The sequence below is a fragment of the Trichechus manatus genome, unplaced genomic scaffold (genome assembly GCF_000243295.1).
Source record: "Trichechus manatus latirostris isolate Lorelei unplaced genomic scaffold, TriManLat1.0 scaffold00007, whole genome shotgun sequence".
Lineage (NCBI taxonomy): Eukaryota > Metazoa > Chordata > Mammalia > Sirenia > Trichechidae > Trichechus > Trichechus manatus.
Window position 1 is genome coordinate 33,788,728 of NW_004443943.1, and position 72,089 is coordinate 33,860,816.

General features: G+C 39.7%; 2 non-coding genes across 2 annotated transcripts; one reads left to right on the top strand and one right to left on the bottom strand.

Moving 5' to 3' along the window:
• Positions 1–5,954: 5,954 nt before the first annotated feature.
• LOC111822440 (U6 spliceosomal RNA) lies at positions 5,955–6,061 on the top strand. The gene has a single exon (XR_002825701.1). It is a non-coding gene; the product is annotated as a U6 spliceosomal RNA (small nuclear RNA).
• A 22,053-nt stretch (positions 6,062–28,114) lies between these two features.
• LOC111822454 (U6 spliceosomal RNA) lies at positions 28,115–28,221 on the bottom strand. Its single transcript, XR_002825712.1, has one exon. It is a non-coding gene; the product is annotated as a U6 spliceosomal RNA (small nuclear RNA).
• Positions 28,222–72,089: the final 43,868 nt, after the last annotated feature.

Sequence of the window (72,089 nt, forward strand, 5' to 3'; positions counted from 1 at the left end):
ATGGCTGACTTTTAGGTAATAGATCACCAGGTCTTTCTTCTGAGGCACGTCTGGGTAGACTCAATACCTTCAAACTTTTAGTTAGCAGCTGACAACAATATTGATGAGTTGTATCAATAAAATGTTGAACAAATAAAGCCATACTAAAAGGTACATACTGCATGATTCCACTCAAAAAAGTTCAAAAGTAGCCAAAACTAATCAACATTGTCAGAAGTAAGGGTACTATTTATCCAGTAGGGCACAGTAACAATAAAAGAACACAAGGGAGAGCATTTTGGTGCTAGTGATGATCTGTCTTTTGATCTGGGAGCTGACTGCATGGGTGTATCCAGTTTGTGAAAACTCTGTGAGTTTTGCATTTGTATGTATATACAGTTTTCTACACCTGTATTATATGCCTAATTTATATGTCATTCAGCATGCATACTTAAAAAGAGTGAACTAGCTAGCTAAGCCCTAAAAGGTAGAATTAACTTTTATAAGGTAAAGCCACTGCATGCTGGACTGTAACACCTGGCTTTTCCTGAAAGCAAAAGGGAAGTGTAATAAGGCAGTTGCAGTCAGCTGTTGTGATGCTGATGGAGCTAATGTGGTCCTTCCTTCCTCTTAATAGTCTTTGTGATAACACCAAGCTTGTCCAGAGACAAATGGTCCAGTGGCTGCAGAGTAACACTCTTAGATCTTCCTTTCCCCTATAGTAAAAAATCAGAGTAACAAAAGGCACCTCACTACTTCCTTCTGTCCTGTATTATAGGGAGAAGCTAAATCTGCCATCTGCTGTTCTTCCGTTCTGAGCTAGATCATTTTCATATGTCTTGTGTTTATTGCTCTTATTTATGCTTTGCAGCACAGATGACATTTATAGATGAGAAAGAAGGGCTATGATTCCCCTAGAAATGGGGTAAGTGATAGCTACATGGAATTATTTCTTAAAACAGGAATCCATGGCTAAGGAATCTTGTATGCCATAAGCAACTACACCTCACCTTTCACCCTAACCAGAAGGGAAGGCAACAGTTCTTACTTTCTGGCTTCACTGAACAAGGACCCTGTCTGTAGGGAATGACAAGTCATCCTATTTTAGAATCATTCCCTATCATGAAAAACCTAATGGAAGTTTAAATCAGAATAAAATGTAGTACGCTATGAGCCATCTCTAGTAATCTGGCATTGTTGTACAAGACTGGAAGGACTTTGCTGTTAAAATATGGAGACCCAGGGTTTCATCCCAGCACTGCCACAAACGAGCTGTTTGACCTTGCTTTTTACCTAAACTAGACCTCAGTTTTCTTATCTGAATAATAAGGAACACTTAGATTAAAAGTTCTCTAAGGTCAAAGGCTTCTTTGACAATTGATGAACATGTGAAGCATAATTCATTTCAACACCAACATGTGTATTTTTGAGAATTTGCATGTGAGAGGATAATTGTGTTAGTAATGTTAAGCAACTCTTCTCTGTTGCAGATATCTAATATGTATTTAATGCTACAGTAGTACTGTTGTTGCTATAATCTGTTTCAGGGCTTTCTGTCTGCTGCTTAATGATGATGGACATCTTTAAAAATATGAAAAAATATGTATTGCATATTACTCCCTATTTGATTTTATTGGATGGTACATTTTCCTCATTAGCATTGCATAGACTCTCCAAGAAATGCATGCATATTATTGAAACTTATTTGGGCAAATGCTATTCAATGAGCCTTGTCCAGGCTCCTCTCTTTCTCTGTTTCTGGTATCATGCACTGACCATCTGGGTTACTTCAACTAAATTCACTCCATTTCTCCATGCCCTAGTTTCACCTTTTATATATTAATAGGACTGGCTTAGACCAGTGTTTTCCAAGATTCATTTTGCAAGATAATACTGAGACCCCAGCCTCCAGGCACCGTTACCAACCCCCAACTTGTAAGTAGAGTAGCATGAGCCACCTCTGCTTCTAACTGGTTTCTCCAGATGTTTATTTTTGGGCAATTGGCCAACTTCCTGCCCAAGATAAGAAAAACAAGAGGCTAGGGTCTGCAGACCACAGAACCAGTTAAGACCAAATCTGGCTTGCCTGACATGTGCAGAACCATCAACCCTGTCCTCTGGGTGACCCCGGAACTTTTCTCCCACCAGACGGAATCAAAGTTCAGCGGCCCAAGGCTCGGGGAAGACTTTCAGACATGAAGGGTCCAAGCCTAAGGTCTGGTTTGAGAGACTGTACTTCCCCAACCCCAGCTTTTGGACTGAGCAAGCGCAGATGACGGAACTGCCTCAGGAACGTTTTTTTGAGGCCAGGCCAATCAACAACCTTGCTCCTTTCCACCAGGACCCTTCCCCTAATAAATACTGTTTCGGCTGTTCAGGGAGCCATCTTGGAACACAAGTCCCGTGTGCTCCTTTGCTTGGCCAACCAAATAAAGCTTCTTCTTTCACTTTCACCCCATTTCATGTCTCTTTGGCTGTGCCGAGCAGACCTGGAACAGTCTGCTTACAATACAATACCCAAAAGAGCTCAGTGATCAATTAAATCCTGGAAGAAGAAAAATTGATATCCCTGATATCTATACTTGGAGCCCTGGTGGCGCAATGGTTAAGAACTTGGCTGCTAACCAAAAGGTCAACAGTTCAAATCCACCAGCTCCTCCTTGGAAACCCTATGGGACAGTTATACTCTGTCCTACAGGGTCGCTCTGAGTCAGAATGGACTCAATGGCAATGGATTTGGTTTGGTTTGTTTATACCTATACTTAGAGAGTAACCATTAACATTCTAAAGGCTCTGAAAAGTTCTGCAAACAAAAACTTGCTTCACTTTATTTCACCAAGTTTATCCCAGACTCAGTGGTTCAGGGAATCCTTTTTCCTTGACTGACAACCATTAATAATTGCCCCACAAAACAACTCATCTTCTGGACTCTCTTTGGGATACCTCAAACTAGGTGATCTCCAAGGTTCAATGTAATACCAAAATATACTTCTTTAGGTATATTAAAAACCTGATAAAGTTGTAGTAAGGAGCCCTGGTAGTGCATTGGTTAAATGCTTGGCTGTTAATCGAAAGTTCAGTGGTTCAAACCCACCAGCCACTCTGCAGGAAAAAGATGTGGCAGTCTGCTTCCGTAAAGATTGCAAAAACCAAACCCACTGCAGTCAAGTCGATTTCAACTCATAGGGCCTTAGAAACCCTATGGGGCAGTTTTACTCTGTCCTATAGAGTCTCTGTGAGTCAGAATTGACTCGACAACAATGGGTATGAGTTTACGAAAGTTGTAGTATGGCACTTCCTAATGATTTTTGATTCTCTTTGCCCTCCCCCCACCTTCTATACAGCTCAGGTAGTATTTCATCCATTCTCCTCTCCTCCCCTCCCCCTCCATCCCTTTCCCCCCTTCTCATCCCCTCTCCTCTCTTCCCATCCCCTCCCCTCCCCTCTTCTCTCTTCCCCTCCCCTCCCCTCTACTCTCCTCTCTACTCCTGTCCTGTACAGATTAGGTCCAGGTAGTAGAGAATATGGGGCTTGAAGTCAAGCCTCCTGGTTCTGAATTAACTGGCCACTGTGTGACAGGAGGCAAATCTTAATCTCTTTGGGCCTCAGTTTCCTCATCTAAACATCTTCTCTATTTTAGGAGGAGGCTATAAAATAAAAATGTAAAATTATATGTTAATCAAACTCAAAATTAAATAGCTTCTCGTGATAAAACAATGAAAACAGAGTGAGGAGTTGGGTTTGAGATCGGCAGCCTGCCCACCATCTTGAATAGGCAAAGGGCTGTGCCTGCCATCTTCTGTGATATAGGAACTAACTCCCTGTCTTTAAGCTATCTCCTTATTTAGGTATGCTTCCTGTTTCTGGCCAAGTTGAGGAAAACAAGAGACTGGGGTTGCAGGACCAGCTGAAACTGGCAAGAACTAGATCTGGCCCCCCTGACATGTGTAGAACCGTCGACCTCTAGGTGACCCCAGAACTCTTTTCCCACCAGACAGACCCAAACTTTAGCAGCCCAAGATGGGGGGAAGGCTTTCAGAAGTGAGGGGTCTGAGCCTAAGATCCAGTTTGAGAGATCCCCCCTTTTTAGACTGAGGAAGTGTAGAAAGGCCAGACTGCCTCGGGAATGCCTTTTCGGGACAGATCAATCAGCAAGCTGGCCCCACTTCAAGGTGCTCCTGAAGACCCCAGGCCCGATTTACTTCACCCATATAAACTCCATAGGCTATTGTTCTGGGGGCCATCTTGGTGATGCAAGTCCAAGGGTGCTTCTTTGCTTGGGCAAACAAATAAAGCTTCTTCTTTTGCTTTCACCTGTTTTGTGTCTCTATGGCTGTGCCTGGCTGACCTGGAACAGTCCGGTTACATTTTTGGCGAGCCAGCCAGGAGAGCATCTTTCAGTGTCTGGAGGGGCCTGCTTGGGACCAGAGGAGAACACCCAGAGTGCACCAGAGATTTCTCTAGCAGGACTTCGCCCCCTGCCCCAACCCGTGAGGCACCCCTGTCTCAGAACCAACGGTGGCCCTCAGAAAGCCAGAGAACACCCTTGAGAATCTGGGTAAGTGATCTGTCTGGGACTTGGTTTGTAACTCAACCTAACAGCTGTGCTATTTGGACCTGTGTTGAGGGCTCCTTTGGGGTCCGGTATTTGAGCAGAAAAGGGAGACAATAAATGCTAGGTTGTTTAACTGGTCAGTCGCTAGCTAGTTTTGGAATCTTGGTATTTTGGTTTGACTAGTCATTTTGTTTTAGGTAGAAGAATTTATTTTAGATAGAAGAAAATGCGAAACATTGGGAACATCCCTGAATGTTCCGCCTTAGGGTATATTCTAAAACAGTGGGATAAATGACCTCATGATGAAGAAACTCAACAATCTTGTAAAATCCTTGTTCAAAAAGAAACTAAGGAAAAGCCTCAGCCCCTGTATTAACAGGAGAGGATTCATATGATCCATTGGGACTCCCACAGCCGTTGCCATGACTGAGACCCAGGTCCAGAACTAGGGAATGCAGCGGCTGTTGGAGGTCCCAGGGAAGGGGAGCATCTTCTCTCCCTACTCCACATGAGACAGGGGACGCCCTATCAAGTTCCCAATTCTACCCAAGAAGAGTCCTTGCCTGATCAGAGCCATGTTCACAGAACCTCAGGACAATACCCTCTAAGGCAGACCTCGGGGAGACAGTGCCATGGTGCGAGCACATGTGCCTTTTACTACCTCCAACTTATATAACTGGAAAATTTACGCTAGGGATATAGTGAAGATCCAGTTAAAATGTACAAACTGTTTACCATGATTTTTAATTCCTTTGACCCTACTTGGGAAGACTGTCAGTCTCTTTTAAATACTGACTCCTGAAGAAAGACAAATGCTGTTTGAAAAAGCCAGGGAAGAAGCCCAACGCTGACATGATGCCCCGCCATGTAAACCGATGCTGGATGAGGCTGTCCCTCTCTGGGACCCTCACTGGAAGCCAAACAACTCCATCGAGTACGCAGCCAGGACATGCCCACAACGCAGTACCGGTCAAGGTCCAGCTGTTACTCAACATCACACCACCACGGGTCAGGCAGTATCCACTAAACTGAGAAGTCCAGGTGGCCATTCATCAGCTCATCAGTAAGACCCTGGATTTTGGGATTTTGCAAACCTGCCATTCAGCTTTTAATGCTCCTATTTTGCAAGTCAAGAAGAAGGATGGGACATAGCGTTTTGTCCAGGATCTGTGAGCCATTTAACCAGGGAATGGTCACTGTACATCCAGTGGTGACTAACCCCTACACTTTGCTTTCAGCCCTGTCACCTGCTTGGACTTGGTTCTAAGTTTTAGATCTAAAGGATGCAGTTTTCTGCATTCCCCTGGACTCAGAAAGCCAAGAGACACCTGCATGTGAGTGGGAGAATCCAATTTCCAGACAAAAACAGCAATATTGCTGGACCGTTCTCCCACAAGGGTTTAAAAATTCCTTGACTCTGGTGCTTGCTTTGGCAGCACATATACTAAAATTGGAATGATACAGAGAAGATTAGCATCGTCCCTGGGCAAGGATGACATGCATATTCGTGAAGTGTTCCATATTTTTTGTAATTTCACTTAAACTACAACAATAAACAAATAAAGAATGAAAAAAAAATTTCCTGACTTTGGGATCACCTTGGCCAGAGAACTTCAGAGACTAGTTCTGGCTAATGGGGTTCTTCTACAGTATGTGGATGACCTCCTTATTCCAAGTAATAACAAATTTGATTGCAGTATTAACACAGTGACTGTTTTAAACTTTTTGGCCAAGGCTGGATACCAAGTATCCAAGGGAAAGGCTCAGAATTGTGCAACAAAAGTTACTTACTTAGGATTCATCATCAGTGGTGGGCAGCAAGAGCTGGAGCCTGAGAAAAAACAGGCTATTTGCCAACTTGCCCCACCTGGGAACCACAAACAGCTCTGCAGGTTCCTGAAAATGGCAAGGTTTTACAAGATTAGATCCCTGATTTTGGACTGTTTTGACGAAACTCCTTTCTGCTCTTCTGAAAGAAAAAAACAGATTCGTTTGTATAGCCTGGCCAAGAACAGGCAGCATTTGAACAAGTTAAAAAGGCCTTAATGTAGGCCTCATCATGGGTCTGCCTGAATTGCATAAGCCCTTTGATTTATTCATTCACTAAAAACAAGGTATAACGGCAGAGGTACTCGCCCAGCTTTTGGGGTCATGGAGGCGCCCAGTGACTTACTTTTCCAAAACCTTGGACTCAGTGACCCAAGGATGGCCAGCTTGCTCAAAGGCAGTTGTGGCAACAGTCACATGTTGAATGAAGAAGAAAGCTTACTCTGGGACAAGTGGTACGAGTACACACAGCACACTCAGTTTTAGCCATCCTAGAACAAAGGAGCAGTCATTGGCTATCCCAGAGTCAAATGGTCCAGTACCTGGCTGCCCTTCTAGACATTCCTAACAGCCAGATACAACTCACCACAACTTTGAACCCGGCTACCCTCCTCCCTACTCTGCCCCTTGGTGACCCCATACATTATGACTGTGTTCAAACCATTGATCTTGTATATGCTAGCCACCCTGATTTACAGGACCAGCCTTTGACTACTGCTGATCTTGAGCTCTTCACCAATGGGAGCAGCTTCATGGAAAGGGGACAACACAAGGTGAGGTATGCAATCGTCGGCCTTACCGTGGTTCTAGAGGCAAATGCTCTCCCCAGCATTACCTCAGCTCAGAAGGCTGAGCTGATCACCATGATACAGCCTCTGAGACTGACAAAGGCAAAATGGATGAACATGTACACTGACTCAAAGTTCAGCTTGCCTCAGTCATTGAAAGCAACAACAGGCCCCATTTCACTGCCCAGGTGACTCAGTTAGTCACTACACACCTTGGGATTGAGTAGCACTTCCATAGTGCCTGGAGGCCTCAATCCAGTAGAAAGGTTTAAAGAATAAACCAGAGCTAAAACACATCTAGCTAAGCTGTGTCAAGAGACCAAGTTGACCTAGAGTAAAGTCCTCCCTATGGCTCTGTTTAGGGTAAGGGTTGCTCCTAGAACTAAGTTAAAGGTAAGTCCATTTGAGCTTATTTGGGCGCTGCTTGCTCCGTAACTATAATGCCTCAGATTTAGACTACAATAATGTGACTAGAGACTTAGGGGCCAACAGTATTCATAAACAAGGTAAACTGTTTGTAAAATAGTACCTGCATCTCGCGGAAGAAACTCTTTTGTCTCCCCACAGGTATGCCAGTCCCACCTGACAGACTAGTCCACTACCAAGCCTGGAAGCTAGATATTTGTTAAAGCCTGGGACGCTAAGACCTTGGTTGAGAAATAGAATAGTCCCTATAAAGTGCTAATATCCACACGCACAGCTGTGAAGGTCAGCGAGAAGAGCACCTAGATTTACCACCCCAGAATCAAGCCGGCTCCTACACCTGACCTGGAACAACAGAGCTCACAAAACAACAGCAACTGGGGGGCTGAACCAATATGGGGTTGCAGTGGCTGTTCAAGAGAAGAAAGACATTCCAGATAAGTGACACATACCAATGGTTGATCTGTGGTGCATAAGTGTTAACCTGCTTGCTCTCTTTGTTCTAATCTTTTACCTTTTGTCCTGACTGTGCCTACTGCCATGGAGATTTAATTAATTTTCCTGCTATCGATAGATTCTTGAAACCTTAAGCTACTTCCCAATGGACTAGACTTCTGCTGCTAGAGCTCCTTGTTCTAAGTAAGAAAATGTGGGTCTTACTTATTAGTTTGTCCCTTGTTTTAACCCATGTGAAGGCACCTTGGCTACATCAGCTCAAGCAAACCCTCTTGTCTCCTCATTTCAACCCTGAAATGGCAAGTGTTTGGGTATCCGCTTTGCTCAGATGGGTTTGGAGAATAATAACCCCTGTGTTAGTTATTTTTGCCATCTGCCTTTTTTGGACCCTGTCTCTTATAAGTACTTATGAAATTTATAGAAAAAGGTTAAGGACCTCAGGCCTGTATATTCTCCAAGTTTACAAACCCATCCCTCCTGAACCCGTATAAGCCAGACTTCAGTTTTTGCCATCGCCCCTGTCCACCCTGAAGTAGTTACAGAAGAATGATCTTCGTCCGTACTCCCAATGAAAGTCAGGATTTGGTATAAACATCCAAATCCTGAAAAGAAAAGGAGGGAATGAGACTGGCAGCCTGCCCGCCATCTTGAACAGGTAAAGCGCTATGCCTGCCTTCTTCTGTGATATAGGAACTAACTCCCCGTCTTTAAGCTGTCTCCTTATTTAGGTATGCTTTCTGTTTCTGGCCAAGTTGAGGAAAACAAGAGACTGGGGTTGCAGGACCAGCTGAAACTGGCAAGAACTAGATCTGGTCTGCCTGACATGAACAGAACCATTGACCCCATTCTCTTGGTGACCCCAGAACTCTTTTCCCACCAGACAGACCCAAACTTTAGCAGCCCAAGATTGGGGGAAGGCTTTCAGAAGTGAGGGGTCCAAGCCTAAGATTGGGTTTGAGAGACCCCCTACCCTTTTTAGACTGAGCAAGTGGCAGAAAGGCCAAACTGCCCCAGGAATGCCTTTTTTGGGCCAGATCAACCAGCAAACTGGCCCCACTTCGAAGCATTCCTGAAGACCTCAGACCCGATTTACTACACCCATATAAACCCCTTGGGCTATTGTTCTAGGGGCCACCTTGGCAACGCAGGTACCAGTGTGCTCCTTTGCTTGGCCAACCAAATAAAGCTTCTTCTTTTGCTTTCACTCATTCTGTGTCTCTATGGCTGCGCCCAGCAGACCTGGAACAGTCCAGTTACAGGTTTGAAGCTATAAAAAGTATGGGGCATCTTAATGAGGGAACCTTAGATATGTTCACTGATTTCTCAAATATTACAATGTTGAAGTCTCATTTGAATCTTAAACAAGATATTTTCAGGGCAGATAAAAAAATAATCTTCTCCCATCTTTATATGATTCTTTATGTTGAGGTGTAATCCATATTAAAGGTCATGGTCGTTGATCTTCATCAGTAAGTACTTCAAGTTCTCTTCACTTTCAGCAAGCAAGGTTGTGTCATCTGCATAACACAGGTTGTTAATGAGTCTTCCTGCAATCCTGATGCCCCCTTCTTCTTCATATAGTCCAGCTTCTCAGATACAGCATACAGACTGAACAGGTAAGGTGAAAGGATACAACCCTGAAGTACACCTTTCCTGACTTTAAACCATGCAGTTTCCTCTTGTTCCTCACAACTGGACCAATAAGCAAAATCATGATAAATGGAGAAAAGACTAAAGTTGTCAAGGATTTCATTTTACTTGGATCCACAATCAACACCCATGGAAGCAGCAGTCAAGAAATTAAAAGATGCATTACATTGGGTAAATCCGCTGCAAAAGACCTCTTTAAAGTGTTGAAAAGCAAAGATGTCACCTTGAAGACTAAGGTGCACCTGATGCAAGCCATGGTATTTTCAATTGCCTCATATGCATGGGAAAGCTGGACAAGGAATAAGGAAGACCAAAGAAGAACTGACACCTTTGAATTACGGTGTTGGCGAAGAATATTAAATATACCATGGACTGCCAAAAGGATGAACAAGTATGTCTTGGAAGAACTACAGCCAGAATTCCCCTCAGAAGCAAGGATGGCAAGACTACATCTCACTTACTTTAGACATGTTATCAGGGGGGATCAGTCCCTGGAGAAGGACATCATGCGTGGTAAAGTAGAGGGTCAGTGAAAAAAAGGAAGACCCTCAATGAGATGGACTGACACAGTGGCTGCAACAATGGGCTGAAGCATAACAATGATTATGAAGATTGTGCAGGACCAGGAAGAGTTTCGTTCTGTTGTACATAGGGTCACTATGAGTCGAAACTGACTTGATGGCACCTAACAACAACAACAACACCTTTACATGACTGGGTGTCATTTTTGCAGGTTGTTATTTTCAAGATTATTCAATGCTGTTCGTATAGAAGCAGCATCAATAATAACAACAAGGGGTGGTAGGGCTTAAAGTTACTCAATGAGGACAATGGCACCGTCATTCTCAACTGCAGACAATGGTGCTTAAAACATAGCCCTCGATTCTGAGAACTAAAGTTACGTCGAGTAAATTCTGACTCATAGCGATCCTATAGGACAGAGTAGAACTGCCCCATAGAGTTTCCAAGAAGCGGCTGGTGGATTCAAACTGCTGACCTTTTGGTTAAAGCCAAGTTCTTAACCATTGTGCCACCAGAGCACCCCCTAATGTATTAGCCCTTCCTTTAAATGAAAAGTAAATGCCTTCTACATAATCCCTCAAAACTGTTTGCCAAGGACACAAAACCCTCCTACAATAAATCACTTAGTCCTTCTCTGAGTAGAAGGATCTGCTGTAGTCTGATTCCATATGTTCTCATAAAAAAAAAGTTCTCTAAGTAGAAAAATAGCTACAAATACAACCATAATGACTGATTAATACAGCTCTTAACACTGATACTAAGGAGCCCTGGTGGTGTAGTCGTGAAGTACTTGGCTACTAACCCAAAGGTTGGAGGTTGGAACTCACTAGCTCCTCTGCAGAAGATGTAGATGTCTGCTTCTGTTAAGATTACAGCCGAACACTATCGGGCAATTCTACTCTGTCCTATAGGGTCGCTATGAGTCACAATCGACTCGAAAGCAAAGGGCAGGGGCCTTTTGAATCTTGAAGAAACTAGTCTCCTAAAAAAACAAGAAGAAACGAAACTCATTGCAGGTAAGTGGATTTGGACTCATAGCCATAGTAAGCAGCTTAGTGGAGACCATTTTGCCTTAGGCATTGGGCTCTTTCGAAGCATTACCTATGCGCATTCAGTTTAGAGAAACAGTGACTACAGGGTAGGACTGGAAGCTGTGTTTTAGGGTCATTGTTATTATGTCAACACTATTCCCTGGCCTTTTTCCTCGGCATTGCTGATAAGATGGAGTATAAGAGTCTTTTGAGGATCTCATCTTTGGAACATTTTTGACTCCCTAGTTGAAATGTTACCCAGATTTACAAATTATATATTCAATAAACTTAAATCAATTTCTATTTTTGGCTCAGTATGACTTTGTTTTAATAGCATCTAGAAGAGGGCTTGGCTCAAAGCTGGAGCTCAGTCAAAAATTAATGGATGGATGAATAGATAAATGGTTATGTGGAAAAATCCTTATTTTATTTTTTTCAGATTAAAAATTTAAGATTTTCTTCTGAAATATATTAGACATATAAACATTTAGAAAGACTAGCATAATGAATTATTAAATATGCCACCTAGACACCTAGAAAATGAACATCTACGTATGCCTCCAGAAGTAACTATTATACTGAATTTGATGTCTTTAATTCACATGCATGTTTTTAAGCATACTATTTGTTTATGGATGCTTAATAACAACATGGCTAGGGCAAACAGTTAATATGCTTGGCTGCTATCAGAAAAGTTGGAATTTCTTGTCCATCTAGAGGTGCTTCAGAAGAAAGACCTGGTGATCTACTTCAGAAAAATCAGCCATTGAAAACCCTATGGAGCACAGTTCTACTCTGACATACATGGGGTCACCGTCAGTTGGAACACACTGAATGGCAACTGGTTTTTAACAAAATAGAGCAGTTTTGCATGTCTTTAAATGTTATGCAATTATTACATTGAATTTTTTTTTTTTGGCTTTTACAACATGCTTTTTTCAATCATCATTATGTTAGGAAATAAATTCTTGTTGATACATGACTATTCTAGATGCTCTGGTATGCTGCTCAGATTCTCTTTTCAGAACTCTCAGAACCGAGACACTCATTCCCTTAGCAGATGTGAGTGTTGACTGCTGTCTGCTCTTAGCTGAGACCCTCTCCAGCAATTACTACTCCAGGAATTGTCCTCAGTCATAGGACATACTTTGTCCCAGGTTACACCTTCTCCCTGATGCCTGGACTTCAGGTGACTCTGAAATGCCACCCTTGCTTGTGAGCTCCACATAGGACTAGTGGCATTAGCTGAGGCCTTTGCCATGATTGTCTCACTGTGGAACATCCCTTTACCCAGTCCTGCTTCACTCATGCCCCCACAGGTGCTGTTCTGAGGAGCACTCTCTATGTTCAGTCTGTGACTCAGATTCTATTTTCTGGGAACCCAACCTTGGACAATGCTGTTTTACTTCAGTTGTTTTCACTGCTAAGTAGTATTCCATTATGTGAGTATACTACAATTTATTTTTCCATTTTACTGTTGAAGAGCACTCTGATAGATATTTCTGTGTGTACATGTGAGCAGGTTGCTATAGGCATATTCTGAGTGATGCAATTGCCAGGTCACTGATCCTTCACTTTACAAGGGACTACCAGATAACTCTCCAAACTTGTTGTATAATTTACACTCCTCTGAATCTTCATTTTATAAACTTCAGTTTTCCAACAGTACCTCTTGGCCCTTTGGGCACTTACTTCTGTAAGAAGTTACTTTTTGCTTCCAAGCTCACCCAAGTGTTGTGTCTCAACGCCCTTAAGGAAACCTTGGTGCCTGTTCAAAGGCAGGCACGCTGGCTCACCTTCAAAAACACCAAACCTGTTGCCGTCAAGTCGTTCCAACTCATAGTGACCCTATAGGACAGAGTAGAACTGCCCCCACATGGTTGCCAAGGAGTACGTGGTGGATCCAAACTGCTGAGCTTTTGGTTAGCAGCCAAGTTCTTAAGCACTGCACCAGCACGGCTCCTGGCTCACCTTAGTCCTGAAGCATTCCTATTCCTCCACTACAGCTGCATGACCTGAAGCTGCTGTGGTTGCTCAGTATTTGAGGTGTATGGATTACTTTCCCATAACCCTCAGCTGTTTGTTGTTGTTGTGTGCTGCTGAGTTGATTCTGACTCCTAGAGACCCTACAAGGCAGAGTAGAACTGCCCCATAGAGTTTCCTAGGCTGTAATCTTTATGAGAGCAGATGGCCAGGTCTTTTCTCTTGTGAAACTGCTGGTAGGTTAGAACTGCCGACCCTTCAGTTAGCAACCAAGCACTTAACCACTGTGCCGCCAGTGCTCCTCCTCAACTGTTTTGAGCCTTTTTATTTTATACAGATATTCTAACATAATTGAATTTTGCCTTTAAGACCAGAGAAATGATTGCATTTATCTAAATGTGATCTGTATTAACAGGACTGTTTGGGATACAATTCATAGACTCCCAGTCTTCACGTGTCCTGACAACCCTAATATCCTGTTACATTGTGTTGTAGGATCACAGCACCCCAAGCAATAACATTGCTGTTGTGATTCTTTGGTCTGTGTAACTAACTGGGTTTCAACTTAGTGCCTCCCATCTTTGATTTATTAATATTCTAGTGTTCAGAATATAGTTTATGGAAACAATTTGAACTCTGCTGTAGTCGGGCTATATTTCAAAGAGAAGCCTATGTTAAGTGATCATTAAGAATTTAGTGCCCAGAACAGTCCATTCTTTTTAGGAGTTAAGGTTATTACTGATATTTCTTTCTTCACTTACACTTAATTTTGTCCTCACAGTTCCTTTATCAACTGGTAACTCTTACAAATGAGATGAGAATTCATACAGTGTTTGAATACATTTTGTTTTACATTTATATTCATATGCATTTATACTTGGCCTTTCTCAAATAAGGATTTAAGTTTGCTAGCAGTTTTGTCTGAATTTTAAGTACATACATATAAATGTCAATTAAACAAACTATTCCTTTTGGTTGAGACTCAACTGAGGCCCAGAGGGAAGATACCTTCCTCAGAAGGCCGTTTAGGGTAGTAGTGGAAGATTTAGGGTTAGATCCCAGGTCTCCCAATGCCCTGTCCATCCAATTTATCATGTCTTCTAGCCAGTCTCTAGACCGTCTCTTCCATGAAAATGTAACAGTAAATGCAGACTCAATTTCCCCTCTATATTGTGGAGGCAAAGACTATCCTGTTTGTAGGTTTCTGCTCACATTGTGTACCTTCCTTGAGCATCTTTCTTCTCCTTGAACTTTGTGCATCTTACATATTAGAATGCAGATATTTTTTAAGACTTTACAGATAAAAAGTAAAATGCAAAAAAGAAAAGCTGCTTATAATTTTTATTAACTCATATGATGGAAATAATAATATAACATTTTTCTTATATATGCCTTTTTCTGAAATTAATCAGACACATCAACTATGAAAACAAAACAAAACAAAACACCACCACAAAAACCTCAGCAACTCATGATCTGGATCAGGACACTTTAAATACAGCCAGTTTTCCTGACTCCAAGTAAAGTCTTCTCTGTGACACCAGCCTCTGAATATTTTGGTTAATTGAGATTTTAGTGTAGATTGGTGTAGTAGATAGAGTTAAAATTTCAGAGACAGTTAAACAGGGATCATAATTCCAAGTTCACTATGTATGAGCTGTGTGCTCTTTGACAAGTCAACTCAGCTCTCTAATTCTTGAATTCTTTTACTGAAAAAACAAGAAAACTTAACATTTACTTAAAAATACAGGGTTAGAATTGATGGTGATATATAAAAATAATGTAGTCCGGTGTTTGGATCATAATAAAGCATTAGTAAATGAGAAAACTATCTAAAACTAATCATGTGGATAGAATTATATCTATTGTTTCTCAGAATATCCTAATCCTTTCCTTGAAACTGAACTAGGAGTCAACATTCTCCATTCCAAACAGGGCTCCTAGTCTGAAGGTGGTTAGAAGGTATAAATGTCTAACATATATGCATTTGAACTGTGGTGTTGGCAAAGAATATTGAATGTACTGTGGACTACCAGAAGAACAAACAAATCAGTCTTAGAAGAAATACAACTAGAATTTTCCTTGGAAGCCAGGATAGTGCGAATTCTGCTTGCTTACTTTGGACATGTCATCAAGAAAGATCAATTCCTAGAGAAGGACATCATAGTTGGTAAAGCAGAGGGTCAGCAAAAATGAGGGAAACCCTCAGCAAGATAGCCTGACACAATACCTGAAACAATGAACTCAAGCATACCAACGATCATGAAGATGGTGCAGGACTGGGCAACATTTCATTTTGTTATACATAATGTTGCCATGAATTGGAGTTATGGCAGCTAACAACCAACAACCTATAGGATGAGCTTCATAAGAATTAACCAAAGTTAATATCATATCACTTTTCTGCTCAAAAGCCTATATAACAATAACAACCTGTTGCTGTTGAACTGATTCCAACTCATAGCAACTCTATGGGACTGAGTAGAATGGCCCTATAGGGTTTCCAAGACTGTAAATCTTCATGGAAGCAGACTGCCACATTTTTCTCCCATGGAACGGCTGGTGGGTTCGAACCACCGACCTTTTGGTTAGCAGCCAAGCATTTAACCACTGTGCCACCAGGGCTCACTTCAAAAGCCTATACCTGTTGCAGTTGAGTTGATTCCGACTCATAGCAATCCTACAGGACAGAGCAGAACTGCCCCATAGAGTTTCCAAGGAGTGCCTGGTAGATTCGAAGTGCCAACCTTTTGGTTAGCAGCCATAACACTTAACCACTATGCCACCAGGGTTTCCATACTGAGCCTATAGTGGCTCCTTATTACTTATCTGTAAGGACTCAAATTCGTTTGCTTTCTGCCTTCTTCCACAGGAATCTACAAGCTCAGCCTACTTATCTGATTTTAGATCTCACTTTTCCCCAATACATATACTAATTTACTCTAGTTGATACCATTCCCTGACTTGTGTGCACGCCAATGTCCCCTCCTGTACCTCATTACCTTTGCTGACCTTCTCCTGAAGGAACTGGCAATCCCATGAGTTATTGACTAAGATATTGACAAGAACAAGACTCCAGTCACTTCCACAAGTGGATGATGTCTTCCTTATTTAATTATTAACTTTGCATTTGTTCACCTATTTGCTCAATAAATTATTCTTGAAACTATGTGCCAGACACACTTCTGGAAATACAGGAGTAAGTAATCCAGGCAAGTCTCTGCTCTCATGTAGCATATAATCTAGTGAAGGAAATAGGAAAGTGGAATGAGGTAAAGAAAATTGCATTACCTTGGCAGCAAGCACCAGATATCCTCTTGGCAGAAGACTGATTTGTTGGATCATTTTTGTTAAGGTCTAGGCATACAGGGTAAGACTCATTGTCTGATGCCAAGTGAGAGTAATACTCTTGGAGAGAGGGTATGAGCATAAATGGAGTGCTACAGAGCATCTAGAGATGGTATAAGGCTCTGTTCTGTGCACATAACCTCGTTCCTTGATTCCCCCAAATATTCAGCAAAGCATATTTTACCCATAAATGTGTGTGGCTACTGTTGTTCCCGATTAATGCTGATGCTGTTAATCTGGGGACCATCCTTTGAGAACCACTGCCCTGAAGGATTATATATCTCTTTTAAAAGGGTGAGCCATGATAAGTTTTATGAAGACTATCAAGACAGGAGACAGAGCTGGCCCTGGCAAAGCTGTGAAATCTGCCAAGTTTGTTTTAGCTACCTGTTAGCCCAATCATTACTCATCAACAAATGCCTAGGACCCTACATTTGTCTACTGTAGTTCCCAGAAGTACTCTGGGCCCAAAGTTTATGATTTCAACATATCATCTATCAAAGCTTCTAAGAACCGTTTGATTTTTTTCTCCACCATTGGTAAATACAAAAGATCCATTGCCATCCATTATGTTCCCATCCAGCATTTAAGAGCTGATCAAAGTTTCCTCTGACATCTCTCTAAGACTATTTCTATTTAACAAAAAAGACATTTTAGGTACTGAAATTGAGGTTGGAAATGGAAATTCTGGGGTGCAGCGTCAGGGTGGGAAGAGATTCAAGCCATATATACAGCTACTTATTTCAGTGCCTAGCCACTGAGGTGTACATGTGTAATTACTTAACATAAGGCCTCATTATATATGTGCATGCATCCCCCACACACACCACACACACATAAATTAACACGTACACACATGTTCACACACATTCACACTCCACAGGAAACAAGGTAGATAATCTCGCCTCATTTCTTGGTGACAGATCAGTTCTGCCTGACGGGTTCCAGGGGAGATCAGGTCTAATAATAAACATCAGACTCAATTTTCTCCACCACATCTTAAATAATTTGAGAAGAAATTACTATACTTATTAAATAAAATATATTATTTGCCAGTCACATCTTCAATGTAAGCATTACTAAGCTTACAATATTTTAATTGTGGATTAGGAAAACACTGTCTCCAGTAAATAACTATTTTTCTTACAACATGTAAAAGATAGCATTTTAAAAAGTGAAATAAAAAGAGGTTATTAAGAATTTTACCAGATTAAATGAAAGTTTCAAGTTTTATTAGACAGGAATAAAGAGACATTAACTAAATTTTGTTTTATATGCCAAAAGTTCATTTTAAATGGCAGTAGATAATGAATTTGGGGAAAAGTCTGGTCTGACTGGATTCTTAATTAATCTCTCTTGTGCAGCAATTAAATAAACATGGCTTCTGTCCTTTCTCAGTGCTCTCTCCTCTCACATCACCTCAGCTTCAGCTTGGAATGGATATGCTTTTCTCTCCATTTCCATTGCCATCACCCTAGTCAATTTCACCATTCTCTCTTATCTGGACTACACAACAGCCTCTCAGCTGATCTTCCACATTCACTCCTGCAGCCTCCAATCCATTCTCCTCACTATGACCAGTTATTGTTTCCAAATACAAATATGATTATAATAAAGGAAAAGCTCTTCTCTTTAAAATCTCTCAGTGACGTCCCATAGTTCTTGGAATAAAAGTCCATATCCTTAATATGCTTACCAAAAGTCAGTATTGCTTCATTCCTACGTCCTTTTGATCCTAAAATTGCACAAAACCCTCTGCATCCCACAATACTAGTAGTTTCTCAGTGTTTCAGAGGTACCTGCTCCTGCCTCCTCACGACCTTTGCAAATGATTTTCTTCTGCTATGAATGCTTTTCATTTACCATTCCTATCTCCCCCTTTATGTACTTTCTCTTTATCCCTCAGATCTTTGTTCAGTCATTCATTCTCCAGAGAAGCTTTCTCTGACTCCCTTGCTCAAGTTACATCCCCACTTACAGACTCTCATAACACTTATAAGACTTATACACTTGCATTTATTCTTGTTATTTATTTGTTTTTAAATTAACATCTGTCCAAGGGAGACACGTGCCAATTTGCCATCACCATTGAATCCTATGTGCTTAAAACAGTGTTTACATTAATAATAATTGTAAAAACATATAGTTGAGTTTGTAACATATATATGTAATGTGTATAGTAATAATCATAGCACTAAAAGAAGAAAGATGAAATAGAGCTATATAGGACTAAGGCTTCTCTGTCTCTCTGGAGTTAAGTTAGTATAAACCTGAAGTAGACTCTGACAAGTTAAGATGCATACGGTAAGCCCTAAAGAAGTCACTAAGAATATAATTCAAAATACGCAGTAAAACAAAACAAAACAAACACAAAAATCAAAGGAACATGAAAGGAATGTCCACTTAATGAAAAATAAAGCAGTAAAGGGGGAATGTTGTTGTTGTTAGGTGCTGTCTAGTCATTTTCAACTAACAGCGATTCCATGTGACAGAGTAGAACTGCCCCATAGGGTTTTCTTGGCTGCAATCTTTATGGAAGCAGATCGCTAGGTCTTTCTCTCCTGGAACTGCTGGGTAGTTCAAACCACCAACCTTTTTTAGCAGCCAAGTGCTTAACCATTTGCAAAAACCAGGGATTCTTACAGGAGGAATAGAGGAACAAAAATCATTCAGGAAATATAAAAAACACAAAGGGAAATGGCAGGCATAAATTCAACTCTATTAGGCATAACATTAACTATAAATGAATTAACTTATCCCATCAAAAGACAGAGAATGTCAGACTAGATTAAAAACAACACAAGATAAAATAAGATTTATCTGTATCTTTACAGTAGACACATTTTAGATTTAGATGCAAGTGAATTGAAAGTAAAATGATGAAAAGATATATAAGCAGCAACAATAGAAAGTCAGTGACTATACTAATATCAAACAAAATAGACTTTAAAACAAAAACGTTATTAGAGATAATGATAAACATTTTCTAATGATAGAATTAGAAAGACAACAACTATAAAATGAAGCAAATATTGACAGAATAGAAGGAAGAAACATACAATTCAAAAATAACAATTGGAGTCTTAAAGACTTCACTTTCAATGATGGATAAAACAACTCGGCTGAAGATCAACACAGAAATAGAATATTTAAACAACACTTTAAACCAATTAGACCTAACAGATATCACTGCGGCACTCCACTCAACAACAGCAAACACACATTCTTCTCAAGCAAACATGGAACAGCCTACAGGATAGACCACATGCTATGTCATAAAATAAGCCTTAGTAAATGTAAAAGGATTAAAACCATACAAAGTCGGTCCTTGAATCATAGTGGAATTAAACCAGAGATTAATAAAATAAAGACATTTGGTAAATTCACAATATGTGCAAATTTAACAACACATTCCTATATAACAAATGTGTTATCAGAAGAAAAATCAGACAATACATTGAGATGAATGAAAATTAAGAAACAACATATCTTATGGGAAGCAGCTAAAGCAGTGTTTAGCGGTAAATTTATAGCTATAATCGCCTATATTAAAAGACAAAATCTCAGATTGGTAACCTAACCTTGTTCCTTAAGACACCTGAAAAAGAAGTGCAAAACAAACCCAAAGAAAGCAGAAGGAAGGAAATAACAATGATTAGAAGAGAAAATAATAAAACAGAAAATAATAATTAGAGAAGAATGAAACAAAAAAATTGGTTCTTTAAAAGCATCAACAAACTGACAAACATTTTGGTTAGACTGTCCAAGAAAAAATGAAAAGAGACTCTAATTTCTAAAATTAGGAATAAAAGAAGGGACATTATTAATGACGGTACAGAAATAAAAATTATTATATGGTAATACTATGAACTATTGTATGTCAAAATATTTGATAACTTAAATGAAATGGACAATTTCCTAGAAAGACACAAACGACCAAAACTGACTCATGAAAAAAATAGAAAATGTGACTATACCTAAAGCAATAAATAATTGAATTAGTAAACAAAATAAAATATAAGAAAAAGCAACAAAAACAAAAATCTTATTTAGAAAAACCCAGACACAGATTGTTTCACTGGTAAATTATACAAAATATTTAAATATTTAAGATCATTATTCAAATACTCTTCAAAAAAAAAGCAACAGCAGAGAGGCCACTCCGAATTTATTTTATGAGACCAGTATCATCCTCATAACAAAACTAGACAAAGACACCATAAGAAAGGAAAACAAAAGAAGCCAGCCACAAACAAATAGCAAAAAATCATATACGGTACGGTTTCATTTACATGCAACGTCCAGAATAGGAAAATCTATATAGAGACAGAGAATAGATTAGTGGTTCCCTAGGCTGTAGTGGGGAGTTGTGAGGAAATGAGAAGTGACTGCTAATGAGGTGACGAAAATGTTTTAAAATTGATTCTGGTGATGGTTGCACAATTCTGTGAATACGCATTTTAAATAGATGGTTTGTATGGTAAATAAATTCAAGCCTCGAGTTGTAACTGTGAAGGATTTTATGGGCAAAATACTGAACGACGCAGGAAGCATCAAAAGAAGATGCAAGGACTACAGAGTCACTGTACCAAAAACAATTGGTAGACATTCAACCGTTTCAGGAGGTAGCATATGATCAAGAATAGATGGTACTGAAGGAAGAAGTCCAAGCTGCATTGAAGACATTTGGCGAAAACAAAGCTCCAGGAATTGACAGAATACCAATTGAGATGTTTCAGCAAACAGATGCAGTGCTGGAAGTGCTTACTTGTCTATGCCAAGATATTTGGAAGACAGCTACCTGGCCAGCCGAGTGGAAGAGATTCATATTTATGCCTATTCCAATGAAAGGTGATCCAACCAAATGTGGAAATTATTGAACAATATCATTAATATCACACGCAAGTAAAAATTTGTTGAAGATCATTCAAAAGGGGTTGCTGCAGTACATTGACAGAGCACTGCCAGAAATTCAAACTGAATTCAGAAGAGGACATGGAATGAGGGATATCATTGCCAATGTCAGATGGATACTGGCTGAAAGCAAAGACTACCAGAAAGACGCTTACCTATGTTTTATTGACTATGCAAAGGCATTTGACTATGTGGATCATAACAAATTATGGATAACATTTAGAAGAATGGGAATTCCAGAACACTTAATTGTGCTCATGAGGAACCTGTACATAGATCAAGAGGAAGTCATTCAAACAGAACAAGGGGATATACTGTGGTTTAAAATCAGGAAAGGTGTGCTTCAGGGTTGTATCCTTTCACTGTACTTATTCAATCTGTATGCTGAGCAAATAATCTGAGAAGCTCATCTATATGAAGAAGAACAGGGCATCAGGATTGGAGGAAGACTCATTAACAACTTGCGTTATGCAGATGACACAACCTTACTTGCTGAAAGTGAAGAGAACTTGAAGCATTTACAAAGATCAAAGACTACAGCCTTAAGTATGGATTACACCTCAACATAAAGAAAACAAAAAAATCCTCACAACTGGACCAATAAGCAACATCATGATAAACGGAGAAAAGACTGAAGTTGTCAAGAATTTCATTTTACATGGATCTACAGTCAGCACCCATGGAAGCAGCAGTCAAGAAATCAAACGATGTATTGCATTGGGCAAATCTGCTGCAAAATATCTCTTTTAAAGTGTTAAAAAGCGAAGATGTCACTTTAAGGACTAAGGTGTCCCTGACCCAAGCCATGGTGTTTTCAATTGCCTCATATGCATGTGAAAGCTGGACAACGAAAAAGGAAGACTGAGGAAAAATTGATGCCTTTGAATTATGGTGTTGGAGAAGAATACTGAATATACCATGGACTGCCAAAAGAACGAACAAATGTCTTGGAAGAAGTACAGCCAGAATGCTCCTTTAGAAGCAAGGATGGCGAGACTACATCACACATACTTTGGACGTGTTATCAGGAGGGATCAGTCCCTAGAGAAGGACATCATGCTTGGTAAAGTAGAGGGTCATCGAAAAAGAGGAAGACCTTCGACGAGATGGACTGACACAGTGGCTGCAACAATAGGCTCAAGCATAACAATGATTGAGAGGATGGCGCAGGACCGGACAGTGTTTTGTTCTGTTGTATACAGGACCACTATGAGTCATAACTGACTCAATGGCATCTAACAACAACAACAATTCAAACTTCCAACTATTATATCTGAGTGATTAAGAGTGATTAGGTGCCTATCTTAGTCTGGTTCACCCAGAAGCCGACCTTAAGACAAGAACTCCAGTTCAAGGAGTCTATTTGGGAGATAATCCCAGGAAACACAAATAGGGGAGTGGGAAAGTGAGACAGAGAAAAGAGGGCATCCATATAGGGAGAATTATCAAGGAAGTTATCACATCTCTACTTATTATATGTGATTATATGCTACTTGCGTATAATTATACATTTCATATAATTATCTCTATCTATATCACATATAATGATACATTCCATATAATCATGCATATGTGATTTTATATGAGGATTAAATGAGATAATGCATTAAAATATGTTTAGCACAGTATCAGGAAGTAAGTTCAAACACCTGATTATTTTTAGGATGTATATTATTATTCTCATTTAATGTCTTAGAACAACTTACAATTAGAGGTGAAGTTGCTCATACAAGGTCATATTCATAATTAGTAACAGAATGAAAACAATCAGAACCAGGAATACTATGGATATTCAATTCATAAGCTTTCTAGTTATAAAACTTTGAACAATTTTCTAGTTAGTTCTTAGAATTGGATGAGGTCTTGCATTGCATCTATCAAATCTCCCACTGGATGCAGGAATATTCTCTTCTTAAATGCACTACCTTCAAGGCAAGTTAGCCCATTCTGGAAAGCTCCAATTACCTGAAAAAAATTTCTCCTTATGTTGAGCTGATGTTTTCAACCCCCTGAGGTCTACTGCTAGCCTGAAGACCCAGGAACAATGTTGCAATCCTACCCTAACTCCTTTTTAAGACTGGTCCTATTGTAGACCCACCTCGATACACATCTTTGTCCCATAGGATTGATCCAATGACAACTCAAAGGTATGTTTGACTTAAAAAAAAAGGTGCCCAAATATTTAACCAGCATTTGTTTAAGAATTGACTGGAATGATTAGACTTTTCCAGTAAAAAGATGTTGCCTCGATATTTCACATATCCCTCTCCTATTCCAGACTCACTTCCAATAAATGAATCCAGGAAGGAGGATAGGAAAGAATATTCAGGATATGTTTCTTATACAGAGACTTACTGAGAAATTAATAATCCAAAAGACTACTTGTGATGTGTAAGGCTGAACTGTTGCTGAGAATGTCAAGCCAGAGAGTTTGCTGGGTGTTGCTTTCTCTTCTTTCTTTTCACAGATCTGCCTCTACCATGAAACACTACCAGCAAGCCATGACTTCAACCTTAAGACCTCATATTTGCTTTCCATGTTCTGTGCCTCAATAAAATTGATAAAATATGTACGTCCTGGGTAGCCCAAAACCAAACCCACTGCTGCTGAGCCGATTCCAACTTGTAGTGACCCTACAGGACAGAGTAGAACTGCCCCATAGGGTTTCCAAGGAGCGCCTGGCAGATTTGAACTGTCAACATTTTGGTTAGCAGCCGATCTCTTAACCACTCTGCCATCAGGGCTCCATCCTGAGTACAGTGGGGATTAATTAAAATCTGTAAGATATTTCAAGGCCTTTTTCTAAAAGATGTGAGCTGAGTACATTATTATTACTATCAACACAATTGAAAATAAAACCACATCCTCCCTTTACACACATCTACTGGAGATAGTTACTTCCAGTTCTACAGTGCTCATGATAAGGTGATAACAGAAGCAATCTAGCATCAAAATTTATTTTTATCTTCACTGTGGAACAAAGATTTAACCTCTTGAGGAACAACCCAAAGTTAAAATGAATATAATTTTTTTTTCACACGTCAGCTCCATGCAATTTTATTCAGGACAGTAGATTTATTTTCACCCCTTCAATTTCCTACAGGCAGAGATAAATCAAGATAGAGACAAGGTCTCTTTTGTACCAAATATATTTTATTATCTAATCTTAATACCTGGAAGACAATTTGTCCCATTGCCCAAAAAGTTATTCCAGCTGCAAAAGGCTCTGTGCATGCTAAGATGAATTGGAAATGCAGTGTCATAGGAGAAAACAAGGAAAATTGAAATTCAGTAACCCATCAAAATGAAATACCTTTAAAGGCACTGAGACCCAGTTTTCACAAATTGGTTGAAAATTAGGTAATGTCATCACGGTAATTCTGGGCAGGTTGCACAAAGTCTGTATGTTGCATTTTCCTCAACCTAACTTTTTAGTTGTGAAAATGAACTGAAAAAATGCTTACCACAGAACTCCAGGGTGAATGCTCAGTAACTGGTAGCTATTACTGGGAAGCAGTGTGTAGGCTCTAAAGTCAGGCTGCCCAAGTTCAAATAAAAGTCAACACAAGTTATATGATCCTAGGAAGGTTATTTCATACATCCTTGTCTCATTTTTCTCTTCTGTAAAATGGGATAATGGCATTGCCTATCTCATCTGATAGAGAAATTATATGAATCAGTATATATACAGCAGAGTCTCTGGGTGGTGCAAATGGTTAGCATGCTTGGCTGCTAACCAAAAGGTTGGCCATTCCAGTCCACCCAGAGGCACCTCAGGAGAAAATCCTGGCAATCTACTTCCCAAAAATCAGCCATTGAAAACCTTCCATAGCACAGTTCTGTTCTAACACAAATGGGGTCACCATGAGCCCGAATCAACTAGACAGCCACTGGTATTTTTTTATGTGCACAGCAGCTAGACCCATGCCTGCCACATGGTAAACATTCACACACCATCTGCTGTCATTATTTTTGCTGCCATCATAGCATCACAAATGCATTTTTCAGGATAAACAAGCTGTGATACAGCCAGACGATGGAATACTACTTGGCACTGAAAAAGGAAATGAATTATCCATACACTCAACCGTAATGATGAATCACAAATACATTATGCTGAATGAAAGCATCCAGACCCCAAAAGCTACAGAGTGTGATACTCCATTTCCATGATAGTGTGGAAAGCAAAACTATAGTTACAGAAAGCACCCGTGGTTGCCAGGGGCTGGGATAGAAAGAGGCATTGACTATAAAGGGGTAGCACAAGGGATTTGTGGGGGGGGGGTTGGGTGGGTGATAGCATTGTTCTGTACTTTGATTGCGGTGGTGGTTACAAGACTGAATGTGTTTGTCAATACAGTACACCAAAAAGTGCATTTTACTTAATGTACATAAATTTTAAAAGTCAACTAAAAAAAGTAAAATTTGCCTTCTCCATTGTCAGTGGACTTCAGCACAAAGACATACGACTTCACAAAACAAGGTATTAGATTTAAGTTTCAAAAATGGGCATATAATAAAATATAAGTCTCTTGCCAGAGAGGAAGACTCTCTTCTAAAAATAGTTGCAGCCCTTTCCCAAGTCATTTCTCATTGAGCTGTTGACTGTCTGGCCTCCAAATCCCAGACAGTTCCTCCCTAATGCAGCCCACCTGCTCTCTCCACTACTCTATACTGGGATTGAGGAAGTCAGAGAAAACTTTCCAGATGGGAGCACTCTCGGGTTATGGCATCTCATGCGCTTGGTGAATTAGCCATTTTTAATACAGAAGTTTCTAAATTATTAATGTTTCCCGAAGTGATATTAGATGGCAAAGGTAGTATCTGTGTGAAGTATTAAGTGATTTTTATGAAAAAGTCGAATAAGCTGACAGAGTGTAATAATTACGCTGTCAAAGAATACAAGATTCCATTTTCTCAGAGCCATCTATAGCACCTGGTTTCGGTTGCATAGGCTGTCATCAGATGGTGAGATCTATCTCCTCTCTAATTGCACCATGGCAGCGATTATATGCAAAACATGTCTACGGTGCCCACTTTTCAAAGGGTGCAGAATCCATGGCATCCCTTATGCAGGGATCATTCACACGATTAAGACAATAGCTTGTGTGCCAATGGAACTAGAGAATAAAGCCTTTATGGAGCCCTGGGGTACTGTTCGGATGTTTTAAAATATGAAACAACTGGTGATTTATTTATTAGCAGGAAGATGAAACCATTCTCCTTCCACAATAGTTTGTTCCAGACTCTAAGCTCAAAGGAACGGCCCATCAGAGAATGTGAGTTTGACCTCTTTTGTGCAATATTCTGTGGTTTGCCTTCTCACGCATTAAGTCTGGGGTATGCATTATTAACCCCTTATAGTTATATTAAGGTGTGTGTACGGTCTATTCCTATAACCTTTGAAATTTCATCCACAAATCATTAGAGAAGTACAATGATCTACTGCTTAGAATCAGGGTACATGGTCAATAATTTCATGGCTACTTTAATCTGTGTCATTAGAAGACAAACAGGCTGGCCTGCATTTACTCTAACACCCCAAGTGTTCCTTTCTCTTCGATATCATTAATGGAATGGAATTTAGACTACACTTACCATTACGTTGTTTGGGGCTAAATACTTGGGGCCGCACATAGAAGTGTATGATATGACTCAGGCCTCAGGGGGTTTTAGAATAGCACTGGAGAATTAATATTTGTGTTTATGAAAAAATAAGAGGACAAAACAAAACTTTAAACTGTCAAGTGCTGAACGGAAAATAATCACACGTGTCAGTGGGTGGCACAGTGGAGCTTAGTTACTCAGAGTGCAGTTTTTAGCATCAGTTTTCCTGGGTCTGAATCTGAGAGTCACTGCTAACCCGTTGTGTGATGATGAGTCAGTTAGTTAAGCTACTGTTTCTTCATCTGTAAAATTAGGATGATGTTACCTGCTTCAGTGGCTGTTGTATAAATTAAATGGAATTATCCATGTAAAGCAATCAGCCAAGTGTCTGGTTTTGCTCTCATTAAGGCTATGGGAGGCTTTCTAATTGCAAATGCTATCATTTATGGGGGCTTTGTTACTTGACCCCCTCAGTTGTACCTAATAGTGCTGAATGTATCCTCCTTCCTGAACTTGCTTCATAAAAAACAAAAAACAAAAATGTAAAAAACAAACCCCTTGCCATCGAGTCGATTCCAACTCATGGCGACCCCATGTGTTACAGAGTAGAATTGCTACATAGTGGTTTTTTTGGCTGTAATCTTTATGGAAGCAGATCGCCACGACTTTCTTTCTTTCTTTTTTTTTTTTTATTGTACTTCAGGTGAAGGCTTACAGAACAAATAGTTTCTCATGAAATAGTAGTACACATGTTGTTTTATGACATTGGTTAACAACCCCACAACATATCAACCCTCTAACTACAGAACCTTTTTAGCTGTGAAAATACACATAGCCAAAGATACACCATTTTGAAAATTTCTACATGCACAGTTCAGTGACATTGACTACGCTCTTCCAATTGTGCTGTTATTCTCACTTAAGATGAAGGCTTACAGAACAAAATAGTTTCTCATTTAACAGTTACTACAGATGTTGCCCTATGACAATGGTTAACAATCTCACAACACATCAACAATATCCTTACTCAAAAAAATATGGAACGCTTCACGAATTTGCGTGTCATCCTTGCGCAGGGGCCATGCTAATCTTCTCTGTACCATTCCAATTTTAGTATATGTGCCACCGAAGCAAGCACAGGACTTTCTTTCTTGTTGGTGCTGGTTGAGTTTGACTCACCAACCTTTTAGTTAGTAGTCAAGTGCAAACCATTTGCACCACCTAGGGAGTCTAATTGTCTCCATAAACCAAAAACCAAACGAAACCAAACCAAAAAAACACCAGTTGCTGTCGAGTTGATTATGACTCATAACTACCCTGTAGGACAGAGTAGAACTGCCCCATACGGTTTCCAAGACTATCAGTCTTTACAGAGGCAGACTGCCACATCGTTCTCCTGTGAAGCGGCTGGTGAATTCAAACTGCCCACCTTTTCGGTTAGCAGCCAAGCGCTTAACCGCTGAGCCACCAGGGCTCTAATTGTTTTCATAGGCTCTCCTAAATCATTCTCACCCATTAGCTCTCCTACCTCTCTGATCATGACCTCTAAATGTGCTTCTTTCTCATGCTCCTCTTTTTCCATCTTAAATGTTGGGCTCCCCATAGTCCACTCTAGATTCTCTTTTCTTCTCATCTAATTAGTCTCCTTGGACAGTCTCATTTACAATGATTACATAAGGGAAGGGCTGGAGATACGGCCTTTAACACCAATATTTACTCATATGCTATTCAATCTGATATCCATATGTCCAGCCCAGAACTTTCTCCCTGCAGAACAGTGTGCTCAACTGCCTACCGGGCACCTTCACCTAGAAGTTCTAGAATTACCACTAACTCAATGTGTTCAAATAGTCCCTCCTACTTCCATCACAGACTGTACTTCTTCAATTTTACTTCCGCAGTGTGTGCTATTTCCATCTACACCATTAAGTTGAGAATCATACACCATTTCTTGGCTCACAACTCCCCACATCAAGTCAGTCATAGAATACAGCTGATACCATCTCCAAATAGATCTTAATTCATCTTGAATCTCCACTATCAGCTGCTACTATTTCATGTCCTCCTAATCTCAGCTACTCTTCCAGCCACTCATTCTGTTACTATGCAACTAATTTAGTGAATGTACTCATTATTTCTGCCCATTCTATTGCAACAAACTTCTAACTGAACTTCTGTTTCCTAATATTGTTTCTCTGTGTTTTCTTCTGCACAGGATAGCTTACTCAAAGATCTTTCTAAGTATCTTACTTAAAATACTTCAATGACTTTTGTAGTATTTAGGATGATGAGGACAATGCTTGTCTGTTTGTTTGTTTTCATTTTGTGGGCCCTGGAAAACCATAAGCGCACTGAAAGAGCAACTATGTGTTCTTTGTATTTACCGTGCATGACACAAAGACTGGGTACAAAATAAAAATCTTGTTGATTTTATTAGAGAGTGAATGGCAACTTTTTCAGTTCATTCCCTGCCTCCCATAATATCATAAGGGGCATCCTTTATTCCAACTATGGGAAACTACTTGAAAGTCCCCTACAACCCTTGCTGTTTTATTCATCCATGATTTTGTATATGTTATATTCTCATTAATACATTTTATTGGATATCATACTATATGCCAAAAAATGCCTTGGGTACTAAAGTTAAAATGATTGAACAAGATAAACACAGCTTTTGTCCTTAGGAAGCTTATAGTTTAGTGGAAGAAAATCAAACACGTAGTAAAATATAGGTTGAAATGGTGGTGTAAGTTTCCTGCAGATTTGGCTATAAAATTGGAAAAATTTGTAATACCCTAAACGTTTGTAAATAACTAATTAACACAATTAATATAAATACATTTCATGAACTACTCTAAAGCCAGTAAAAATGGTATCGATCTTTACCAACTGGCAGAGAAAGATGTCTATGAAATATTAGTTGGTAAAAAGATTGGGTTATTAAACACAGCCCTCACTCCCCCTGCTCCACCTGATTTACCCCTGCTCATTTTTTTAAAACCATTCAGTTTAAGTATCAACTCTTCTTGAAAACCCTCCCTGATCACACCAGGCATCCTCTATTCCCCCATAGCACACTTAGGTCAGAGAATTTATCATACATTTTTAAACTATGTTTTAGGAGAAGATTTACAGAGCAAATTATTTTCCCATTCAATAGTTTACACACAAAGTGGTCCATGACAAAGGTTGCACTTCCCACAATGTGTCAGCACTCTCCCTATTACCACCTTGAGTTCCTCATTTCCATTCATCTGGTTTTCCTGCCCCTTCCTGTCTTCACAGCGTTGTGTTTGGGCATATGTTGTCCTTTTGGTCTCACGTAGATGATGGTTCTAAGGAGCACTTTCCTCATGTGGGTTACTGTTTATTTATAGTCCCGTCTATTATTTGGCTGAAAGGTGATATCTGGGAATGGCTTCGGTTCCAAGTTAGAAGTATGTCTAAAGGCTATAGTCTTGGGGTTCCCCTAGTCTCTCTCAGACCAGTAAACCTTGCCTTTTTTATGAATTTGAATTTTGTTCTAATTTTTTTTCCTACTCTAACCAAGACCTTCTACTGTAATCCTAATCAGAGTGGTCAATAGTGGTAGTGGGTACCATCTAGTTCTTCTGGTCTCGGGCTGGTGGAGCCTGTGGTTGCTGTGGTCCATTTGTCTTTATCATACATTTTAAAATAAACTTTTTAGTTTGGAATAATTTTAGATTTACAGAAGAGTAGCGAAAATAATACAGATACTATATACTCCTCCACCAATTATCATGTTACATTACCATGGTACATTTGTAAAAATCATGCTCCTTACTGGATGATAAACACGGTTGCTAAAAGTAAATAAATAAGAGTCCTCGGGATTATTTTTGTAGCACATATCCCCACCTAGTGCAAAGTCTCTTCAGGTTTTTCCCCTGTTGAGAATTTCAAATGCTCCCCATTCATCTGAATCAAGTTAGTAGGAAGCATTATTTTACTTTATTTTAATTTTTTGGTCTCAGTTAAATATGTTTCTATGATATATCGTTTTGTGTCTAGTTTCCAGGCCTCTGCCTCTTTTGACCACATCCTAGGAAGCAGAAGGCCAAGGCTTGTTCAGTAAGTGGACCTTATCTTAAGAGATGATCACAGAGACTATTTCAATCACTCTTGCCCAGTCAAGGGCCTGGGCATTTACTTCTTTTGTCCAACCCTCTAAGCACAGTATTGATCAACAGTCCTCTTCAGGCTTTCCTTAAAAGTAACAAAAGCAAGTAAATTAAAGTCATTTGAGGATATGTGAGGAACCATGGTGGTCTAGTGGTTAAACAGTTGGCTGCTAACTGCAAGGCCAGTGGTTTGAACTGACCAGCTGCTATGCAGGAAAAAGATGTGGCAGTCTGCTCCTGTAAAGATTTACAGCCTTGGACACCCTGTGGGGCAGTTCTACTCTGTCTGTAGGGTCTCTATGAGTTGGAATCGATTCGAAGGCAATGGGTTTTTGAGTTTTGAGGATATGTGTGGGGTCAGTGGATACACAAGGCCTTGTGATTTTAACCAAAGTTTTCATGAGGTTTATGAAGTATATTTAATTAGTCCTTTGCTTTATTTGTGCATAACTGTTTGAAGCAAATTGTTCTTATTTTTGACATTAATATGGATTGTTATCTTTGCCTTAGACTCAATTGGCCTCTGAATCAATGTTTTCCTACGGCCCCTATAAAATCATCTGCATAAGTATATAACAGTGTTGACCAAGCACTTGCTGTTTGAGCAGCCAGTACTAGGTGTTAGGAGGAATACCCTTATATATAAATGTATCCTGCCTTTGGTCACAGAGCTAAATGTTCGCAATCGCTAGACTTTTGTGAGATTCGGTGTCTCAATTTGTTCAGTGGGAATTTGAACACTGATTTTTCTATCTCACAGTGTATTGCTGTAAGAATAAAATGAACTAAAAAGCAATAGTGATAACAACATTAATACTGACAATGTTGTTGTTGCTATGTGCCATCAAGTTGGCTCTGATTCTTGGAGACCTCACACATAACAGAAGGAAACATCCCCCGGTCCTGCGCCATCTTCATACTAACAATAGCTGACACTTAAATAGCACTAATTGTGTGCCAAACTTTCCTTCAATCATATCCTGTATATTAACTGATTTAATAAGAAAAATAGTTCTAAACTACCAAATATAAAATTCAAAGTGTGGTTGCTACCCTTCAGTATGGGGATACAGCAAGCAGAAGTTAACTCTTCAAGAGGAAAGAGCTTCTGAGATGAATTCTGTGCTATAGATTTTAGATGCTAGAGGAAGTGAAATAAAATAAAACAGAGGCCAAACAGGCCTGGAGAGACTGACTGGTTCTGCATCTTGACTTTGGTCAGGATGCATCATTACCCCTTGTCGTTGTCATCATCAGCATCATCATCATCATTGCCATCATCACCACTCTTACTTTATGATCACCTCCTTCATACTAGGCACTTAACACATTATTTTATTTAATCTTCACAGTAATCCTGGGAAGCAGGTATTAATTATCATCCTCCTTTTATGGATGAGACAAGTGAGGCTCAAAGAAAATATGTGATTTATACAAAATGATGAAGCTATTCAGTGATAAAACAAAGATTTGAATCTGTACCTGGCTAACTAAAATCAAAGTTCTTTACAGTACTTTACATGGTCTTTCTAGCAAGAGCATGGTGGCAATCTCACCACACAACTGTAGTTCCAATAATAAGGTCATAAGTCATTCTAACTTTCTCAAGAAAACTAAAGAATGCCAGAAATAGCCAGGCCTAATGGACATATAGAGCCCTGGGGGTGCAGTGGTTAAGAACTATGGCTGCTAACCAAAAGGTCAGCAGTTGAATCCACCAGGTGCGCCTTGGAAACCCTACAGGACAGTTCTAGTTATCCTATGGGGTTGCTATGAGTTGGAATCAACTCGAAGGCAATGGGTTTTTGGTATAATGGACATAAAGAAGCCCTGGTGGCACAGTGGTTAAGTGCTCAGCTACTTACTGATAGTTTGGCAGTTCAAACTCACCAGCAGCTCTACAGGGAAAAGATGTGGCAGCCTGTTTCCATAAAGGTTTACAGCCTTGGAAATCCTATGAGGAAGTTCTACCTTGTCCTATAGGATCACTATGAGTTGGCATCAACTTGATGGCAGTAGGTTTGGTTTTTGATGAGTGGACATAAAGTGATCTATTTTTCTTAAAAAATGGATGAAATCTGTCTAAATTAGGAACACTTGACTCTCCACAAGAGACTACACAGCCTATGCATACACACTACCATCATCACAGTCTTAACTTCTTTTCTCTCACTGGCTTTCCCCCAAACTATCAAAGATGTAGAACAGGGTCTAGTTCTTAGTGTTTTTCCCAATTACTTTATATTTTCTGTCACATTCACACACAGCTTATGAGTTCCTTGAGGCAAGGATAATACCTTCTTTTTATATGCTTATTTTCACAGATTCTGGCACAGGGCTAGATGTATGTCAGATACTCCCATCAATTGATTTAATTCTCTGAACATTTAGAAAGGACAATATAAACACCATACCTACATACTGATTCCAATTAGTAGGTAGATGTTGTATGAAGCTCTGTATTTAGAAGATTTCAAAAGTTTGTCTGGGTTCACTGGGGAAAAAGTACCATGACTGATTATTAAGGAGCCCTGGTGGCATAGTAGTTAAGAGCTTATCTGCTAACCAAAAGGCTGGCAGTTCAAATCCACCAGCTGCTCCTTGGAAACCCTATGGGGCAGTTCTACTCTGTCCTATAGGGTCTCTATGAGTTGGAATCGACTTGATGGCAATAGATTTGTTTTTTTGGTTTGGTCTGAGTGTAGCACGTGTTCCTGCAAGATATATGGGCTTTAGAGTTGGAGGACATGATATTAATGCTGTCTTTGCCATTTACTGTGTGTCTTTATACAAGAAATTAATTTAACAATCTCATTCTTCTCATTTAAAAAATTGGGATTATGTTCTACATACAATGATTGTGAGAGTAAAATAATACACATAATATTTCTAACACGGTACCTCACACATAGCAGGTGCTCAGAAAAAGTACAATTCAACCATGCATTCAAATCTCGTGTAGGGAATAAAAAAATGTGTCTGTTGCTCTCTTGTTCAGAGCAGACTTTAATAATCAGTCATAGTACTTTTTCCCCAGTGAGCCCAGACGAACTTCAGAAATCTTCTCAATACAGAGCTTCATACAACATCTACCTACTAACTGGAGTCGGTATGTAGGTATGATGTTTATATTGTCCACCGCTAAATGTAAAAACTGCAAGCAAATACATAATTTTTATACTGTGAGTACAAGGACGGAAGCATATAAGAGAATATTTAACACATACTAGAAAAAGAACAAAGAGATCAGGAATGACTTTCCAAGGAGTTGACATATTAGACTCAAGATCAACACAAGTTCAATGAAATTAAGACGATCCTACATGAAGACAGGATCCTATATGAAGACAGGATCCTATATGAATAGGAGAAGAGGAAAGAGGTCAAGAATAGCTTTCCAAAGAGTTGACTTATGTATCCAAGATCAAGTCTGTAAAAGGACAGTAAGAGTGTTAATAGTAGTATCAGAACTTGTCTAAATTCAGGGGGGATAATGCAAATGAAGACCAGCCTACGGCTGATTCCTATGACATGGAGCTCAGACATCCTCCACTCTCCAAACTTGTTACCAGTTCTTATACCAGCCATCCCTCCCACAGCACTCTCTACTTCTCTTCTGGGTTTGATAATCTGTTGCAATGGCCACATAGAACTCACAAATCATACTTATAGTTAAGTGATTTATTAAGAAACAGGGTACAAGTCAGGATGATCACCATCAACAGGCTACAACTCAGGATTAGAATCAGGAAGCATGTAGGCAAAGTCTCCCTTCTTCAGTGCAGGACAGCTCTCTTAGCACCTCTTGATCATGCAGGCCCCCTATTAGCCCCCTAAGGATAGGCTCCTCTTACCCTGCTGTCTGGCACTGCCAGCTCTGCTGCTGGGCCCCTTCCAGGACCGTCACTGCCTTCAGTGTTACAGCCCTCGGCCCGTGTTACAGATCGTTTAGGAGGTTCCTGGCCTCCTCTCTTTCTCTGCTTTCTTCTTCTTTCTTCCTTCTGCTTCTCTTCCTGTTTCTTTTGATCTCTGAAATTCTCTGTGGTGTTGGCTGCTTATAGCTACAAACTTCTCATCAGTTTCAAGGCATGGTCCTCCTACCAAGGTCATGAACTGACCAATCCCCTCTCATAGGCCACAGGCACTTCAGATGCATAGTATGCTACAGACACTTCTTTTGCATGGTCTATAGTTACTTCATTTGCATAGTCTATTGACCAATCCCTGGAAGGTGCATACCAGTCACAGGGCAGGCCACAGCTCAGGACCAGGCAAAAAGTATCAAACCACAAGTTGTTTACAGCTTACCCAGGAAATGTCAATGAATCTGGAGAAAAGTAACAAATGCTCTGGGGTAGAAAACTAAGGCAAAGGTAATTCCTATGGGCTTAGGAGAAAAATCTCCCAAACTGTTTTTCCAAAGAACCAAGGCAAAAGGCCACATAAAGGAAATAATTTCACCACAAAGTCAAATCCAAAGAAATGAATATAATAGTATATAATACAGAAGCAAAGGAAAATATGGGAAGAAAGCCATAGAGTCAGTCACAGACCAGACAACAAAAGGTCTTACAAATCAAGCCAATGTATGTGTGGGAATAGTGAAAAGTTAGATAGACTTAAGAAATGCTAAGCAGCAAGAATAGAATAGATCTAGTAGATTACTGGCTATGAAGGATAAAGGAGAGGGTTAAGCCAAGGTTGTTGTCCAGGTTTAATGGTTTTAACTCCAAGACAGGTGATAGGAATCAATGAGCAAAGGTGAAGTTTGCTGGGAAAAGACAATAGGGTCTGTTGTAATCACTTTGAGGTGGAGATGCCTATTTGACAGTCAGCTGAAGATGTCCAGTGGTCAGGTAGGGTAACTGGCCTAGAATAAAGAGGTTGGAAGTGAAACCATCAGCACGTAGACTACAATTAAAGAAAAAGGAGTGGAGAAAATTGCCTAGATGGGGGTACACAGAAAGAATGAAAAAAGTTGAAGACTGAGCCTTGAAACTACCAATATTTAAGGAGAGGCATTGGGAAAGCCTTACTTGAAGGATTCTGAAAAGGAAGAGTAATTATGGAAACATGTAAGCCAACTATACAAAGAGCTCACCAAGAGAGGAGAATAAAAACTAATTTTTAAATGACACTCATGAGGGATATTAAAGAGGTTAGCTCAGGAGCTAGGCACTGAAAAGTAAGTAATGCTTTGACAGGTGGAAATCAGGTAAGATAGGGAGGGAATCTAGGCAACTGAAACAGCTTGAGCAAAAGTAAAGAGCAGGGCGGAGGGCTGTGGGGACCATGGTCTCAGGGAACATCTAGCTCAATTGGCATGACACAGCTTATAAAGACAATGCTCTACGTTCTACCTTGGTGAGTAGTGTCTGGGGTCTTAAAAGCCTGTGAGCGGCCATCTAAGATACTCCACTGGTCTCATCCCTTCGGGAGCAAGGGAGAATGAAGAGACCAGGATACAAGGAAAAGATTAGTCCAAAGGACTAATTGTCCACAGCTACCAAGGCCTCCACCAGACTGAGTCCAGTACAGCTCGATGGTGCCCGGCTACCACCACCGACTGCTCTGACCAGGATCACAACAGAGGGTTCTGGACAGAGCTGGAGAAGGATGTAGAGCATAATTCTAATTCACAAAAAAAAGACCAGACTTACTGGCCTAAAGGAGACTGGAGAAACCTCGAGAGTATGGCCCCCAGACACCCTTTTAGCTCAGTGGTGAAGTTACCTCTGAGGTTCACTCTTCAGCCTGGGAGTGGACAGCCCCGTAACACCAAATGAGACTAACAAGGTACAGGAGTCCAGTGACAAGGGCCAGAAGGCAGAAGGGGACAAGGAAGCTGGTGATAGGGAACCCAAGGTTGAGTAAGGATATTGCTGATGTGTTGTGAGATTGTTAACCATTGTCATAGGGCAACATTTGTAGTAACTGTTAAATGAGAAACTATTTTGTTCTGTAAGCCTTCATCTTAAGTGAGAATAACAGCACAATTGGAAGAGCGTAGTCAATGTCACTGAACTGTGCATGTAGAAATTTTCAAAATGGTGTGTATTTGGCTATGTGTATTTTCACGAAAAAAAAAAGGTTGAGAAGTTAGAGGGTTGATATGTTGTGGGGTTGTTAACCAATGTTATAAAACAACATGTGTACTACTGTTTCATGAGAAACTATTTGTTCTGTAAGCCTTCACCTGAAGTACAATAAAAAAAAAAAGTGAAGAGCAAGGAGAAAAAGTCTTCACAGCTTCTCAATCAACTAGCAACAACAGAGTCCTGCTAAGAGAATGATTTTGTTAATGAATTAATTGATTGAAAGCTAATAGTGGAATATTCCCAATGTAAATACTATGTTCACAATCTACTATCATATGCAAGAATATCTCTGAAAACAAATTTGGCTCAATTCACTACCATTAAAAAATTCCAAAATCACATGCTACTGAGAAATGATGACCTGCCATCAACATTTACTAAAGCTTGTCAGAGGTCCCCCACTCAACAGCAGTGACTTTGTACTTTGTAAGTCCTACACCATTCTGGGTCTGGAACTTGCTGTTACTGCTCTGAGGTATATATTTGGAAGGATGTGCCAATTATATTCAAGTGATTTTAAAATAGTAATTTAGAGGGTTCTCTTTCCAATTCTGCCTCTGTTCCTTAAAACCTTTCAACAGCAACTTTTCCCTAAATTGTTTCCGTAATAGACAGCACTTACTCCTTAACAGATCTTTCTGAAATCATAATTATGTGATCAATTACTTCTATTAATAACTAGGTTTTCTTCTTCATTGTAGAATGTTTGCCCTCCTTCTGCTGTAATGTGATTATCCCTGATCATGAGGATATGCATGGAAACCAGGCTGACGGAAACAGGATATGGATGCTGTAAAGCAAAGTTACCAACTACTGGGCCAGATGTGACCCATAGATGAATTTTGCTTGGTCTGCAAAATGTCAACCAGCACAGTATTTGAAATTTTTATCCAGTTAGTTATCAACATTTAAATTCATGGTACAAAAATGTGAATTTCTTTACTGCAAACAATTTGGGGTCTGGCAAAACTGGGCTCCCCTGTCTCCCTTGTAACAATCAGGTGTAACTGAGTCAGGCTCCCTCTTTAGTGTTTATTCTCCAGTTTTTCACTTTCCCCACCACTCCTTGTTTTTCCTTAATACCAGGCCTAATAAGGATTGTCTTTTTGCATTACTATTGTACTTAAATTTTTGCAGTTATGATATAGTTTGGCAGCTATGTAATGATGTAATCACCTCCATAATGAGATCTAATATAATGTAATCACCTCCATGGTGAGATCTGCTTTGAGCAGCCAATCAGTTGAAAGGGAGTTTCCTTGTGGATGTGGCCTGCACCCAATATATGTGGACTTTATGGCAAAGCTCACTGGCTTTTGCTTGCCCTGGATCCTGCAGCTGGCTCCTCACCTGACCTCTGATTCTTGGAACTTGAGCTAGCTTGCTGATCTTGGGATTTGTCAACCCCTGCAGCCTGTGAGCCAGAGGCCTGCTGTCTGACCTGCCTATCTTGGGTTTGCCAGCCGCAGTAGCTATGTGAGTCAGGAGAAGCCTCCAGCCTTAACCATGGACTTGGAACTTTTCAGCCTTTACAACCATATGAACCATTTCCTTGATATAAATCTCTCTCCCTCTCTCTCTATATATGTATACAAGAGGGATATATATATACTTTGTATATATGTGTTTCACTGATTTTGCTTGTCTAGAGAACCCAGCCTAAGACTGTGACCTTGTGTATAACAAAATGAAACAATGACAAGTCCTGCACCATCCTCACAATATTTATGTAGGGAAAAACATACCAAGCCTGCTTCACTAATTTATATTTCTTTATCAGTCAGGAGTCAGTGAGGAGATAAAAACTGTATCAGTTATTTTAACAGAGAGAATTTAATACAAATAATTGTTAGCTGGATATTGAAGAACTGAAAAGACATATAAAAGCAGGCTAGCTCAAGTTCCAAGAATCAGAGGTCAGGTGAGGAGCCAGCTGCAGGATCCAGGGCAAGCAAAAGCCAGTGAGCTTTGCCATAAAGTCCACATACATTGGGTGCAGGCCACACCCCCAAGGAAACTCCCTTTCAACTGATTGGCTAATCACTAAGGTAACATGGAGGTAACAGCTACTAGGAAGCAGCTGTCGCCTTTTGGGGCTGGGAGAAAAACAGGGAAGAGGTCATATTTGCTAAAATTCTAGGGTCTGTGGAAGGGCCCCTGCAAAGCAGAAATCAACCTCTGAGGGCCCTGTGAGGCTACAACCCAGCCCTTTGTGGAAAGGGGTGCCAGCTGGTACAGATGTCTTTGAGAAGTCATGATGAGGCTTACTCTGCAGAAGTTGGACAAACTGATAACAGAAATCAACTGCTGGCTCTGGAATTTACTGCTATTACTGGGATGAAGAAATGTTGCTATGGGAACACTGATAGGAACCGAAAGCCAAAAATAAGAACAGAAGGGAAACAGGCACTGAAGCAAAACAGGAGCAGGAAGCAAACAGACAGAAGGAATTTCTCTAATCTTCCTCCAGCCTTCCCGGACCCCTCTAGTGCCCACTACGGGCAGAGCCTAACAGACAGAAGTTGACTGAGCAGAATGCTGTTTTCAGAGTTCAAGCCCCAACATCACCAAAAAAAAGGTGGGTTTGAAGCTGAGAGTCAATAGCTTCATAACTGCCACCACCACCTAACAGGTCCATTGAACAGCAGGGTTTGTGAGCTCTGCCTTAAAGATAAAATTGAAATGATATTTAAGAAAATATATATTTGTATAATATGTTATGGACTGTAATGTTATTTCACTTTTTTTTTCTGGTCAAATCAGTGCATTTGAACTCCACAGTTATGAAAGGCAGTGATGGTAGATATGATCATCTCCATTTACTATATGAGGAAACTAAGGTAGATAGAAGGCTACCGATGTGCCCAAATCACATGGCCCACAGAGTCAGAGCTAGAGCCAACAGATCCTGTCGACCAGCCCGTTGTCTAATCAACGCATCAAGCTACTTCTATAAATCCATAGTTAAATGGACTCTTCAGACTAATGAAGTCCATGGATCCCACTGCCTTGGGGAAAAGAACTGTGGATGTTTGGCATAGCTCATTGTCCCAGGTCAGGGACAAAACCTATTTGTTTGCTGCCTGGTTTTATTAAGTTTTGAAGAAGGGGGAAAAAAAAAAAAAACCAAATAAACGTGTCTCCAGTTGAAGGTATGGGGATATCTGAGGGCAATTGAATTTAATGTTTCTTGGAACACCAGTTTTATGTCTTGTAAAAACCCTGAAGAAACGCAGTTCAGCTTATTACGTTACAAGAACCATGTCATGGTTTGCAGAATTTCCCCAGTGCCAGTGAAGAGCATGGCTTCTGAAATGCATGGTGGTATTTCCCTAGCATCTCTAAAGGGTGAATCTGTGTGAATGAGGAAAAAAAAAATGACATCCTTTCTTTAAGAAACTGTATTGCCATCTGCCGGGGAATTGGAATAATAGCTACACAAATCTATGAGAGCTACAAGGAGAAAGGGATCTCTGGAGTTGTGCAGTGTACAACTTCAACAACTGTAAGGGTAACCTGTGTTTTCTCAGACACTAGTTCCACAGGGTATTAATAAGTTTCATATGGGGAAATGGGTTATTGCTAGTTATGTTTAAACGAAGTTTGCTTTGTTGCAAATGTTGGACTTGCCATATCATTTAATATGCTAATGGATTTTATAGATTTCCAAACAAGAGGGTAACTGCATTCCCCAGTTTTCTCTTCCCAAAGGGAAAAGAAACAATTAAAGCCCTTTCTTCAGGGACCAACTACAGAGACTAATGTTCTGTGAAACGGATATGGAACAACACTTATCTAAGGAAACAACGCCTCTCATCCCTCCCACCTCCCACACATTTATTGCCCTTTACCTCAGCTTGGCTAAGAAAGAGGGCCTCACTCCTTCCAAAGCGAGGATTTGTAAGTAAGTGTTGGGTGGGGGTCAGCCATTTATTTCTTATGCTTCGTGTCTCTGAGAGGATATTTTTACTTCAGCTGTCTCTCCCAAATCACACACATGTACACACACACACACACACACACACACACACACACACACAAATGTACACTCCAAATTTGGCATTTTTGAGTGAATTCTTTTATTTCATTTTGCCAATTCTCTCACTCTCTGCCTCTGGAAAAATAGAATTTTTAACCTGATAAGAGGGATTGGAGAGAATCCGACATCTGCTGGACTATCTCAGATGGGAAGGGGTGGAGACTGCACTGAAATACTGGGAGTAGCGGGCTGTCTTACCTGTCTAACTGGCTCTCGTTCTTTCTTTCTTTCTCTCTCGCTCACTCTGATGTCTACAAGCACCAACGAATGTTGAGCACTTGCCCCATACTACTCAGCCTTCCAAGACCAGACACTCTCACTCTTTTGTCCTCTTCCCACATCCGGTAAGTCTCCCATTCTCCAGTCTCTTCACCTATGACTCGGTAGGTAAATTTCAATCAAGGTCTGAGGTAGGGGACCACAGACAACTCTCCAATCTAGCTTTAACACTAATAAAATGGGTGCATTGTCCACTGAATCTTCATTAGGCCTTTGTTTTTAATTGTCAAAAATTTGTGAGCACTGAGGAAGGAGGTTGATTGTAAGAGTAGCACACATAACAATTCAAGAGGATCTGTTAGGTCTTCCTTCAAACGGGTTAAGCACTCGCCTGCTAACTGAAAGGCTGGAGGTTGGAGTCTACCCAGAGGTGCCTCGGAAGAAAGAGTTGGTGATTTAATTCTGAAAAATCAGCCACTGGAGCACAGTGGTACTCTGACACACATGGGGCTGCCATGATCCAGAATCGACTCCATGGCCACTGTTTTTTATTTTTTTATTTTTAGATTGATATATTCTTGATACCCTAGAAATGACATAGAATTTCTATTAACATTGTTAGTGTCTTTATTACTAGAGGGATTACAAAAATAACTAGATAAGTATTTGCCAGGTATACTGGGGACAAGTTTCAATCTTTGGATGTTGAACTAGATGACATTGAAAGCTGAGTACAATCCTAAAACTGTTTTTGTAGATGAACTCCACTGAATTTTTAACTCTAAAAATTCAAAACAAATATATTAGTGAAAGCCAGAATGGAATAGTATTTGTTATGGATTGAATTGTGTCCCCCCAAAAAGTGTATAGACTTGGCTAGGCCATGATTGTCAGTACTGTGTGGTTGTCCTCCATTTTGTCATCTGGTGTGATTTTCCTATGTGCTGTAAATCCTACCTCTATGACCTTAATGAGGCAGGATTAGAGGCAGTTATGTTAATGAGGCAGGACAAAATCTACAGGATTAGGTTGTATCTTGAGTCAATCTCTTTTGAGATCTAAAAGGGAGAAGCAAGCAGAGAGAAGGACCTCATGCCACCAAGAATGAAGGGCCAGGAGTGCAGCATGTCCTCTGGACCTCGGGTCCCTGCACTGAGAAGCTCCTAGAGCAAGGGAAGATTGATGACAAGCACCCTCCCCCCAGAGCTGATGGAGCAAGAAAAGCTTCCCCTAGAGCTGGCACTCTGAATTTGAACTTCTGGCCTCCTAAACTGTGAGAGAATAAACTTCTGTATGTTAAAGCCATCCACTTGTGGTATTTCTGTTACAGCAACTCTAGATAACTAAGACAGTATTTAAGACCATGAGTCTGGAATCAAATAGGCTTGTGTATGAGTCCCAATTCTGCCATTTATTTTCTGTGCTACCTTGAAAAGGCTACTTAATTTTTCTGAATCTCAGTATCCTAACTATGGAATAGAGATAATAAGGATATTACTACATAGAAATATTTTGAGAATTAAATGTAGTAATTAAAAGTGTGTAGCACAGTGTCTGGCACATTTCAACGACTCAATAGATATTAGCTGTTATTATCTTCATTGTTATCGAAAGTATTTGAAAGCAGAAGGAACAATAAACAATTTTTCCAGCAGAAAACTAACAAAACAGTAGCAGGAGCTTTTGGAAGAACAAAGGGATACAAATTTTTCATTGGCTTGGAAGCGCAGAGGTATTTGAGAGAATGTTGTCACATCAGCTCATTCTATTTGTAATATCTACCTATGTTTGTAATTTGTAGCCCTGCCTCAGGCTCCCCCTTTTGCACAATTACAATGCCCTGGTCTAGTGCCTTTCTCTAAGCACCAAATGGGAGTTATGAAACCTGGGCCTAAATACATATTAAACATTTAATCATTCATCCCTTCAACAAAATATTTATGTCTTAGTTATTGAGTGCTGCTATAACAGAAATACCACAAGCGGGTGAATTTAACAAACAGAAATTTATTTTTCCACAGTTCAGAGGCTAGAAATCCAAATTCAGGACACCAGCTCTGGGGAAGGCTGTCTCTCAGTCCACTCTGTGGGAAGGTCCTTGTTTCTCTTTATCTTCTATTCCTAGGTTCATTGGCAATCATGTGGCTCATATCCTCCCCTCTGTTTGTGCTTGCTTGCTTAATCTGCTCTTTTATATCTCAAAAGAGACTGACTTAAGACAAATCCTACACTAATACCGCCTCTTTATCTTAAAAAAGAAAATACATTTCCAAATGCGATTATAACCACAGGTATAGGAGTTAGGATTTACAACACATATTTTAGGGGGACAGAATTCAATCCCTAACAATTTATTTAATATGTTCTATGCTGCAGTTGAGGATGGTGCAGGACCGGGGGGCATTTCATTCTGTTGTACATATGGTTGCTAGGAGTTGGAATAGACTCAACAGCACCTAACAATAGCATGTTGCAGTCAGTGGACTGGGAACTAGAGACTAATTAGTGAACAAAGTGAGCTTGGTCCCTGCCATGATGTACTATGTGTCACAGTTTGAGTGGCAATAAATAAGGAGATGATATATAAGCAAATATCCCTCTATCTATCCATCCACCCATCCAGGTCTCTAGCAAAAGTGGGAACAATCCTTTATAATGTGACTTGGCTGCTTCGCTCAGCAAGAAGTTTAGTCTCTTCCACTCTTTTTATCTAGGCTTGTCCATGTTACTTGTTTTGGCCAATTGTATATTAGAAAAATGTGTCTCACACAGAGGCAGGCATACTACTTGTCATTGGGCCATCTCTTGCTACTATCAGGAACCCTGAGGTATATGTTTATATAAGTCAATATAGCATTTACTTCTTTGGGCTGAAGTGTATTGACCGGCAAGAGGCATGAGGAAGGCTTCTGAAAATGTTCTATATCTTTACCTGAGTGGTAGTTACGCAGGTGTATGTTTATGTAAAAATTCATTGAGCTGAAAAAATTAAGTTTGTGTACTTACCTGTTATCCCTCTCTGTATATACACATATGTTTGTGTGCAGCTATACACATAACTGAGGGGGAGTGGTCTATGAGAGAGAAGAAAAGTTGGGAGACTACGGTATCACAGAAGCTAGTGATAATAATGGTCAATTATGTTGAATTTGGTAAAAAAATGGAGTAAGATGAAAACTGTAAGTGTGCACCGGTCAAAAAAACATGGAGGTTGTAGATTTACTTGATAAGGGAAGTTTTCATGGAATTTGTAGCAGAGAAATTCCATTTTGGAGTAGATCTAACAGTGAATGGGAAGTGAGTAAGTTGAGATGGCATCATGTTTAAATGACTCTCAAAAATGTTGACTACTAACAGAGAAATTGATTGTGATGAAAGTTAATCCAGAAGAGAAGGGTTTTTTTTTTTTTTTTTTAAGATTACATATGTTAACTTGTTTTCGTATACTGATAAGAAAGAATTTGAGATGGCAGAAGAGAAGGAGGGTAAATGGAGGACACTCATTTTCAGAGAACTGAAAATTTTTAGAGAACTTGTCTTCATATTATGAGAGAGAATCTGCTCCATTAATAAGGATTTAATATGTCAGATGTTATCATTTTTATTAATCCTAATCTACCCCTTTGTGGCTGGGCAATCTTAGCCCAGTCAACTCCTCTGTAACTCCTAAATGTAAAGGAAAAGTCTTGGCATTCAAATCTCTTAAATATATGAATTACAAACTCTAGTTTCTTATTTCATCTTAGTTACTTCTGATCTATAACATACAGTCACAGTTATCTCATAAAGACCATAAAAGATTACAGACAGAAAATAGGCTAAAGAGCCCCCCCTGGAAATTCAAGACTTATCAGTAGAATTGTCTTGGGGTAGACTTGTCATTAAAATTCCCCAAAAGGCTCTCATGGCTCTTCAAGTTTGAATCTTTCTCTTTCATTCCCACACAGAAAAGGTAGATTTTTCTCCTTCCAGTGTAAAATTGTCTCGTCACTTGTGACATTAATGTAGAGAAGAAATCTGTGAAAAACAGTCTTTGGCTCTCTTGATCTTAAAGCACTCCTCAGCTCAGGCACTCAAGTGTAGAAGGAAGTAGAGGGGGAGAGAACGGGCTTTGCTTTCTGGAATTTAAGGCAGGAGGAAGGAGGGAGTGGGGAAGGGAATTGACCAAGATGCCTATATGTTTTTATTTTATACCGCTTTCTCCTGCCTAGATCAAAGATATCAGGGCTGGAAGGGATATTGGGGATCATATAATTCATCTCCCCATCCTTCTACCAATGATGAAACAGTGGTGAGGTGATGTGCCTAAGACTTCAGTTACTGACAGAGCCAGGAGCAAAACTGGTTCTCCAACCACCCCTCCCAATGCATTGCTGTTTGGAAAGGCTGCCACAGCTGGGCTAGGCTGTGATGACCTGTAAGTGGCTTAGATCAATGGTTCCCCAATCTGGGTGGTCATCAAACTCACCTGTAAATCTTTTAAGAGCCTACACATTGCTGAGTCCCACCCCATACCTGTGATATCTGAATCCGTGCCAATGTCCTGAAATCTGTAAATCTGCTCTTTAGAAGGGTCTGTTTGCAGAGCTGGCCCTTGACTGGTATCTGGGAACTTGGATTTGAAAAATTCTCTAGGTGATAAAGTTACTTTGCCCTCCTGGGGCACCAAGCATCTTCTTTCCTTCTGGAAGTCTGAGGTTTGAATCGTTAATGGCTGTTCATTTTGCCTATGTGACTAGTCCCCAGTAAAAACCCTGGATCCTAAGTCTCAAATGGATTTCCATGGGCAGAATAACAGAACGTTTGTTACTGTACTTCACTGCCAGAGGGAGAATGTGCTCTGTGTTCCTCCTTCATGGAGAATGTAGGAAGCCTGTACATGGGTTCCTCCAGACTCTGACTGATGTATCTTTTTCCCTTACTTATCTGGCTGTGTATCCTTACTGTGTCACTCTAGTAAATCTTGGCCATGAGTACAACTCTATGCTGAATTTTATTAGCTCCTTTAGTGAAGCACCAAATGTGTGGGTGGGCATGGGGTTGCTGAAACAAGTGGTGTCAGAATTGTTAACACAGTAATATAAAAATGTCTTCTGACATATCTTATAAACAGCCAGTGGAAACTTCTGGAGAAAACCATGTAGTTTGGAGATCACGGGGAGATATCATTTGCTCCAAACTTGTCTTTGTTACATAAATATATTTAACAGTGGTACTTTAAATAAATAGTAGTTAATGGGGATGTTCTACACTTAGATAGCTAATAGGCATCACAAACTTAATAGTTTCAAAATTAAAATGGTGATTTTTCACTCCAAACTGTCTCCACTGATATTCTTCCCCACCTCAATAAATGGCAATTTTAGTTTTTCATGTTTAATTTACTTAAGTCATAAACATTAAATCACTCTTATTTCTCCCTCTTCTCTTCCATAACATGTAAATCATGATTACTGCAGAAATTAACTTCAAAATATACCACAAAATACTACATTTCATAATAACTCCACCTCTACTACCCTGGATTATGGTAACTGCATCTCTCACCTATATTATTCCAATACTTTCACACTGATTTCCTTGCACATCTGCACCCTACAGTCAATCTATTTGCCTCACAATATCCCATTAATCCACAGGTCATATCATACAACATCTCTCCTCATAAACTGCAATTACTTTCCATTTCAGTCAGAATAATATCCAAAGTTCTTATCATGGTCCGTGAATCTCTTTATAATCTGGCCACAACTGTTGCTCTGACTTATCTGATATCTTTCTCCATTACCCCCTTCCCTCCAGCCACACTGTCCTCCTTGCAGTTCTCAAACCCATCAAATATGCTCTTGCCCCAAGGTCTTTGTAATTACTATTCCCTTTGCCTAGAACACTTTACTTCCAAATATCAGCCTGGCTCATGTTCTCATTTTCTTCAGGTCTCAGCTCTAATCTCACTTTATCAGAGAAACCTTTCCTTATCAACCTAATAGCTGCCTCTGATCCTGCCCTACATCTTTTGCCTCACGTTACTTCATTTTTCTTAAAGAAATTCTCAACCCCGGAAACAGTATATGTGTATTTGTTTACCTGATTACTGACTGTCTTAGTCATCTAGTACTGCTCGAACAGAAATACCACGAGTGGGTGGCTTTAACAAAGAGAAGTTTATTCTCTCATAGTCCAGTAGGCTACAGGACCAAATTCAGGGTGTCAGCTCCAGGGAACACTTTCTCCATCAGCTCTAGAAGAACGTCCATGTCATCAATCTTCCCTTGGTCTGGAAGCTTCTCTGCCCAGGAACCTCAGTTCCAAAGGACGTGCTCTGCTCCTGGCACTGCTTTCTTGGTGGTATGAGGTTCCCATATATCTCTGCTCATTTCTCTCTTTTATATCTCAAAATACATTGGCTTAAGACACTATCCCATCTTGTATACATCATCAGTATAACTGCCACTAATCCATCTTATTAGATCATAGTGATTGAATTTACAACACATAAGGAAATCACATCAGATTACAAAATGGTACACAATTATACAGTACTGGGAATCATGACCGAGCCAAGCTGCCAGATAAATTTGAAGGACATAATTCAATTCATGACACTGACTTTCTTTATCCTACAATGTAATGTAAGCTCCATGAGATCACACACTTAGTTCTGTTCCCTGCTCTATTCATAGGTATCCAGGACGGTACCAGTGTAGAGGAGTTAGTGAAAAATATCTTGAATAAAGGAATGGATAAAGCAATGACTGAGCTGAGATCTGAAGGATGAGTAGAAATTATTCAGAAATTTCTGAAGTTTGATGAAACAAATTTCAGAGAGAATAGAGACCCAAAAGAAGGAGACATGAAGCTTCTTGGTTCAGAGCAAGGGCACAATATAGTTAAGGTAATGGGACATTCTATAATAACTTCAGAGAAATCCAACTCTCTTTAGTCCTTCCTTTTCTCTCACCCTGTCATTCATTGGAATCATAATGATTTCCTCAGGTATCAATTTCAAGGCTGTAATCTGATCATTTATTTCCAGTGGACTGACATGAAAGACATAGGAACAGCTCTTCCAAATTTGTCCTTGCTATGAGGCTTTGGTAAATTGGTGAACCTGTCCTTGCCAGTGCCACATCCATTGAAGGAGCTGGATTACAACGCTGCTCCTCTGGGGTCCTCACAGCTACATTAATTAACAGGAGGAGCGGCCTTTGACCTTCCATAGCAAACCATGCCAAAAGTGTATTTCTTCTCCCCCTTCTTTCTTTTTTAAAAATAGGATTTTGAATTCCAAATAAGCCAAGACTATAGAAAAACTTGCAAGTGATTTAAAAAAAGAAAAAAAAAACTTCATGGGCTCAGAACCGAAAACCTCCTCAGAGTTTGACACATTTGTTTGGTGGGGGAAAAGTGCCATGCATTCTAAAAGCAGAATTCACTCTAAATAGAAGAGTTTCTCTCTCTCACTCCCCTCCACCCTCCTGCACCCCAGGAAGCATTAACTAGACTTAAGGTAGGACTGTGCATTCTCTCTCCTGCTGCTTAAAGGGATTATAAGTGGCACTTCCACTACAGATAGAAATATATGTTTTAAGTGTGCTCTGGAGAAATTTGCCAGCTGGCCGATTATGGTGAGAAGGAAACTGGCATGGGAAATGAAATCCCACTAACGTTCCTTGAGTATCTGCATGTTTTGAAAGGAAGAAGTGTGCATAATTCTGGAAAGGGGGTTTCAGGCTAAACTGGTGGGAGCAGGCATAAAGGTAGATGTGTTTTGATATTATTTGTTCTTTTTTTGTAGATATAACTGCATTTAAACGGAGTTAGAAACCCTCTATTCATATATAGTTATATCCCAGCAGTCTGAGGTGAGAGAAGCTTTCCTCCATGGCATTTTGAAGGAGGCCCTGGGTAGTGCAAACAGTTAAGCATCTGACTATTGTCCGAAGGTTGGCAGTCTGAACCCACTCAGAGGTGCCTTGGAAGACTGGTCTGGTAATCCTTTCCCAAAGCTCACAGCCTTGAAAACCCTATGGAGCAGTTCTCTGCACACGTGGGGTCACCATGAGTCAGAATCACCTCGACAGCAACTAAGAACAACTACCATGCATTTTACCAGTCAACATTATTACCAACAACAAAACCCTCTTACTGAATACCAACTGTGTATAAAGAAACACAGGACCAACCAAGTAATAAGAGCAATATAAAGGAGTCGTTAAAAACGTGCACTCTGAAGTCAGACTGTCTGAGATCAGAGCTCAATTCCACTATCTTGCTAGATGTGTACTTTTGGACAACTGACTTCTCTCTTCCTTCATTTTATCATATATTGAATTATTGCAACTATAACATCAGATAATCCATGCAGAAAACATAGATCAGTTCTTGTCAAATAATGAATGCACAATCGGTGGCCACACTCATTAATTGAGTATGTTGTTGTTGTCGTTAGGTGCCTTCGAGTTAGTTCCAACTCATAGTGACCCTATGTACAACAGAACAAAACACGGCAGGGTCCTGTGCCATTCTCACAATCCTTGCTATGCAACCACTGTGTCAATTCATCTCGTTGAGGGTCTTCCTCTCTTTCGCTGGCCCTCTACTTTACCACAATGTTCTTTTCCAGGATATATGATAACATGTCCAAAGTACATGAGACAAAATCACGCCACCCATGCTTCTAAGGTGCATTCTGGCTGTGCTTCTTCCAAGACAGATTTGTTCCTTATTCTGACAGTCCATAGTATATTCAATATTCTTCACCAACACCATAATTCAAAGGCATCAATTCTCCTTTGTTATTCCTTATTCATTGTCCAGCTTTCACATGCATATGAAGTGATTGAAAATACCATGGCTTGGGTGAGGTGCACCTTAGTCCTCAAAGTGACATCTTTGCTTTTGAACACTTTGTATGGGTCTTTTGCAGCAGATTTGCCCAATACAATACGTCATTTGATTTCTTGACTGTTGCTTCCATGAATGTTGATTGTGGATCCAAGTAAAATGAAATCCTTGACAAATTCAATATATTCTCCATTTATCACGATGTTGCTTATTGGTCCAGTTCTGAGAATTTCTGTTTTATGTTTAAGGTCCATACTGAAGGCTGTACTCTTTGATCTTCATCAGTAAGTGCTTCAAGTCCTCTTTGCTTTCAGCAAGCAATGTTGTGTCATCTGCAAATCAGAGGTTGTTAATGAGTCTTTCTCCAATTCTGATGCCACATTTTTTTTTCATATAGTCTAGCTTCTCTGATTATTTGCTCAGCATACAGATTGAATAAGCATGGTGAAAGCACACAATCTGGACGCAGACCTTTGCTGACTTTAAACCATGGAGTATCCCCTTGTTCTGCTGGAACGACTCCCTCTTGGTCTATATACAGGTTCTGCATGAGCACAATTAAGTGTTCTGGAATTCTCATTCATCGCAAAGTTATCTATGTTATGATCCACACAGTCGAATGTCTTTTGCAAGGTCAATAAAACACAGGTAGACATCTTTCTGGTATTTCCTGCTTTCAGCCAGGATCTATCTGATCTCTCCAGTCATATCCCTCATTCCAAGTCCTCTTCTGAATCCAGCTTGAATTTCTGGCATTTACCCATTGATGTATTGCTGAAACTGAATTTAAATTATCTTCAGCAAAATTTTACTTGCATATGATATTAATGATATTGTTCAATAATTTATGCACTCTGTTGGATCACCTTCATTTGGAATGAGCACAAATATGGATTTCTTCCAGTTGGTTGGCCAGGTAGTGGTCTTCCAAATTTCTTGGCATAGACAAGTGAACACCTCCAGTGCTACATCTATTTGTTGAAACTTCTCATTTGGTAGTCTGCCAATTCCTGGAGCCTTGTTTTTTGCCAGTGCCTTCGGTGCCACTTGGACTTCTTCCTTCAGTACCATTGGTTCTTGATCATATGATACCTCCTGAAATGGTCAAATGTCAATGAAGTCTTTTTGGTACAGTGACTCTGTGTATTCCTTCCATCTTCTTTTGATGCTTCCTGAATCATGTAATATTTTCCCCATAGAATCCTTTAATATTGCAACTGGAGGCTTGAATTTTCCCTTCAGTTCTCTCTAGGCTGAATCAATCACATGAGATAAGAGACATTACTCTCCTTTTTAAATATACTGTCCAAAAAATATTTATTTCTTAATATGTGCTAGGCACTCTTCTAGACAATGTAAGTGACAAAAAATAACTCTTCCGTCCCACAAGGAGCAGGCAGCATGGGTAGGGCAGTGAGGCATGAATACATGTTAGTAATGCCAGAAGACTCTCTGTTTATGATCAGTTGTTAAACAAAGTGTATAACTAATACATGCTTAAAGTTCAATGGGGAGAGATATTGGTGTGAGCTATGGGGAATGTGGGGTGAGTCATTTATTGGAAAAATACTTAAATTAGATCTTACAGGATGAATACCTTTGGCCTGAATAAGAGGAAGGAAAGAACATTCCAAACCCAGGAGCAAATTGAGCCAAGTTATGACATTTGAAAAGGGTAGGCTCATCTAAGTGGCAGTGAGTAGATCCTCTTGGCCACAGAAGATTCCTCTTGTTTACATGAATAGAGAAGAGAATAAGGCTAGAATTATGAGTGAATGGTGGAATTTGGGCCTGAAGGCAAGTTTGAGCACAGCTGAGAAGGAATTTTTCAGCAAAAAAAATGGGCGTAAGATTTCAGGGAGATCCCCAATGCCAAAACCATCACAGTAAAGTCCTGACTAGAGTGGAAGATAGGTGGATGACTTCTGACATTTTTCTCAAGGTTGGATTCTATGGCTTGGCTGTGGAAATCCTGGTGATATGGGGCTAAGAGGCTGAAAGGATGATTTCTGGGCTGTGTCCTCTCACTCATTTACCAAATAACCATGGGGATGTGCCTTGCTTTGTACAGCGGGGCATACACGGAGCATACAACATGCGTAGGGGAATAAGGCTACTGTGTTCCCTCTCCAGCCTCTCTCTCACTTGACTAGCTATGAAGATTCAGTGAACTAATTTCCATGAAAACAAAAACAAAAACCAGACCCACTGCCACTGAGTCGACTCCAACTCATAGTGACCCTATAGGACAGAGAAGAACTGCCCCATAGGGTTTCCAAAGCTGTAAATACTTACGGAAGCAGATTGCCACATCTTTTTCCTGCTGAGCAGCTGGTGGGTTCAAACAGTCAACTTTTTGGTTAGTAGCTGAGTGCTTTAACCACTGCACCACCAGAGCTCCTTATTTCTATGAAAGTGCCTGGTGAATTGTCATGGGATATCTCAATGTAAGAATAAGAAAAGTAGACTAAATCCGATATCTTCAACGCACAATCAGCTTTGGGAACAATGGAGTAGACGAAACTAGACTTCCAACTCCCCTACAGCTCCTTTTCATACCATCCTTCACACCCATCCCCACATGCATTTGTACATGAGCCCCATTTCATTTCCTTCTTTTTAGTGGCAAACAGTATGCACATGACTGACATGCTTTATTTCATCTAGTCCCCTCTGCTCAATGTCTTCATGAAGTAAGCATTATTGTTTCCCCATTTTCTAGATAAAGAAAGTGATGCTAATAAGACAAACAGCCCAAGGTAATATATCTTTAATGAGCGGAGCCAAGATTTGAACCTAGTCCAACTCTGCCAGATGCCAAAGGCTACCCTTTAACCATTTTGCTGCAGTGCATCTATGACTACACCACAGAGGCCTTGCAGTCAAGGCCTGCCCCTTGCACACTTCCCCTTGAGATCTGAGCTTCATCGTGCCCAGAGATGCCCACTACTGTCATTTTCTCCCTGGTTTACCCCTGTCTCCCCTCTCTTCTCAGTCAGCCAAGTGTTCCTTTAAAAAAGTTATACAAGCATATCTTATTTCCATTGCCAGAAAAGAAGCACCTACAATACAGAAATTTCTGGTTTTTTTTTTTTAATTGTACTTTACATAAAGGTTTACAGAACAAATAGTTTCTCATTAAACAGTACACATATTGTTTTATGACAATGGTTAACAACCCCACAACATGTCAACACTGTCCCTTCTCAACCTTGGGTTCCCTATTATCAGTGTTCCTGTCCCCTCCTACCTTCTAGTCCTTGTCCCGGGACTGTTGTGCCCTATTAGTCTCGTTTTGTTCCTTGGGGCTGTCTAATCTTCGGCTGAAGGGTGAACCTCGGGAGTGACTTCATTACTGAGCTAAAAGGGTATCCGAGGGCCATGCTCTCAGGGTTTCTCCAGTCTTTCAATACAGAACTTTCTGGAATGAATGGCTGTATTGTGAAGCACTGGAAAGAACAATGATAGAATTTCCCTAGAGCAGGTTCCAGCTCTGACTCAGATAGGAAATACATGGAGAGTAAGGAGGAAATGGGATTGATATATCCACGTGTTTAATTGGGTAAAGAGACAAAAAAAATAGCAAATTTTTCCTTACCTGTAGCATTAATTACTGATAAGTCCTACCTGTCTGTCTGTACTCACAACTTCTCTTATTGGCTCTGGGGAAGTACCTCTTTTTACATGTACTAATAATATATTGGAAACTCTAGTGGCATAGTGCTTAAGAGCAATGGTTGCTAACCAAAGGTGGACAGTTTGAATCCACCAGGCACTCCTTAGAAATCTTATAGGGCAGTTATACTCTGTCCTATAGGGTCGCTATGAGTCGGAATCAACTAGACAGTAATGGGTTTGATTTTTTGGTTTAATAATATATCAAATTTAACACACTCTTATACCTATTTAGAGTATTACCTTTCCTCGAAAAGTAGACACTATCTATAGTTCCCACCTTGACTAAGGTCATCACTTTCTGTTGGGAGAGGTTGTCATAGTCTTGAATGTCCCTGTATGTTTTTGCTGGGCATACCACACCTCAAGGCCCATCTGTCCTCTGACTCTGAGACTTTTGTTAGTCATGCAGGCAGTCAAGTAGGTCAAGATTACTACAGTGTGACTACAATATGACTACTCACTCTCCAGGAACTGGGGACTGGCCTGTTTGACTATAAAAGATACTGAGGCCTTAACCTCAGGTTCTTCAGCTGCAGCACAACCCACTGAGTGCGTAGTTGCCAGGTAGGCTCATCCCATCACTCTGTGGGCCTTGAGGACAGAAGCATTGGTGTTACCATGCTTATATGTCTGCTGTTCTCATCCACTGTGTCTCATTGTCTACTTTTTGCACCTATGAAGTTATTATAGGCCAACCAGCTTGTTTGCTTAATCATCTCCCTGGAATCTTGCTACTTACTTTGTGATGTTGGGGTTGTTTTCTGACACAATCCATCAAATATCCCAAGCCTTAAACCTTAAAACCACCCCTAATTCTTTCCTCTCCTTGGGTTTGCAACTACTTTGTGGTATGATGAGAAAATCAAAACCTTGCGACTTTAGAGATATATCCTAAATCTTGTTTCTCTGCATATTCCTACATATTCCTATGGTTATTTCTTGTATCTGAGACCTGATTCATTTCATGGAGGTCTTACAGTTTAGTAGTACAAGTCAAGGAAAAGAGCCTAGATTTGAATCCCAGCAACACTGCTTGCTAGTTCTATGACCTTGAATAGTTTCTTAATATCTTAGTGCCTTCTTTTCATATGATGTAAAATGGGATTACCGATAGGAACTAACTTATGGAATTATGTGAGTTAAATCATGTAACGTACCTATAATAGCACTTAGCTAATAGAAAGAATCCAGGAAATGTTAACAATCATTATCAATATTTTCATCATGAACTGCAACCTTATGGTATCCTAATCCCATAGTCTTCAAAATCATGTCACTCACAGACTTGAAGCCTCCCCGACTGACTTCCACTTGACTACGGATACAAAGGCAACATCCCAAATCTTTAGCCTTTCAAGATCTGAACTCAGCCTATTCCATTACTCTAAATACCCCTTCACCATTTAAGTCATAATGCACATCTTCTTCTTCAAATATGTCACATCCTTTAAATCTCTGTTAATTGAATTCCTTCATTTTCTCAGTTTTTTTTCCTTTTTCTTCCAAGTTTCCGCCTTTATCTCTGTTATTGCCCTTACTTGTCTATAATTAATCTGTGTCTCAGCACAATGACTGCAACATTACATGTTGAAAAAAACACGTCCTTAATGAATAAATGAATGAATGAATGAAATCTGCCAGTTTTAACAATTTGTGCATTGAGCAACATTTTTTCCTAGAAAACCACATGCCTGAATATTTCCTTAAATCCATATTTCTCATGAAGATTTAAAGTTTTATATATGCTCACAAATGATTTTTCATGTCATGAGGAAAAGAATCAGTGGATAATATTTATTTCTATTTTATTTTTATATGTTCATACTTCCCCATATTTTTATTTTATAGAGAGAAAAACTTAGAATTAGCTATCCTTTCTGTGACGTAAATAAATTCAGACGTAAGTTTATCAAAAATCCTTAGTTATATATAGGAAAAACATATACCCAGCTTTGTGCAAGGAAGTCCCAGTTTATGACTGTTATTCTGGCTTAATTATTAATAGCTCCCTCTTGCACTCTCAGAAGTATAGCAGTTTAGATGATAAATCATAGTGTCATCCTAGCTGTAAGGAAGTTTTATGTTTAAGGTTGTGTAAGAAATCAAATAATCACAATATAATATAATTTATATGGTGGGATGGTTAATGTAATGTGTCAACTTGGCTAGGCTATGATTTCAGTTGTTTGGCAGAAATTATATAATCATCCTTCATTTTGTGATCTGATGTGAACAGCCAATCAAACAAGAAGGGGAGTTTCTTTGGAGTGTGGCTTGCATCTGATATATATATGGACGTTCTGGCAAAGCTTGCACTCTCTTTCTCTGTCCTGCATTTGTGTTCTCATCCTCTGACCTCTGGTTCTTGGGACACGAGAAGCCTTCAGCCTGCTGCCTGACCTGTAGAATTTGGATTCGCCAGCTCCTGCCAACCTGTGAGCCAGCATCCTGATGCCTGACTTGCCAATTTTGGGTTTGTTGGCCCATGCAACCGTGTGAGTCAGGAGGAGTTTCCAGCCTGCTGCCTGACTCATAGATTTGGGACTTGCCAGCCTCCACAATTGCATGAGCCGTTTCCTTGAAATAAATCTCTCTCTGTATGTTTCTGTATAATCTTCACTAGTTTCGCTCCTCTAGAGAACCCAGCCTAAGACACATGGTATAGAATATGTAGCTCAGTGATCAAAAACATTTATTGTGTGTCATCTGTTACTAGGTTCAGGATATACACTTCAGCATAATGATCAGATTATCTTCTTGCCCCATGCAACTTCTCTTCCCGTTTCTTCCTTCATCTGGGGCCACTTTATCCAACCTATAGATCCAGCATCACAGGAACTCAGGTTAAAGAGTTTCAAACAATTATTTTGGCTCTAACTCTCAGAAATTAAACTTGGGCTTTCTTAAGGTAAAGTGGGTACCTTAGCTGGGTTCTCTACAGAAGCAAAACCAGTGAAGCGTATGTATGTATACATATATATACATATATATGCCAAACCAAAACCAAACCTGTTGCCATCAAGTTGATTCCGACTCATAGCAACTCTACAGGACAGAGTAGAACTGCCCCATAGGGTTTCCAAGGAGTGGCTGATGGATTCAAACTGCTGACTTTTTGGTTAGCAGCTGAGCTCTTAACTACTGCACCACCAGGGCTCCAAATAGATAGATTTATCTCAAGGAAGTGGCTCACGCAGTTGTAGAGGCTGGAAAGTCCCAAGGCTGTGGGTCAAGCATCTCCTGGAGGCTTCTCCTGATTCATATAGCTTCAGGGGCTGACAAACCCAAGATTAGCAGATCAGATGGCAGGCTGCTGGCTCACAGGCTGCAGAGGCCAATGAATCCCAAGATCGGCAGGCAATATAGCAAGCCATTGGCTCTAATCCCAAGAACTGGAAGTCAGATGATGATGAGTTGGATGCAGGATCCATAGCAAACAAAAGCCAGTAAGCTTTGCAAGGACGTCCATGTATATTGGATGCAGATCACACTTCCGAGGAAAATCCCCTTACAACTGATTGGCTGATCACATCATATTACAATGGAGGTGATTACATTATATCACAAAATGGAGGATAACTACATCATTACATAACTGCCAAACTACATCATTACATAATTGCCAAACCACTGAGAATCATGGCCCAGCCAAGTAAACACATAATCTTAACTATCACAGTGGGGTTTACTGCCTATGCAAATCAAAAGCTTAAAGCCACCTCACTTCAGATAGCTGGATTGAGGTGTTCAATCAATGTCACCAAGAAGCTGTTTCTACCTCTCAATTCTCCTTTCTACTATTTTGGCTTTATTTTCAAGACGTCCTCACCCCATGGAAGACCTAGAAGTTCTTGGAACTATAAGCCCATTAGGAAAGGAAGCTTCTTTTTGTTCACTCCAGTCTCAAGATTCATTTTGATTGGACCATTTTGGGTTATGAATCCAGATATAACTGTGAGGCTGGGAGATTAAATATGCTAATTATCCAGACCTGAGTTATATGCCACCTATGAATTTGGAGAAACTGTGGGCCAACTAACCCAAACTAGGGAGACCGGGATTTGTTTTCTAGAACTATTTAGGGGGTTTTACCAGAAAAATGAGTAATGGTAAGACTGGGAGGTCAAAATCAACTCATGTTCATCCTGGTCAACCTTTCTGCCAACTTCTCTATGATCTTATATTTGTCATGGTAGATGAATTGCTGCAACAAGCAACTCATTTTTTAGTGTATTCATAAAATGAGTGTTTATTTCTTAATCTACAACCTGACAAGTTTTCCTAGTGCTTGTGATTAGGCTTGTGGGTGTGTGCATGTGGTTGTTAGGTTGGTTTTTTTTTTTTTTTTTTCTTGAATGACTTTCCTGCAAGGAGTAACTCAGGATCTCAAACTTCTTCTGTTTTGAGAGTCACCATCTCAAAGTTTAATCCAAAAAGCCACAGATAAGAGAGCGTATGAAGGATGGGTTATGCATGGGTGAGTTTTTGGGATTGGCCTGGCTGTGCATATATGACTTCCACCTACATTTCATTTGTCAGAACACAGGTACATGGCTGAACCTAACTGTAAGGGAGACTGGGGAATGTAGCTGATCTCTAAAATCAGGAGGAACTTGGACATCATTCACTGAATCTAGTAACTGACTTCATCTTCCTTCCCAGGGGAAAAAAAATCTATACTCCAATCCAGGAAATGAGTTTCTTTCCTTGTTCTTAATGTCTGAGTCCAAGCCTTTATTATGGTTTCGGTATATCAAGACAGGAAATTCTGATAGCTTCAGAAAAATTCCTTAGTCACTACCTGTCCAGGGACCAGCTCTCAGACCCCCATGCTGCTGTCAGCCTGGACTCCTACCCATCCTAGTCCATGCTGGTGGTCATGTCTTTTGGCCAGGTGAAAGTCTGTTCTAACAGACTCCATCACCAAACTGACCAAAGTAAGTCTTATTGTGCTGGTCATTGTTTACCAACTTATTTTTACTGCAGGAGCCATTAAGCATTTACTCTCCCATGTTTAGCCATTCTTATGGCAATATTTCCAGCCCTGCTTTAGTTAACAGCCTGTCAACCCCTTGATAACAATCCCAATTTATCACTCAGCTGTAAATATTGTCTCCAGGCAAAGCTTGGCCTACATGGTCTGAGCCCTGAAGCAATTTTATTTTTACTCCTTCAAAACAAAACTTTAGTTACTTAGAGGGTGGGTGAGCAATAAAAGGAGAAACAGAGACAGAGAAAGAGAGAGAAAGAGAAAGAAAACAAAAAGCAGAAAAAGGAAAGGGGAGCTATTTGCAAAGCCTTAGAGATTTTCCAAAGAAGGAATAGGAGAAAAAAAAGTGGACCACCTATGAGTCAATGATTATCCCAACTCCATTATTTGGATAATTTGTTTAAGTTAGAGTCTGTTTTTGTTTATTTTATTTTTTGGGCCACTTACAAAAGTTTCTCAATGAAAACTAAGATGAATAAGATAGAGTGCTGATACCCTGCTTCATCTTCAGAATAGCCTCTAAAACAAAAGTGGATGGTACACTATTTTTCTTACTATACAGATAGAGTACAAAGAAACTAAGTAGACTGGCAGACTCAGGGGACACTCTCCCCATGGATCAGAGCTTGTGGTCCATGGTTTTGAGTGCTCTTCTGGGGTAGCAGCCTCTAGGCTGCTGGAAGCAAAGTTGTACATCTAGCTACTTCACAAAAATGATGAAACTTATAACTAGCCCAAGTTGACTGCTCTCCAGTGCCACCTTGCTCTATCTCACCATTTTACTGAGTTCTTTCTAGTTACTTTGAGTTCTATAATTTGAGTTTCACTGTCAGGTGCTAGGAACTTCAAGAACTTTTATGCGCTAGGACAAAAAACTGGATTTTTGGTCACACACTAATCTGATAACCACTGGTATGGCACATTGAGCTTTACAATGTACTAGATAATTTACATGCATGATTTTACTGAATACTCGTGATAACTCTATCTTGGAGTCCTTTTTATTTTCACCCTTTTACAGATGACCACACTGAGACCCAAATATGTATTTGGTTATCATACCTTTTTACAGTGTCTTCTGGACCTTTATAGCATAGAATTCAACCATGAATCCAAGGTAAATATGTATCCGTTGGCATCATCTTCATATGGGAAATAAAACCAGATTGAAGGATTAACCTCATTATCTCCTTAAAATGTATGAACATTCTCAACTCTATCACATTTAGGTTGTGACAAAGCCCAGGCAATCACAATGTGTTTATGTATGTGTATTAAAAGGGTTGCCCTCCATGGAAAAATGCAAAATTAACCCTGCAAAGGATGCAGAAAAGGGATTGGATGATTTTTCCTTGACATTATAGTGAGGTGGCTACAACATGATTACACGTTTACGAGTTTTAGTTTTTTCTGGTAGTAACTATTTAAAGTCACCTCCTTCTACTGTTCTAACTCAACAGCCCCTGGAAAATTCATCTCTAAGAGGACTGGATCCACAAATATTTCCCAGACTCATTGACTCATCATACCTTAAAATTAGTTGTCTTAATATAAAAGCAGTTTCTGTTTGAATATTTCAGAAGTGGGGTTCTCCCCACGCCCACATACACACACACACACACACACACACACACACACACACACACACACACACTAAACCAACACTTCAATTTAAGGACATATTTCTTCTTTTGCAAGAAAGCAGAAAATGGATTACTGTAATGCAAACTTTTCCAGGACCTTGTTACAAAAGAGTTATACATACCCATTGTAGAAAAAAAAAATTTTTTTTAAGAACACATTTTCAGTTATCACTGGCTTCATTATCCTTTGTGCTTATCTGGAAATGGACCCAACAAAGGTCTAAGGCTCTGTCTTTGTCTGCCTCAAACACCACGTCTTCTTCCTATGTCTTATGCATTTTTCTTGTCTTGGTCTCTCTCCTGCCCAGGGTTCCTTCATATCACTTCAGGCTGCCAGCATCTACCTTCTAACTTACTTCCAATCTTCCCAGTAGCTAATTTCACTTGAGGCCTGCCAGTCTAGCCCAGCATAAAAGTGACACACTCTGTCTCACGTCACCCCCATACAACACCACCATCTCTGCCAGGACCTATGCTAGACTATAGGGAAAAACAAAAAAACAAGTGAATAAAGCAGACGCTAGTCTTGCTGCCCTCACAGGGATTACAGTCTAGTAAAGAAGATAGACATTAAAAATCTAATTATAGGTGTGATGTTCAGACCATAGGGAGCACGATTTCATCTCTGTAACACATTTACTTTTTGTTTTTTTCCCATTCTGAGGTACTGCAAGAGATTCAGAGGGTCACCATCACAGTGACAGTCAAGTTAGTTTAAGGCTGAGCAGCTGCTCCCCATTGACCCAGCACAGCTGAGAAAGAGGAGGTATTTTTGTGGCACATAGACCCTGTTCACCATAGTCTCTTAAGAACTTCTCAGGAGGGGTAGGACCTGTTGGTCTTTATTACTAAGGAGTCTTTTCAGAAGTCTTTCATCTCCTCACTGTTCTGATATCATTTATGAAAGGAACACAGAGAAGAGAAGTTCAGGCCTGCCTCACAAACCTTTTGTAAGGTTCGCTGATTGTTAGGGCAACTTTATCTGACAAACTCTGCCTGGGTGGGGCATTTGGGCCCCTCCCCCAACACCATCTGTAAAGTTAGCCTGTCTCCCTCTTTAGGACCAGCCTAGAGAGAAAGGATTTCAATAGCTCTAGCCCACAATCAGAGCCCTGGTGGTGCAGTGGTTAAGAACTCGGCTGCTAACCAAAAGTTCGGCAGTTTGAATCCACCAGCCACTCCTTGGAAATCCAATGAGGCAGTTCTAGTCTGTCCTATAGGGCTGCTATCAGTTGGAACTGACTTGACAGCAATGGGTTTAGCCCACAATCAGGGACTCAATATATCTGAGCCAGCTCGAACGTTAGGCCCTATTCTCTCGACAGGACATAATCTATGTCCTCAGTGCTTGACATCTTTTCTGCTAATTTGTCCACTACCCTATTCACTATAAAATTGAAGACTTGATTTTTGCTTGCTGTTCTCTTCAAGGATCTTTCCCAGGGCCTGGAATCCTATTCTGAGGCTAGCCCCAGGCCACGGCCCAGTAACATATTTCCATGATGCTAAATGATGGATTTCACTTCTTGAGTAGTGTTAGTTCCAGATTCCTCTCTGCTGCCAGAATCTTCCAAGTAGACAGCTTGCCTAGACCTTAGCCTTCTAGTTCTCTAGCTTTTCCAGACCTCAAGGCTGGACTCTCAAGCCTTTCACTAGGTGTGTGCTAAGGACCCGAAGTGTGAGTTTGGTTCAAATCATCCTAGCCCATCCTGCAGGAGTCCCAAGTTCTAGCCACAGTCTCTTCACATGTTCAGTCATCATCATCAGCATAGCAGGAAGGCAGACTGTGAACTCTCTTTTCCCTTAAATATAAACACAACACCAAACAATTCTCATCCTCTCCAAACAATGAGAATCTCTATGAGTACACACACACACTTTGAACAGGACTGTGCTGAGTGCTTGGTATACACAGAGTGTAAGGTAGTATCTGGCACAGAGGGGATGACTCAAACAACAAGAATGAAGGTGTGAATATATGAATGACTGGAAGGATGTACAGGAGTCTTTTCATGCCAATATTTATTCATTTTTTTCAGCAAATAATTACTGGATGATGCTGCCTCTACAGCTTTAGAAAAAAGTGTGGAAGGGTAAAGCATGTATAAATACACAGAAGATATGGTTTCTTTCTTCAACTGATTTACTGTTCAATACAAGGGAAAAGACTGACAAATAGTGCGTGCTATCATTGGAATATTGAGTAGTGTAAAACATGCATCCCAGCAATAGGTTTACTTATTAATTTATGAAATCTAGCATTTAATCAATTTTCATTGAATTCCTCATCTATGAAAAGAACTTGCCAGTCGCTGTTAGAGAAGGAGGCTAAGTACAGAGATATTAAGGACACAGTCCCTGGCCTCAAATGAATTAGCATCAAATAAGAAAGAAAATGTGTACCCTAAATAAGCAATAAGACATGGAAAGTATATGAGTTATATGCTAGAATTTAACCATTGTTTCATTGATTTAACCAGTATCAGTTAGGTCCTCCCTTACATTGGATGGAGCCCTGGTAGAGCAGTGGTTAAGAGTTCAGCTGCTAACCAAGAGGTTGGCAGTTCGAATCTACTGGTTGCTCCTTGGAAACCAAGTGGGGCGGTTCTACTCTGTCCTATAGGGTTGCTATGAGTTGGAATTAACTCGAAAGCAACAGGATTTTTGGTTTCTTTTTATTGTATACGTGTGAGAGAAGCACTAAGACATGCTCATTTGAAAAGAAACAATTCTTGCCTACATGTTGGAAGCAAGATAATCAAACCTTTTCAGCAGGGCTTCGAATGGGTTCGGGACAGTTCAAACCCCTGCTGATAATTTGCATTTCCACCTCAGAGACTGAGTCAGAATCTATATTTTAACAAGATTCCCAGGTGATTCTTATGTATAACTTCTTGGGAACTTATTAGAAATGCAAATTATCAGCAGGGAACTTGTCAGAAATGCAAATTCTTAGCAGGAGTTCATACTGGAAGGAACCACTTTGAAGCCCTGATTTTTAGAAGGCAACATCTGAACTGGAATAAGATATAAATAATCAATGTGGAAATGGAGGGCAATCCAAGTAGAATAAACGGCATAAGTGAAAGTACAAGGACAGAAGAGATAAATGCCCTAAGACACATATTGTCTATTTGGAATGTGGGGGAATTATGAGATAGAAGGTAAGAAAGGGAGATTGGGGTGAAGGGTGAGAGTGCCTTAAGGTCCCAGCCTTCTCACCATTATTGAATGATTCACTTTAAGTTAATCTATTGCCTTATTCATGCATGACATTTAGGATGCCTTAGATCACTGTAAGTGAGGTTATGGCTCTTCATCAAGTCTTCACTCACAGTGATGCTAAGAGTGAAACAGAGTTATTCATAGAGCTCTGAGGTCACACAGTCTATTTCAGCAGGGAGATTTTCTCTGGGAGGTAAGTTGCTTAGAAGGCCATATTTCCTGTGCCATATGACCAGGTCATACTTGATAGAGGACCAGACTTAAAGGAAAATACTTTTTGCAATCAGAGCCTCACAGCAGGAGCCATTTAGTGTTTGCCTGTGGCCGGACAGAGGGCTTGAGTGGGTACAGAATGACTCCTGATGAAAATGAAGCTGCCAGTCCGGCTCAGATTCAAGAGAACAAACTGTTTTCTCTACAGTTTTGGTCGGCCCACGGGTGGGTACCTGGCCCCAGCAGAGAAGCACAAAACATTGATTTATGAATTATTCAGATGATCACATTTTAATTCTAAAAGCTGAATATTACATTGACTAATGGGCTTTCAGTTGGAAAACAGAATTGCAGTAATCTAAATTTTGTATTCTATTAACAAATTATAACCAATAATCTCAGTAAAACCTAAGAAAAATATTTTAAATGTTCAAAATCTTTATTAATATGTACTTTTTTCTTTTTCAGTTATTTTATTACATAAAATTATGTATTCATTAAGGGAAAATCAAATATTCAAGATAAGCATGAAGACAAAAATAAAAATTATTCATAAATCTACTACCTAAAAATAACCTCTGAGAAATTTGATATGTATCCCTCTACATATTTTTTCTATCTCTAAATTTTTTCTTTCAAAAAATGAACTTACATAATATTTTGCAACTTTTACTACAATTTATTATAAACATATTTCTACATGTGAAATACATATCATTTTAGTAGCTGTATTGTATTCCATTGTATAGATATATCAAAATTTATTAAAACAATTATTTATTGTTGGACACGGATGTTGCAAGGTTTCCCATATTATAAACAATGTGATGAGCATCCTTATATTTATATATTTGCACATCTCTCCAATTATATCCGTAGAATAAATTACCAGGGTGGCATTATTGGATGAAAAGGTACAAAATATATTTATAAATTAAAATTTCAGTTTGGTAAGTAAAGAGTTAACAGAAGATAATTATTTTTTATTTTCATTCTTTATCATATGTTAAGTCTGTAGCTACTACTTATGCCATGAGTTCCACAATACGGGTAAGTAAAATATGAAACAACTAAAGCCAATATACACAACACTAAATTCTTATTTAAATTTCCTTATTAGATTACGAATCGCCTTGGTTAATTTAAAAGCCACGGTCATCAAGCGTCCAGTTGATTCCAACTCATAGCGACCCTACGTACAACAGAACGAACGAAACACTGTCCAGTCCTGGGCTATCCTCACAATCGTTGCTCTGTTTAACTCCATTGTTGCAGCCACTGTGTCAATTCATCTCATGGAGGGTCTTTAGAATTATTTACCCAAATAAACTATGAATCAGTAATGAAAGCAAACCAAAGACTTTCTTCAGACAGACTGTGTGACTTTTTTACTCTATGAAACCCACAGAAAAATTTAATGGAGAAAATAACTTCAACAAAAGTGGAATTGGACCCAGAAAGTAAGAGTTGAAAAAGTAATGACAAACAAATATGTAATAATTTAGTTAAATGTAAATAAGCGTTGACACATACAAAAGACTAAGGACCATCAGAAACAAGAGAAGACAAAAATGATGGGCAGCAGTAACAGGAGAAATCGAACAGGAATGATTAGATTTATGTATTTGAAAGTTCTTTGATAATTACTATTAGCCATGTGTGGAAGTATCCTTATTGCTAGTTCAATAATGGATAGCTATGCTGATTAGCTTTAGATTTGTGTCAATAAACCATGTAAATAGTAAAGGATACTGATAACAAGAAAATGAAATATATGCTTCTAGAAAAAACTGCAGGAGAAAACATTTTAACAGCAGAATACAGAAGTAAGAAGGGAAAAAAAGAGAAAAATGATAAAGCAAAATAATAAAGTAGAAATATAAATGTAAAAGTAAATTAATAAATGTAAAATGTTAACTTACAGTTCAAAAAATGTGTCTCAGCTTTTATATAGGCCTTTTATATACTGGTAACAAAAGACACATCTAATAAAAATGGAGTAAGGAAAAGTAAACCAAGTAAATATTAGGCAAAAATCAAGTATACTAATATTAATATCAGAGAAAATCAATTTGAATATTACATTTTCCAGCACATAAGACATTATGTATAAAAAATTGCCTATTTGATGCTCAAACATGCTCTTTAGTCCCAGAGATTCTGATATTAAAATAATTGTAGACCTATGAACATATTTTTGAATATTCACATTACAATGACACCCATATTTACTCCCTAAAGTACATTGTGGACTCAAGGGATATTATATATTGGAAAATCAAATTGGAGAACTAAAAAGAAGGTGTTAGTTGCATCAAAAATGTTAGGGACGGATGCTTTTTTTTTTATTGTTCTAATTAAATGAAGTTTACATTTCAAGTTAGCCTCCCATACAAAAAATTTTTTTTTTACATACATTGTTATAAGACCCCAAACACTCACCCCATTCTGCGACAGCACACTCCTCCCTTCTGCCACTGATTTCCCATGAACATTCAACCAGCTCCTAACTCTCTCTGCCTTCCCATCTCACCTCTGGACAGAAGCTACCCCTTTGGTCTCTTGTATCTACTTGACTAAGAGGCACATTCTTCATGAGTATCACTTTATGTCCCACAGTCCAGTCCAATCTCTGTCTGAAGAAATGGCCCCAGAAATTGTTATAGTTCAGGGGTGATAGAGAGTCCAGGGGCCATGCTTTCTGGGGCACCTCCAGTCTCAGTCAGACCATTAAGTCTGGTCTTCTTACTAGAATTTGAGTTCCGCATTCCATTGTTCTACTTGCTTCATCAGGGACCCTCTGTTGTGTTCCCTGTTGGGATGTTCATTGGTGGTAGCCGGGCACCATCTAGTGCTGGTCTCAGGCTGATGAAGTCTCTGGTTTACGTGGCCCATTCTGTCTCTTGGGCTAATACTTTCCTTGCGTCTTTGGTGTTCTTCATTCTCCCTTTACTTCAAGTGGTTGGGACCAGCTGATGCATCTTAGACGGCCGCTTGCAAGCTTTTAAGACCCCAGACACCACTCACCAAAGTAGGATGCAGAACATTTTCTTAATAAGCTTTGTTATGTCAATTGACATAGATGTCCCCTGAAAGCATGGTCCCCAGACCCCGCATCCCTGCTACTCTGTCTCTCAAAGTATTTGATTGTATTGAGCAAACGTCTTAGCTTTGGTCTAGTCCAGTTGTGCTGGCTTCCCCTGTAGTGTGTGCTGTCCTTCCCTTCACCTAAGATGATTCTTATCTACTATCTAGTTAGTGAATAACCCTCACCCTCCCTCCCCACCCCCATAACCATCAAACAATGTTTTCTTTTGTGTTTAAACCTTTTCTTGAGTTCTTATAGTAGTGGTCTGATACAGTATTTGGGACAGATTCTTTTGATGACATCTGAGTATCATACCAGCCTAAGAGTTCTTCCATAAGAAAACAACCCAGGCCAGCCATGTCAGAGAGAGATGATGCTCACTCTGAGTCTCACATCTCACCATATCTCCACAGCACCTACAGCAGTGTCATACACATAGACCTTGGATCATTCATTCATTCACTGATTTAATACTTCATTTATGCATCCTTGTCTCTGGCTGTGAGGCGTTTTTCAAGTTTTGTTTTCCATAGAGGCAGTAATAGAAATTTGAGAAACAGCCTCTCAGCAGAAGCTTCTAGTAACATGAAGTGTAAATTATTAACTCTGGATAGGATTAGATCATTTGTCTAGCTCAATCTTGTTTTACAAATGTTGAAATTTGGAGGATATTACTTAATCTCTCTTTTACTGAGTCACAAAGTTGATTTGTAGCCATGCATGGAAGGATCCTCATTACTAGTTCAATGATGGACATAATGGCTAAGAGCAATCAATGAACTCAAGTTTAAAATTTATCTCTATGACGTGAAGCTTGCTTTGTGACTTCAGTCAGTAATTTTATTTCAGTTTTTCAGATTTATAAACAGAAGCTTTGAGAAGTTAAGATGTTGCACAATTCATAAGAAAATGATGAAATGAGTTAGGCTTGCAAAGTCCTAAGTGCAGTGTATGACACCATAGCCTATGGCACTTGATAAATGAGGACTATTATCAATATTATAATTATTTTACTAACATTACTACCATGACATCAGCTGTCCCTCTGAAGTTTGTTTAACATCTTTTAATAATCTGACTTCAGTATTCCCTTTTTATTCCTTCTCACGTGTACCCTGGTGATTGTTTTCTCGTCCTTATTTCCATGTCTGACTCACATACACTTCCTTTAAAAAACCACCTCATTCACGCCCCCTGGCATCAATTCCTGAGCCACTGCACTTATCCAGGGCTATGAATTTTGCTCATTAAATGCTAAATTACTGCCACCAGGAAGTGACAAGTCTCGTTCACAATCTTTTTACCACCATGAAAGTCACTCAATAAAAACAAAAGGAGCCATAGAGAAGCAGGAATCAGGGGATCATAAAGAATATATATATCGGTTTCAGGCAGTTTGTGTTTATCCAAGTGGCAGGATCAAGTACGTTAATGCTAAGGAAGTAGACAGCTTCAGTTAATGAGACAGATTATTTTGGAAAACAGACCTGTTATGTTACTCGCCATGTAAAGCAGTGGATTTTTTACTTTTGAATGCTGGCTGCATTAGCAGAAACATCATTTATTGATATTGAGATGTTCCCCAGAGCTGCACTTTGGTTAATAAAGATAAAACCCTTATGTTGGTTGTCAAATGTTATCTTCCCATCCTGGGAACCCCTCCAACGACAACCTGGGCACTTATTTCTTGAGATGATTGCTAAGTGTGGGATCTTCTTGTGCATTTCTGAACCGGGGTTATTCTCCTGACTGATCTCTGGGGGGTACCCCTGTGTCAACCTGATCTGCACCTGTGTGGTTTGCTGGAGCATGCACTCTAGAGGGAAAACTTAAAATCTCAGACACAAGAGTAAAATTTTGTTGAAGAATTATTCATCTTCCAATCTTGCTCTTTCCTCTTGACAGTCAGCGTTCCTCAGTGGGTCTCCTCAACTTCCTTATCTCTCCATCACTCCTCAGCCCTCTCCATTTTAGCTATGGTCCCATCATGCTACCTGACAAGGTCTTACTAACATCAAGACTGGACTCCATGTCACTAACCAAATGGATAATTTTAGTCCTCTTCTTACTTCACCTATTAGAAGTATTTCACACTATCGATATATCCTTGCTTCTTTAAAAACTACAGCCAAGTAGTATTTATTATTCCATACTATCTTAAACCCACCCATTGCCATCAAGTTGATTCTGACTCATAGAGACCCTGTAGGACAGAATAGAACTGCCCCATAGGGTTTGCAAGGAGCGACTGGTGGATTTGAAATGCCCACCCTTTGGTTAGCAGCCGAGTTCTTAACCACTATGTCACCAGGGCTCCATACTATCCTAGTCTCCCTTTTATCTCTCTTGCCAAGTTTATTCTTGACCCAAAGGCATTAAATGGTCAGTAACGGGCTATGTTCTTTCCTCCTTCTATCCACCATCCCTAAAGGATGTCACCCACACCAATATTGTTGAATGCCATTTATTTCTAGGTGACTCACAAATTGTCTTGCTTCTCTGTCTCAGACATCTTCTTGGAGCTCTGGATTCACTTGACTAGCTAAACCTTTGATGTTTCCGAACAAGTGTCTCAAAGGCTTCACACATTCTCAGTGTCCATCCCGAATGCACAAGTTTCCTTCCCCAAAACAGATATCATCCCAAACCACCGAAATCACTATACATTCTGTTTTCCATAAACCAGAAATTTGGTGTTATCTTAAGCATACCCCCTTTACACTTCATATCCAATCTATCAGCTTGTGTTTGTCTATTTTATATCTTAAATATTGTTCATATCTACCTCTTTCTATTTTTTAAACCTTTCTATTTTCAGCTTCTAACACAGGGCCTAACATATAATGGAAAATCCGTAATTAACTTTTGAATTAAAGAATCTCTATCATCTGCATCTAGTAAAAGCCTTGACTCCTGCAAGAGCTTCTGACTTGCTCTCTTCAATCCAAATTTACCCCATTATAACAATTTTCCTTTTCATCGATCAATTAGATGCTTTATAAAATCAAATATTATCATGTAATGTCCCCTTTCCTAGCTTAAATAATTTAAAATTATGATCTTTAAGACCCACATCAATTAGCCATTATCTATCTCTCCAGTCCCATCTCACTCCACACTCTGCCCTTTCTCTCTTTACTACAGACACACCACGTGCGCTGGTCTGCAGTATGTCCCTCACAGTCACCATACTCCCTTCTGACACCGTATTTTCTTTTCTTCTACTCCACCACAATCGTCTCATCTCCTAATTATTACCCTCCATATCCCAGCTCATTTCTTATTCCTTTATAAATGTTCAGAATAACCTTCCTGATAAGGTCAGTCATTTCTATTACATGCTCTAACAACACATATCTTACACTTATAATACGTAGTTTTTATTGATTGGATTAATATTTGTAGCCCCCTACCCCTACAGAGTACAAGTTCATGACAGCAGGGATATCTGGTTATCCTCACCAATGTATCCCCAGAAACTAGTATGCATGCACATATTTTATATATAAATATAAACACATATGTGCTCATATATGTGTGAGAAACGTATACGTGTGTGTGTGAGTTACATACATACACATATACATGTATTTTTTAAAACTTGGCAATTCAGTCTCTGGGGGTTAATTTTATCATCTATTAAATGGGGCCATACTCATAATCTTTGAAGTCTTTTCCATTTTGAACTCCAAGAGAATAAAATATTAATACATTTGACTATGCAAAACTAATCGCTTGATAAAAAATAACCCTATACACAAATTTAAAAGAAAGCTGAAAAACTGAAATTTGCAATATATATCACAGACAGAGAATCAATATCCCTAATTGAAAAGAACTCTTAAAATATGAGCAAAAAAAATTAAAAACCTGACAGAAAAATAGGCAAAAGACATTAACAGATTATTTAAGAAAAGTATATAAACATAGAAAAAGACAGTTAACCTCTTTTATAATGACAGAACATAAAAGTACATGGATATATCATATCTCACAAACTGGCAAAAATTAGAAAGTGTGATAACATACTCTGTTGGTGAAAATATGGAGAAATGGTCACTCTCATATATTACTGTATAGTGTACACATTGGAAAGATCCTTACGGAGGACAATTTGTCAATATTTAACAAAACTTCATCTAGGTTGTGGAAACCCTGGTGGCATAGTGGTTAAATGCTATGGATGCAAACCAAAAGGTCAGCAGTTCGAATCCACCAGGCGCTCCTTGGAAACTCTATGGGGCAGTTCTACTCTGTCCTATAGGGTCACTGAGTCGGAATCGCCTCAATGGCAACTGGTTTATCTATGTTTGGAGCCCTGGTGGCACAGTGATTAAGAGCTCGGCTGCTAACCAAAAGGTTGGCAGTTCGAATCCACCAGCCTCTCCTTGGAAACTCTATGGGGCAGTTCTACCCTGTCTTATAGGGTCACTATGAGTCAGAATCAAGTCAACAGCAATAGGTTTTGGTTTGGATTATCTATATTCACATTTGGACTCAGAAATTTCACTTCTAGAAATGTACCTTGAAGATACACCTTCGATAAGAGGAAAATGCATATATCTTGGGCTATTCAGTGTAGCATTGATAGTATTGTTGTTTTTGTTAGGTGCCGTTGAATCAGTTCTGACTCATAGCAACCCTATGTACAACAGAACGAAATGCTGCCAGGTCCTGTGCCATCCTTACAATCGTTATTATACTTAAGCCCATTGTTGCAGCCAATGTGTCAGTTCATCTCATTGAGGGTCTTCGTCTTTCTCGCTGACCCTCCACTTTACCAAGCATGATGTCCTTCTCCAGCGACCAATCCCTCCTGGTAAC